Source organism: Meleagris gallopavo, chromosome 1 (assembly GCF_905368555.1).
Source record: "Meleagris gallopavo chromosome 1, MGAL_WU_HG_1.1, whole genome shotgun sequence".
In the NCBI taxonomy this organism is placed as follows: domain Eukaryota; kingdom Metazoa; phylum Chordata; class Aves; order Galliformes; family Phasianidae; genus Meleagris; species Meleagris gallopavo.
The window spans coordinates 54,514,311-54,586,399 of record NC_139404.1 but is presented as its reverse complement, the minus strand read 5'-3'; the positions used below and the strand labels follow the sequence as shown (position 1 = coordinate 54,586,399).

The 72,089-nt window shown below is 37.9% G+C and overlaps 1 long non-coding RNA gene across 1 annotated transcript; it reads left to right on the top strand.

Annotated features, from left to right (window-relative positions):
- Window positions 1-34,163: 34,163 nt before the first annotated feature.
- Window positions 34,164-56,920, top strand: LOC146545335 (uncharacterized). Its single transcript, XR_014881239.1, has 3 exons — window positions 34,164-34,362; window positions 34,476-34,525; window positions 56,438-56,920. It is a non-coding gene; the product is annotated as an uncharacterized LOC146545335 (long non-coding RNA).
- Window positions 56,921-72,089: the final 15,169 nt, after the last annotated feature.

Sequence of the window (72,089 nt, the reverse complement as noted above, 5' to 3'; positions counted from 1 at the left end):
TTTTGCTCATGTTCTTTTCTATGAGAAGGTTTTGTCATCAGCTGAACTGGCACACTCTATCTAGCACAAATGCCAAATGATGCACTAATGCTTGTAAACCAAAACCATCGTATTTCATGGAGCTCTCTTCATATCTGCTATAATACCTAAACAAGAAGTGAGTTGAGGACAGAGTTGTAGCCCTATCTCTGAATTTCCTAGCTGTTGAGTGCTTAAGTCATACTCTTAATGTTATTTGAAAGTGTTTTGTTTTTTTTTTCTTTTTTTTTGTGGTTTAATTTATACTATAACTTGTTCTTTTGCGACAACTGAATTTATACTGGCATCGCCCCTAATACCACTGGAAACTGGAAACGGGTCAGAGTGTGAGCCTACCTTCCAAATATTCAAAACAGAAAGTCGCCATTCTATACTCATTGCCCTTGCTCTCCAATAAAAGTTCTGTGTTCCATATTAATTAGAATGATGCCTCTTATGTCAATACCACATCCAACCTGTGGGCTGTTTATCCTCCTGAATGTCAAACGTAAACAGATGAACAAGTATCTCTTTGTACTTTTTCTTCTTTCTTTTTTATTCATATGAAAATGCCTGGTTTTAATGAATTTTTTTTTTTTTTTTTTTTTTTTTAACTAGAAATTCTTTTCTTGTTTGACTTGATTTTCCTTGGCTGATTCCATAGTTGCTCTATGGTACGTTTGAACTTTTAATGCTACAGGCTGTGTTCATGTTGACAAAAGTTTGCCTGTGTCTACCTATAAAGAGCTATAAATATGTTCTCATATTAAAAGTGTAGGCCTCTGTTGCCTGAGTTAACATTACATCACAGAGCAAAATAAGTTCATGGCTACATATGAATGTTGACATAAAACCTGTGTTGAAGTCCTGCCTCCTAATGATTGCTCAGGCCACAAACCTGAACTTTGCTACTGGAAGTCAAATTGAGCAGCATATATGTAGAAACATCTGAAGTTTTTTAAACTTTGGTTAAAATGTCTTTTTTTTGTCACTCCATCTGTACAGAATAAACTGACTGCCAAACAGAATACATACAAAAGCCATGCGCTTCTTACTAGAGGAGAAAGATTCAGGATCTTATAACTGGAAGGAACACTGTTTCACAAGAACTAATTAGAGACATTAGTGGGAGAAAATGACTTAGGGGAACAGGGCAGGAAGACTGGAGAAGAAGCAGAAGATCTTGAAAAGGCCTTGGTTATTACCTGTGTCCTTATATAGAAAAGAAGTGGTAGTTCCAAACATATGGTTCACTCCATCACTATGGCATAGGCTCTTTCCTTCCCAGGAGTGATTTTGTGGCCATTATAATTGAACCTACGTGAAGGCTGTCACTGAAATGGGCAGCCTTTCCTTTCCCAGACTTCTGGCTGTGTATTCCTGTCTTGACATCTTCCCTTTACAAGGCATTAAGGAGAAAGCATTCATTCACTCATTCAGCTCGGTGAAATGATTCTGGTGGTAGATGGAGATTGACTTCTAAAAATTTTTTTTTTGCTACCTTTTCCGGTAGATTTTTGCTTGCCTACTTGCATATGAAGCAGAATAAAAACTTCACCCTTGCTTGAACTGATAAGGCTATCCATGGACACCTTTTCTGTATCTTTGTTTCCATGATTTGTTTACATTACAGAGGCAAGGCGATGGGAACATCATAATTTTGTTTTACCACCAAATTAACTATATAACATATATACATATATATATATATATGCACACACATTCATATTCATACAACATTCATATAGCTGTAAAGAGAACCAGTATAAGAGGAAGTGTTTCAGAGACAGAGATCAGAAAAGATGTTGGACAGCTTATCTGCTCTCTGGCCGAAAACTTCACTGAAGCAACTTACGTGACTCAAAATCTTTTGACATAATTTCAGAAATTCAATAAACACTGGCTTATTTTGGAAATGTAACTAATGTTGGTAAAATTACTTGGTCTCTTATCTTCTCATAAAAGTGTAAATCACTATTTTCATGCAGTCTGAGGCATGAGATTTTAGGAGCTGTTATTTTCAGGCCTGTTCTCAAAAGATCTGGAAGACTTATCCTGATGCCAGCCACAGGCTAAAAGAGGTTACTCAGAACACAGTGTCAGGACTATATTTGCAAGATAAATACCTTTTGCCCTGATTTGGGTCCCAGCTCAACACTGTCTTATTTCGCCAAGGAATACTTAAGGAAGCTTCATATTTGCAGCTGTTCTAGGTTTTTTTTCCCATTAAAATAAACAAGTATAAAACCATTATTTCTTTGTTGTTAGTTTTAGTACTTGCTTTTCAGAACATCTGTAAAGAGAAGAAAGAAAGAACAATTTTTTTTTTTTTCTCTTGAAATTCAGAGTTGTGAATTATGGTAGGAGGCATCTGGCATACTGTGTCAATCATTTGTTGCCTTTTTAGAGCCCAGTTTCTCTCACGTAGTCTAAGTTCCCAATGCTTAGCCCTTTTACCTTTTCCTAGTACTTTTCTGATAATGCAAAGAAATGTTTGTTTATTTTGAGGGAATTCCAAGCAAATATAAAGCCATCATAGAGAACCATATGTTACAGAGCCTACTTCTTCCACCTTTCATCCTGTTTGGTAGCTGGCAGAATGCATCCGAATCTCTGGCAATCCTAATCTGACCAGATGGCTTCCCAGTAACATTGGTACAAGCTATATTAATCACAAAGCTCTTACATCCTTATTGTTTGCTGGGGAGAATGAAAGTTCACAAGACTGAATTTACCAAAAATAAAGTGATATCCTACTACAAGGTACATATGCTCATATGCTTGAAATTGGAAGACCAGCAAAAATGGCATTGGCAATGGTTGGTTTGCTGATTCTATACGACACACGTCTTCTCTTTGGAATAGGCAGGAATATTAATCATATAAATGTGCATTTCATTTCACTTTCTGTAAATTCTAACTAGCAAAATGCTGAAGACCAACAGAGATTCGTACTTGCTACCTCAATATAAAATACATAGGGATTTGTGTGCTTATGAGTGTATGTTTGCGTATCTATCTGCACACAAAGACAAGTACATAAATGCATGCACACAGAGAGGGTAGTTTTAATTTATTTTAAAGTGGTTAAGTGAGATGGAAACTAAGAAAATCCAAAATGAAGTCTCAGCTTCTCCTAAGATTTGAGAACAGAAACAGTTTTCCAAGCTTTCATGTATGGAAATACCAGATGAGTCAATGGGTGTTCTCCATGCTAAGAGCTTCCAGAACTACTTTCTCTATGTCAACAGCATTGCCTTATAACTTGTTTTTAAAGGTTGTCCAGCATCCACAGCCACTATTGGTTTAACTGGAGTTCTGGGCGCTCGGTACCCCTGAAACTGGGCTTATGGCTTCCACAATACTTCAGGGAAGACAGTCATGCAAAAATGGGTTAGAGAAATTAACATCTGGTATTTGGGTTAATGTAAGATTTTCTCAAGGTGACAATTCCTGGTAAAAATTACCCTGCAGAGGAAAAAAAAAAAAAAAAAGAGAGAAAGAAAGAAAGCCCGACTTACTCATAGTGTAATAACGCCATGCTTTTAAAATGCTTTTAACCACAAACAGTTTGGAGCAACCAACTGCAATCTATTAAGTTTCAGCTCACAGGGATTTTATTTTTTCCTCAACCCTTTCTTGTACCTTGCACAAGTATTTAAAAGAAATTCATAGATCTTACTGGATTTAAGAGAAATATCTAGGTTTACATAGAGAAACCAAATAATACCCAACTATTGCTTCTAGGGTAGATCTCGGAAATTAAGATTTTTCACAGTTGATATATACGTAAATTATTTTTCATTGCCCTTCTGAAGTTATTTCTTTTAATTTCAGGGGCAAATCAGCCTGATTTATGAAAATGACATTGCAAAGGGTACTTGAGCTTTTATCACATTTACTATTTTTATATGAGTAAATTGACTGAAGAGTTGGGCAGGGAGGAATCTGATGAGGTTCAATGAGAGCAAATGTAAAGTCTTGCACTGCAGAGGAATAACTACATATATTGATACGGGTTAGGGGATTATCTGCTGGAGAGAACCTCTATGGAGAAGGACCTGGATGTTCATGTGGACAGCTGGTTGGCCGTGAGCCAGCAGTTTGCCATTGTGGCCAAGAAGGCCAACGGTATTCAGGGGTGCATTAAAAAGAGCATGGACAGTAGGTCGAGAGAGGTAGTCTTCCTCCTCTACTCTTCCCTGCTGAGGGCGCATTTAGAATACTGTGTCCAGTTCTGGTCCCCAGTCCAAAAAAAACCAGGCATTTACTAGAAGGAGTTCAGTGAAGGCCTGGAGCATCTTCCATATGAGGAAAGGCTGAATAACTTGGGTCTTTTCAGCCTGGGGAAAAGAAGATCAAAGGGGATCTGTTTAATGTTTGTAAGATCTAAAGAGAGGCAGAAGGTCAAATGGGTGAGCCTAGGTTCTTCTCAGTGGTGGGAATATGACAAGGAGCAATGACCTAAAACTTGAACATAGGAAATTCTGTAAAAACGTGTGGAAGAACATCATTATGGTAAATGTGACATTGCACTGGCTGCCCAGAGATGTTGTGGAGTCTCCTTCTACAGAGATAATGCAAGACCCATCTGGATGCCTAACTCTGCAATCTATTGTAGGGTACCTACTTTAGCAGGGGACTTGAAAATCTGTCAAGGTCCCTTCCAACCCCTGCAATTGTATGATTCTACTATTCTGTGAAATTAAGCAAAAAAAGTGTCAGTATATCTGTGCAGAACCATAATTTTTTTCCAATGGCTAGTTTACTGGGAGAGATGTTTACATATGAAATGTATTTATTCTTCCTTAATTGTTATATTTGCAATATTTTGATACTGTACTGATACTTACAACCACAGTAATAATTTCTTTTTCTACACGGACCTTTAAGAAGTTTCAGTGAGAATTGAAACATGTTTATCTCAATAACAGTGAAGATAATCTGTTTTTTAGAAATGAATAAATAATCCAATGAAATTCTTACTGGAATAACATGCACATACATACATTCGTCTCTGTTTTAGGATGTGGTTATTTACTCTGATTTGCTATATGTTTGTGGGTTTAATGGGATTTCCCATTATCTTTTATTCTACTTTTGTGGATTGATTAAATATTTTATGGAAAAAACTAATTTAATGTTGTAACACATTATATTAGGATAGCACTTCTTGTACCTAGGAGTAGAAATCTGCTTAGTGGCAGAAAGTGTTTTACAATGCTGCTTGGAAGATAATGAAAGGCAAATAATGTTTGCTTTGGGGATGTGATATTTTAAAGATTAGTAGAGTATTCATATAGTATTCTTACTCTCTCCATTTTATTTATTTATTTATTTATTTATTTATTTATTTATTTATTTATTGTTATGTAGGTAAGTAGTTCACAAGATGAATTGAAGACTTTTATTTTTCAATTGTCAGATTTGCTGTCAAAACAATATTGAGTGATATAAGAATAGATGGAGATATGGCAGTGAGGATTAGGCCTTTTCTGGTGTGGTGAAATTATGGTCTCCAACTAAGAAGTCTGTGATTTCCAGGAACAGGAGAAGAGAAAGGAGCTGCTTGGTGAAACAAGTGTCAAATAGTATAACACTTGCAAGGAACGGAAAACATTTATCTTGAGAACTACTTCTGATTTTATTATCTAGTCCTGAACGAAACTATATTCAGCTTGAGCCTGGCAACAAACTGAAAGAATTTAGTCCTGTGAAGATGTAAAAGAAAATGTAGGTAGTGGACTGCAGTACTTGGAGGTGTTCCAGCCTACTAGATTTTTCAAAAGAATACTGTTAAACTTGTTTTCTTATTATGTGAACACTGATACTGTATCAGCGTCAAAATGATGGGTATTGTACTTAGTGTGTAATCTGGGGATGTGCTAGAATCATCTGTCTCTTTTAAAGCAGAGAGCAAACAGTATTTTATAAACTGTGGATAATCAAGCAAATATGATTATTGTTACATAAATGAGAGAGTAGCTTTTCTACCACAAGAAACTGAAGTAATTTCAGCCTTATTTGAGCTGGTCAGATGTCGTCTGTATGATGCACTCCACTTGGAAACAAAGCAAGTGTGTTCTTTAGCTTTAGAAGAAAATTAGTAATTCAGTCCTCCTGTAAATTCTCTTGGTTTCAATGGATTTGAGTTGATTGCAGTCTTAGTTCCATTATTTGAAAATACACAGCTGTAGAAAATTTAGAGATTGCATTTACTAAGTAACAACTTAACTAAAGTTGCTATGGCAAAATTCTTACATGTTTGTTATTGATAATATTTAAGAAACTGACCATATCTTAAATGTTTACTTATGTATAGGCATTTGTGAATTGCAAACTTAAGTATTGCAGGAAAAAAATGCAAGTGTGTATTAAAAAAAAAAAAAAAGTTGCTAATATTTACTGAAATTTGATATAGTAATAAAGTAATTTAACTAAAATTCTTCCAGTAATGAAGAGTTTCTAGCATATGTCATTGTCTTATAGTGTATAGGGCTTGGCATATGGGAGAATGAAAACAAAAAACATATTTCAGAGTTCTTTGGGAGCATGGCATATGCAGAACATCACAACATTGCTGTAAATCTTATCTGATATCTCTAAAAGGTTTCTAGGAACTGTGTTTCTGTGTACAAAAAAGGTGATAAAGATTCTTCTGGTGATCCTAAGGTTACTGGGGAATGGGGAAAGTTCAGAGACTCAAGGAGACTGTCAGGGCGATTAATCTCAATTGGCAAGGGTCATTTGGAGTCTTTGGAAGATTCCTCTGAGAAATAGCACATTTATTTGATTAAAGAGGTCTGGTAGATTACAAACACAAAGCACTCTATACAAAACCTTTCCGATGAAAAGGTGACATTGTATATTCCAGGACAGGACAAGGATCTGTGTTGGAAAACAGACGGTAGAAATGACGTGAAGTAGTTTAATCAGGCTCTCCAGTCTTTCCACGCAGGTTCCTCACATAGATCATTGTTGCCTGCCTCATAATCTAGATTTGCATACAATGCTCTGCATTATGAATTGCTTTCTCTTTAGCTTTTATTGGCCTAAGTAGATGACAACTAAGACTGTGACAGATGGCTATGCACTTATTAGACCTGTCAATGTTCCAAAGAGAGCATGGACAGAGATTCACTCTGAAGTCATATTTGCAGAGATCATCTCAAAGACCTGCATTTTCAGCCTTCATCTGGATAGAGAGAGAATAAAGGGCTCTGTTAAAAAAAAAATAGTGGCATTTCAAGATTTAGGACTTAATTAGAGGTGCATTAAACAAAGAAACTGTAAAAAAGGCACTATGGGACGAAAATCCACGAAAATTTTGTAAAGAGGAGAGATAAAGCAGAAGTTAAATAGCCCTTCAGTGTTCTGAATATGCTCCCAGTTTTTATAGAATGTTTGAACTGTGCTTAACTCAATTTAAATTTTTACTTTGTGGTTGACCTTTTCCAGATTAATGACACAGTTTCAGTAGTAGGACACAGGAGATTTGCCAGTTACAGTGATTAAGGAAAAACATTAAGAGAAACTATATATATTGTTGCCTAGCAGAGAACCAAAACGTTTTTTCATGAAAGCCACATGAACTTATTTTCCAGGTCTTAAAAACGGCTGTGCATGAGACATCAATAGAAAGGAGCTGGCAGAGAAAACTGGTTTGTAGTAGTTAAAGTTCAGAGGACAATGATAATTATTAAAATATTCTCAAAAACTTCTCAAATGAAAATAATTATTCTATTTGAAAAATAGCGCCAGAGGTATTAAGGTAACACTCCAGCTAGATACTTGAAAACATACTTAACTACTGACTTTAATTACTATCTCTTCCAGATCCTTCTATCAATTTTCAGATGTTATCTTACATCTAGAATAGATAAATGAAGACTTTTTCCTTTTCCTCTCTTTTCCCTTTGAATTCATTTTACCTTCTTTCTATGAATAATGCCCATCTACTTGCTTTGACACAGACCCCAGGTATAACATTTGGTTTGGGCTTCATTGCAGACCTTCATGTCCAGTCTCTATTTTCATCTTTGCCATTGGAGACTTCCATCCAAGGCTGGAATTGATCTGTTTTGAACACTTCTGTTTGTGAACCCTAATTATACATAGATAATAGAAGCAAGCATTTTGGATAAAATTAGCTTTTAGTAGGCGATAGCAGTGGAAGAAAAAGGTTATTTTGGAAGAAAGAATGGTATTAGGAGCAGTCAACATGGATTCAAGGAAGAGAAATCATACTTGACTAGTCGCATAGTCTTCTATAATACCATGACTGACTGAGTAGATGAGGGGTGTGCAGTGGATGATGTCTATTTTGACTTCAGCAAGACTTATTACAGTGTCTCCTGTAACATCATTGTAGGTAAGCCTAGGAAATGTAGAAAAGATGAGTGGACAGTGAGGTAGATTGAGAACTGGCTGACTGGCAGAGCTCAGAAGGTTGTATAGCACAGTCTAGTTGAAGGCCTGTAGTTATCAGTGTTCCCTAGGGGTCATACTGGATCCATCTTCATCAGTGACCTGGATGAAAGGTTGAATGCATCTTCAGCAAATTTGCTGATGATACAAAGCTGAGAGAAGGCTGTGCTGCCATTCAGTGAGACCTGGATAGGCTGGAGGCAGTGAGGAACCTGATGAGATTCAATGAGGGCAAGTACAGAGTCCTACTCCTGGGGAGGAATAACTGCATGCATCACTACAGGTGAAGGGTTGACTCACTGGAAAGGAGCTCTGTGGAGAAAGACCTGGGTGTCCTGGTGGGCAACAGGTTGGCCATGAGCTATCAGTGTGCCCCTGTAGTCCAGAAGACCAATGGCATCCTGGGGTGCATCACAAAGAGTGGACAGCAGATTGAGAGAGGTGATCCTCCCCCTCTTCTCTGCCCTGCTGAAGCCACATCTGGAGTGTTGGGTCCAGTCCTGAGCTCCTTGGTTCAAGAAGGACAGGGAACTTCTAGAGAGATCCTAGCAGTGAGCCACAGAGATAATGAGTGGCCTGGAGAATCTTCCTTACGAAGAAAAGTGGAGAGTCCTGGGATTATTTATTCTTTCGGAAGAAAATGAGAGAAGATCCTGTCATCACATAGATATCTACAGTCTGACTGGCAAGTGGATGGGGCTCTTTTCAGTGACACCAATAGATATGAAAAGGGGTAATGGGTACAAACTGGAACACAGAATGTTCCATATGAACATGAGAAAAAAATTCTTTACTTTGAGGGTGTGAGAGTACTGGAACAAGCTGCCCAGACTGATTGTGTATATCTCCTTCTCTGGAGATATTCAAAATCTTCCTGGATGTTTTCCTCTGCAACTTATTTTAGAGAATGTGCGTTAGCAGGGAATTGGACTTCCAATCCCTATGACTGTTATTCTGAGATTCTGTAATAAAGTGAATGTTAGTATAAGATGATGAAGGTCTCAATTTAGCAACATGAAAGCGGAATATTCTTCTTCAACTCCCAACCTCTGGAAGCCTGGAAGGAGTGTGATAAATATAAACAAAGCCAGAGGGTCCTTCTAACTTTTGCTAGCAGAGGGAATTAACTCAGTTTGACAGTTCATATTCTCTTCAGTTCTCAAAGGCTTTGAACTGTAAGAGTGGACAACCATCCATGAAGATGAGAATGTGTTAATGCCCTAGTAAACAGACTTATTTTTCTACGATTTTGAGAATCAATCAATTTTCTAAAGTATTAGGACAATTCCTCCCTTCAGGTAACATTGGAAGATAGTGTTCTTTTATTACAAGAATTTCATTTTCAAAATATAGAATCACTTAGCATTTGGATTAAGCTGTTTTCTTCATTCCTTGTCTGTCACACAGAAGGATTGAAATCACATGACATGCAACAGAGAGGGAAAGAAAGGACTCTAATCTGTTTGTATTTTTAATGCTCTCATAAATTCATTTAGGTTGGAAAAGACCTCTAAGATCATCTAGTCCAATCATACATCTACCACTAATAAAGCCCACTAAACTGTCTGTAAGTATTACATCTACTCATTCCTTAAACACCTCCACAGACAGTGACTTCACCAGCCCCTGGGCAGCCTGTTCCAGTGCGTCACAACTCTTTCTGGTAAGAAATTCTTCCTAATATTCAATCTGAACTTCCCCTGGCACAACATAAATTGTACACTAAGTGGCCTCAGCCCAGCTATCCCACCTGTCCAGATCCCTCTATAGGACCTTCCTAGCCACAGGTAGACTGACATTTCCTGCCAACTTGGTATCATCTGCAGACTTACTGAGAGTGCACTCAATTCCCACATCCAAATGATCCATAAAGATCAGGACAGGCCCCAGTCTCAGTCCCTGGGGAACACCACACGTGATCAGTCCCCAGCTGGATTTAACTCCATTCATCACTTGGCCCTACAGCCAGTTTTCACCCAGCAAAGAATGTACCTGCTCAAGGCAAGGGCTGCCACTTCTCCAGGAGAGTACTGTGGGAAACAGAAAGCTTTCCTGACGTTGAGGTAGACTACATCAACAGCCTTTCCCTCATCTACCAGGTGGGTCACCTGGTCATAGAAGGAGATGAGGTTGATCAAGGAGGACCTGTCTATCACGAACCAGTGCTGGCTGGGTCTGATGTCTGTTCTGCGCATGCTGAGTGATTGCACTCAAGATGATCTGCAATATTTATGTGTGAAAGGAATAGGGCTTTTAATAATTCTTTTTTCTTTTTTTTTTTTCCCCCTAGAAGTTAAAAACATAAACTTAATTTTAATCAGAAAGTATTTAATTTGTCTTTTTGATTTCTTTGAAACTTGATTCCAAGATCAGCTTTCTTTTCCTCATCTTGAAGTAGCTTCCTGTTTTGTTTTGTTGCTTGGTTTCTTTTTGATTGTTATAGTGATCAGCTTACAAGAATGAAGATATAGTCACTATATCACTATCCGTATTATAGACTTATCTCTAAAACGCATCCATACAAGGGATGCATATAGTCTGTACCAGGAATATAGCTAGTATATATTCATATAACCTGTGAATGGGTCCTGTAATTCATTCTCATATTAAAATTTTCCTGTTCAAAAAAATGCCACTTCAGTGCATGCAGAGGTAATTCTAGGCTGATGGAGCCAGAGTGCAGTTTCTTCAAGACCAGGGCTATAAATATGAGGTATCGGTTTGCATTTGCAGATCATTTTTAGTTTGCATTGTATGGATTCCAATTACAGTTAAAAAAAGACTTTTATTTATTTGAAAAGGGGCTATGAATTTTAATAGGTAGATTATCCGAATGGATACAATTTCTTTAGGCAGACAAGGAACATAAATTTATTCTGTGTTTCTAGATATTTTCCTATTCTCTGGCAATTTGAAAAATAGTGTTCTCATCTGCCATTCTCAGTGTTACTGGTCTCCATCACACTGTGATAAAAAACAAAACAAAACAAAACAAAACCAAAAAATACTCAACCCTGCATGGGTCTTTTTTCTCCTGTTTGAACAAATATTCAAACAAGCTGTGTTGTCTATATACCCACAATCTCCATGTGGTATTCACTGCAAAATTTAACCTGATTTCAAAAGACTGGATTTGTTAGATTTCATGGGAATTACTTAAGTAAAATTGCCATCTAAGTGAAATGAGAAAACATCACACGAAAAACAAACAAAACTGTCTTGTAAAAAGATGTCTTAAGCCCAAATATAACAAGAATATCATTGAGTCCAGTTAAAAATCGAGGTGAAAAATTGGAAGAAATTTGCAGGGAACTCTGCCATTTTGTTTTACAGAAAATGAATGGATGTGTTCCCATTTCTGTGGAAAATTCTGGAGGTACCTCACATAATTTATAATTGATTTTCCACTAAACTGTTGAAAAATCTTTTTTTTTTTTTTTTTTTTTTTTTGCTTCCGCTGCTAAAATGCAGCACCAGCAAAACTCTACAGAACATCTTGTCAAATTCTTAAGAAATGAACTATACCTCAAAAACTTGGAAGTATGGTCTTTTTTTTTTTTTTTTTTTTTTTAAGAGATTATTATGAGTGTGTGGAATACACTGGCTCCATAATTCATTAAAATACCACGATAATTATAGCAGTACATTTAGCAGAACATTTCAAATGGCACTTTGTGGTAAATTTTATACTTTTTTAGATTTGAAATATAGCAGTACCCTTTTGGAGTTCTTGGATGTCATCTATGACTGAAGAACCAAGTACCAGCAAGTGTTCAAACCTGCAGCTCTTTTGTTGTATTCTGTCCCTATTTTGATAGAGATCCACAGATACCATATTACCATGTTTTCTGAATTCAAAGCATTTAAATACATACTAGACTATTACAAGAAAATTCTCAGCTGAAATAGTAATTCACTGACAGTAGCAAATGCATGTGACATCCAAAAAAAATACTGACTACATTCTGCATGTAAATGTTCTTTAAAAGATATGAATTATAGTCAACCTTGTAAACCAGAAAATACCTGTTTTAGACATCATCTAGAATTAAGAAATGGATTTCTGCTTTCAAGATTGATTATTTATTGATCAATTTATTGATCAATTTCCCTCTTGATCTTTGACATGAAATTTAGGTACATTTCCTTTGTAATGACTAGTTTGTCTTCTACACCAGATATATCTGTTATTTATACCTTCAATCCTAGGAACGTACATTAACTTGAATGAAATTACTCACTTTCTTAGCTTTAAATGTAAGTTTATATGATGCAGACAAACTAAGCTTCACTGTATTCAAGATAACTCCTGTCTATATGACACTAAAGGGAAAGTATGAAATCAGATCTCAGGTTGTTCTAGTATTATTTCAGGCTTCAAACTACTTTTCAGAGACTATCCCACCCTCTAATATATGGTTTTAAAGACTCAAGCTTTCCATGCTCAGACATTTTTGCTGCAGTGTACTTTGGTTGCAAAGCTTCTCACACTGGTATTTATGAGCATCAGTTGGTTCCATTTCTTAAAACCACATTGAAAGTTCATTTTACTTATGCCTTATATATAACTATGCAGGATTTAAATTCTGTTTCTTTAAATTTCTGAGTTGTAAGTCTTGATGGAACCATGAAAAGTCTTTTTTATTTATGAATTGATTAATTCTGTAATAATCTAATATTACTTTGTAATTAAATTGTATTTTCACAAAGACAATACTCTAGGGAAAATTACCATCAATGGAACTCTCATCCCTTCTCCTCCCTCTATTTAAGAAAATCATTACATCCATCTTCAAGTTAGCACATCTCAAGGGAAAACTGCTGTGTAACTTCGACTCTCTCCTGCACAAAAAAGTTGCTCAGTCGATTCAAAAGTAAGGGCCAAAGATGCATTCTAGAGGTGCACGGGAAGATATATCAGCCTAAATTACTTTCCTATTTTACCCCATATTTTCACCTGCTCTGTTGTCCCTTGGGCATACAGTGACTTGTAGTCCAACTCTACTTTCACCTTTCTTTCATCTTTATTACTCTTTTCTGCCACACAATCTGCAAATGCTATCTATTCTTTGGAGTCATTTGTTCTCTCTGACCCAAATTTATACCCCAGATGTGAAAAATAGTGGGATGCAATTAGAATGTTAAAATTCTGCACTGTGATTCAAGACATGAAAAGGAAATTCTTCGCATTTTGCACAGAGTCAGAGAAACTGTCATCACTTATTTATGTGCTATAGACATTGAAATTAGAGACACCTTAAGACCTTTCGGTGTGTTAGAGGTATTGCAAGAAAAATCCAATATTTTTCATTACAGGATTGCTTATTAAAGCACTTATACCTTTGCTAAATATAAACTGTTTGGGTTGGAATTTCACTGTCTGACTGGGACTGGATTTGTTTAAGCTTCATTTTCTCAGAATATGATTTACACATGCTTGTCTTATGCTTGCTACCATGACAATGATCACAAGTCCATACTTTGGAGGATAGACTTATTATGTGCTAAAGGGGTTGTAGATATGTTCAACGCCCAGTTTTAGAAATGGGCCTTGAAAATTATTACTTTGAAAACTTGTCCAGCTTTGGCCAGCTTGCATTTCTCTAAATAATCTTAATTTGCCCATCCTCAGTACAGTTTTGTTAGTATATTTTCACACACATTTTATGAATATTCCCTATGTCTTAAGCATGCCATGTCTGCTTAGTGAACAAATGGACCATTAAAACTCCTTGAATCATCTTCAGTCACTTTGAGAAAATTACTTGAATAAATTCTCTGTGCAGTTGTTTCCAAAACACAGCATGATTAACAGTGTTTATACTATCCAAAATTTTAGTGGTTTCCATGCTAGCTTGAAATCAATATCCTTAAATACATTGCGCAGAGCAAATATGGCTATTCTTGCCTCTATGTAGGACTGTGCTGCAGTCTGTTGATCCTGGGCTAGGTAGTACCAATTTAGGTATCTCACCATTTTCCTCCTTTAACTGCTGTAGGTCCACAGCCCTTCTATATTCTTCATATGCTTATTTTAGTTCCTGAAACATCATAGGTAAGGAAGAGAGGAGGAAGGATGTTCACAGTGAGCAGACGAGGCTAAACACGTGCAGTCAGAATCCTGGCAGAGGAGAGAGAACAGTGGCATAGGGACAGCATGGAGGCATGTTAGGTAGGGAAAACTCTGGAGACTAGGGCAGAGGAGCATGGAAATACAAGAGCAAATGTCTTGGAGGTTCTAGTCTCGGCATTCCTGCTCTGTCTGTTAAGTATTTATGGAAACCCTTAACAAACTGAGTCTCTTGACATTTGTTAATGTCAAGTGAAAAGTTCTGCCATTTATTGTATTAGCTCAGGTTGTAGAGGACTGTGTTGTGATTCCAAAAGTTGTGACTCAGCTGAGAACCAATAGACTACTTCAAGTAGACTATTTCAGGAAATTACAGTAAAAAATACTGCAAGACTATTAGAGTCACAAAGTCAAATACTTCAAAGTTGTGTCACAATTGATGATATTTCCTCTCTTTCCAGTAAACTCGTATTTATGTAGTACAATGATGGTTTTAAATGTGTTTTTGAATGCTAAACAGTTTTCTCAGTTCTACTCATGAGGCAAACATATTAATAAATAGGAGAACAAAAGCTGGATATTTTGTCTATTTGAAAGTGTGGATTAGACAACATTGGGTTTTGCACACCCAAATAAAAGGCAATTTGGATTTTTATGACAGGAACATTGCTTCACTGTATCTGACAAACAACAGGGAGATTATTTTTTTTAATCGCCATTCAAATGATCACCTTTGGGTTTCTGTGTCAACTGCTTTAAATGAACAGGGCAACCCATATTTTTCAGAACTATTGTTTCACAATCCTATTATCTGGAATAAGAGTGGTTTTTCACAATAGGCATTTTCAATACTTAATATTTTGCTAACAATGAAAACTAGACAAAAACCGAGGTCCTGGTTTACAACTATGAAAAGTAGAGACTGTAGCAAATCCAGGAGCTGCTAGATTGCACGGTACACAGGCACCTAGCAACATTGCCACACGAGTAGATCAGTAGACCAAACTAGTTGGTGTCAGGGACCCAACTTATGTAAACCTATGTGTTATCCACACATACAAGCACACATACAAAAAAGATTAGCCTGGTTCCCTGGAACAAAAGCATGTAACTCAGAGCAGTCTGAAAGGAAACTGTCGCAGAACTGTTGCCTTCTGGACTGTGGACCTTTCAGTGAGACACTACTAAACACCATGCTGTCTCTTTCATGAAGGTATTGGTAGTCACTGCATTTCTCCTCATATAACTCATAAATCTTGGCATACATAACAACTTTACTTTGACTCTTGTTCATTTGAAGGTGATGCTTTGGTGTCTGCTGCTTGAAACCTTTTCTGAATCAATGTCTGGTAATTTGCTGAACTCTAATTGGGAGAAGTGTAAGGGGACGGTGTGCCTAATCCTCCAACTGCAACAGCTAATCCAAGAGCCAACACAAACTGACACCAAACTTTTGGGATTTTTTTTTTTTTTTCCTGAGAAAGAAGACAGATATGATTTTCTGGGAGTCTTTGCTTCCATGATTAATTTGCCTTGTGTTCAAAGATTATGGACATTGGAGACAGAAAGGTATGACTGCATCATCCTCAGACATGGGATGACCAACAGGGAAAAAAAGTCAGGATATAAAGAAGCTAAACCCGCTGCAAGTCAGTGCTTCAACTTTCATTACTGGAAAGGGACGCCAGGAGTTCCTTCCAGAGCAGGGAAAGGAAAATTCCTGCCATTTGGGTACCTATGCAGTACTGGAAACACAGCATACCCCCTGCACTGTTGGATCCTGAGTCTGTAAGCAGATAACCATGTAGCCCATGTGTGGTTTGTATTCTTAACCTGTTTACTTCAAAGTGGAATGGGTTTATGTTTGGAGAGCACACAAAAACATATCCACCACCCTATAGATAACAGGTACTTGCTGTGCCCTCTGTGAGGACTGGGTGAGGGTTTCTTTGGCAGGTGTATGCATAACTCTACATAGCAGGTGTGAGTAGGCAGAGCTTTCAGAATGGTATTTAAATCTGGGACACTATTTGTGCCTTCACTGCTGACTGACATGGCCATACTATGTGTCCAGGAGCCAACTGAGTGAGATACGGGTCTTTTCTGCTGCAACAAATGACAGCACATCTTTCCCTCTTTAGCTCTCCTCTCTCCTCAACTGTTCTCTCCCTGGATTCACTGTAGCCACTATTCCTTTTGAGTAAGCATCCACAGGGATTCTGGCAAACAGCAGTCAATGTAGCCATTTATGATCCTTCATGTAAACTGGTGTGTGACTGTGACTTCTGTCTTAGCAGCTCTCAGAAAACATTGCAAGCTGAGGCCTGAATATAAACTGGGGGAAAAAAAAAAAAAAAGGAGTAGACAAGCTGCAGAACACCAAGTGGTGCTTACCAGGGAAGCAAGAGAGAGATGGTTAGTGGAGCACTGCCTTTCTTTTCACTAGGATATGGCAGGAGAGGTATAAAGGTAAGGAAGTAGCTTTGCATGACTTTGAGTGAGACTGTAAAAGATAGCTGGATAGAGTGATCTGATTAGTCCCTGTGGAGTGGAAAGGTGCCCTCAAAGAGAAACCTTCTGCCGTCATTGAAACAAGGGTTTCTGTCTTGTCTCCTTTTTTTCCTTCTCTTCAGTAAAATGATTAACCTGTCCTGTGCTTATGCTTTTGGCTCAAGCACCTATTCCTATAGCTGTTACATGCTTCCAAACTAATGATGGGATAATTAACACTCCATGGCTTGCATACCCTGCATTAAAGGTCCTCACAGCTGGTACTCTTCAGACTCAGCACTACCTCCATCCTCCTACTCAGAATGAATTCAGCAGCCAAGATCTCTGCATGCCTATTTCCTAGCAAAGTCAGAGACGGACCACTATTCAACAGCCCATGGCCCAGGCATGAATCTTTAAACAATGGCCAAAAATCTGAGTGGGAGGAACACCTGCAGCTCAGCAGAAATGGTTCAGCAAAAGTGTTCAAACAACAACAAATTCTTATTCCCTGAGAGGGCCAACATGACCCAAAACTAGTCAGGATATGAATAGGAAGGGAGATTTTGGGGTGGGGGAGTGAATAGTATATGAGACAGGAAAGGAAGTTGGTCTGGTTTCAACTGGGACAAGGATGATTTTTTTTCTCATAGTGTCTGGTATGATGCTATGTTTTGGCTTCAGGAGAAAATTCTGATAGCACAGTGATGTTTTATTCATTGAGCAGTGCTTCACAGAGCCAAGGATGTTTTAGCTTCTTGTACTCTGCTGACAGTGAGAAGGTGAGGGGTGCACAAGAAGATGTGAGGGGGACAAAACCAGGACAACTGATCTAAACTGGCCAAAAGAATATTCCATACCACATGACATCATGCAAAAACTAAAAAACTGGGAAGAGTTGGCCAGAAGGAAGCTGATGCTGCTCAGGGACTAGCAGGGCATTGGTAGATGGGAAATGAGCAACTGTGTTGTGCATCACTTATTTTATACATATATATACTTATGTATATTATCACTGTAGCTGTAGGTGTTCTTGTTCATTACAGGGGAGTTGGGCTAGATGATCTTTAAAAATCCCTTCAAACTTCAACAATTCTATCATTCTATGCTTCTGTGATTCTATGATTAAACCTCAGCAAAAGTGGTGGATCCAACATGCTCGCCACTCAGAAATTTCTTATTAAAGTAGCATGGCCAATTAGGGGCTGAATAAATGAGAAAAGGGGAAAAAAAAAAGAAAATACAATATAGCAATTATTATACACTTGTGCCTGCGTGAAGTCTGCTGACATGTCTTGCTCTCCTGAGCCAATTTGGTTGTCTAAGAAGTGTTTCTGAAGACTGAATGTAAACACCATTCACGTCAAGGAGATGAAGATCTTTGTCATGGTTTAACCAACTTTACTCCTCTGGTGACTCCTGCAGCTGGCTGACCTGTTTCAACTGGAGGAGTGCCACAGGAGGCATTTCCCCGGAGCTTCCTGCTCTCAAGTCTCTGGGCAAGTGTTTAGGTAGCCCAAGAACTTTTGTGGGGTCTGCTGTTTGTCTTTTTCCCACCATCCTCAGCAGTCTCAAGCCTTGAGTGGTGCAGCAAGGCCTTGGGGAAAAACTTCTGAGACTGCTGCCTACCTGCTTCAGTGAGAAGGTAAGGCATCAAGGAGAGAGAAATGGCTGCCAGTAGGAAATCTTCATCAGTGCAGAGGTATCAAGGAAAGTAAGTCTGTTGGTTCTTGATTTCCTGTAAAGATGCAACACAGTTATCTGTGGCCTATAGCCCATCCCTACAACATCAGGTGCTAAAGTTTGTGTCCTGTTGTGCTTATGAAGGGGAATGGTCTTTGGACAAAAGCCTTAGAGCATTGTACTGACATGGCACACTTTGTGTGTGGCATTTTTTGCTCACTTAAGACAAAAAAGGGCAGTTAAACAGGGTGAGGGATGCATTTTGACAGGGCAAATTGTTGAGAGCAAGATATTTGATTCTGATTGAGTTATGTGCAAAGATACTAAAGCCTCTGCAGAGAAATAAAAGATTATAGGATCATAGGATAATTCAAGGTGAAGGGGATCTCAGGAGGTCAAACATTTCAATATCTTCCTGAAAAATATGCTGTTAATTTAGAGATTTATTCAGTTTAATACTCTCAAACATAAGATATCTAAGCCTGTGGGCGTGTAAGTGCTTTCTCACACAGTGTCTTACATCCTCCTTTGTTATATATGGCAAATTTTCTATCAGTAATACATTAAGAAGTAGATCCACAACTTGATTCATTCCAAATGCCACTGAAATACCTATAGAACACTTCTTCTTTTCCTTTATCATCTTGCTGTCTGAATCTATCTATTGATCTATAATTCATTTATTGAATTTCTTTCTTCTAAAATGTTTTTAAAATGCCTTACCATTTTTTTTGTTTGTTTTATAACGCATTTATTTGACTTGTTGACTGCATTACCTACTTATTTCCATTTGTATATTATTATCATTCTCAGTTCACGGGTTTTTAATTCTCTCTCCATATATACGTGTGCATATGTGTTCTTCATGCTTCCACATGTACATAGGTGCAAATACAACATTTCTGTCATTGCTTCTACCTAGAAAGACAAATTCTTGACTCAAGTGTCATTTTTTGAATCTGAGAATCTTGGCTTCTTGGGCATCCAACAAGATATTCTTGAAAAATTCCCAGTAATTTTATGACTTTTCTGTTAAATGCATGTTCCCAACTATAATCTCAGCCATTCCTCTAACTTTCAATAATTGGAAAAGATTTTTGAGATATTTCAGGTTGGTGGCATATCCTGTTTGCACTTAATAAATCAAACCTCATTTCATTAGGCATTTTTTCAATTTTTATAAAAGCCATTAGCTGTTCCTTATCTATCATAATGAGGCCCATTACAGTAAGTATTTGATAATGGACATTACTGAGTTACTTGATATCCCATGCAGAAATTTCTGTTTTAAGTAAAAAGTCATTACTTTCAGAGATTTCTGAAGTTTTATTATTATCTATGTAGACCGAGAAAATGATCTGCAGGATGAAAGACACTTATGGTAACAGAGTTGTCCTTTCTGCTTTTAATAGCCATATTTTTGAGAAAGGTTGTCCTGTATTTTTGTGAAGAGTGGTAGTATGTTATCGAGACCACTTACCTTAATTCTGTTAGTTCAACAAATTAGTATGCTAATCATAAATGCTGGGGAATCCGTTCAGTTGCCCATGAGTTTCTAATAACAAGTAGGATACTGGATATTGGATGTAAATGTCATCACTGTCCAAAATGGTTTTCCTCTGTAGCATTTACAGAACACATTAGAAGTGAAATGCAATCTTCCAAAACCCATAGGACCTATCCCATCAGGTTTATCTGTTGCTAATCACGTAATTTCTCTTCTCCTATATGACTACTTCCAACTTTTTGAATATTTGGGCTTCAAACAATAGTATCCATGGCACTTCTCAGCATACCGCTTTGCTTTTAGGCTTGTCATAAAAAATGATGCTTTTACTTGGCTTTTATGCTTGGATAGTTATGTCTTACTCTTTCAACACAATTCTCTCCTTTCATGTTGTTTGAGTAGATTAAGTCTTCCTGACTACTTTATCTGTCAACCAGAAGACTGGTATTATTATGCTGAGATGAAGGACATAAAATCGTGAGCTCTATTTGTTAGTTAGAGGTTATCTTCCTGTTTTGTAGAAACACCTACTGCCTCAGCTATTGAATTCCACTATCTTCTGTCCGCTTATTAATTTAACTTGAAAAACAGCTAACATTTCTGAAGTATGAGCTGGCTTAGCTTTGATCAGCTTTTCTCAGCTCCCTTGTTGATGAATGTTGTTAGAAAACCATCTTCAATAAATAAATATCCCTAACTTCAGTACCTTTAGTGTTTTCTGTTTGATAGGAGAAATCATCCTGATATCTGTTTTGTATTGTGAAATACATCTCATGCACAAGGTGAAGATAATTCTGGTGGCACTTCTCAGTACAGGTTTGAACTACGCACCACGTCTACAAATTCTCCTCCCTCAAAATAATGAATAATTTCTCACAGACAGTTCTTTTCTGATGTCTTATTCGGTATCAGGTAGTTTTTTGACTCATGCATCTGGAACAATAGACTTTAGAGACTGTTAAAATTGGCAGTGACAACAGATTAATCTTTGTATTGTCTCATAAGATAGGAATCATTACTTCCCATTGGATTACAGGACAATCTTCTGTGATACAGACCTAGAAGATCCATTGCAAAATTCCATATATATACAGTATATAAACCTTACTATCATGGATTTTTCTTCCATTTTGGCTTCCAATCTGTACCCCGTATAGATTAAATCATTTTTGTTCACAAGCACAGATAGTACTAGATTTGGTGTTGGTCATAGAAAATGATGACTGTTTAACTGTGTTGCTATAGCAAAACCACACATATACAGCAAAGCTTATAAACAATATTCTTCAAATTCAAATGGAAACGTTTCTACTAGCTCCTCAGTTTATAATGGGCATTCAGTGTCTGCTTAACAAGCTTTTATTCATAATTAAAGTCAGTCCCATACTGCATCAAGAATTGTCAGAATTGTCAGAATTGTCATCTCTGGTAGAGTGTGTGAAAATCAGTGATGCATGCATGTGATTGTTCATAGAAGATCCAAAGAGGGATACGTTCAAATTTCATATTTGGTCTGCCCTCATTTGATGTCCTGGCTGCCCTAAAGCCTGGTTCTGCTCCTTGTTGTGGAAGATTTTTGAAATCTTTCTTCCTTTGTTTTCTGTGAGGCAAGATTTATAGGGAAGGTAATATCCTTTATTAGACCATTTGGTTCTTTTGGAAAAAATGTACATTCTTGCAGGGTCAGAGTCCCTGCATTACGTTTGTTTTTTGCCTGCTTGGTTTTTCCATTTCTGAAAGCCTTACTTAGAGGAAGCAGGCCTTCCCATTTTGTCCTTTTCAGTTACTACATTTTCTTCCAGTGTAATAGAGAGAACACATGTACTTGTGTTTTTTTGTGGAGACTTGGGTGCTTGTTTTTCCAAAATCCAAAAAAAATAATAAAAACAATTTTAAGCCAAACAACTGCATTTTGGCCCCAGTAAGTGGAAACCTCACTCCCTTCAGGTTTTTTTGGAAAATGTCCTGGACTGATATGATCAATTTCTTCTTTCTTAAAGGAAAAATAAAAATTGTATGTACTCATGAGGCAGCAAAGACCCTATGGAGAATAAGAAGATATATGTATTGATCTTAAAATGAAAAATAGAAACATTCCAAATATTTGCTAAGCATTTCTTTAGCTGCTTACCCCCAGGTAATGGAGAAACAATCTGTGTTCAGTAAGAGACTGAATATTGTGAATAATTTTAAGGTCCAGTGCAGCCCTGAATTCCAGACCCATGCAACTTCTCAGATGTCTAGCAGAGTTTATGTAAGTTTTGACTGAGTTAAATATCAATATTTTTTTATTTGACAGCATGACCTATACATACCGGGCAAAGAGTTCTTGCACTTTTCTAGTAATCTCATTCTATGCTTTTCTCACTCTGTTTACTTCTCCCTGAAATGACCGTGACCTTCTGCCAGAATTTCTTGAAGGTTATGCTAATCTTTATTGGCAAGAGAAACAGTAGCTGGAGCAAAAAAGTGAAAGAGAATGCCACATGAGAATGAACAGCATGCAGAGCGTGAGAAGTTTCTGCAATAGCTGGAACTGGAGCAGCTTTGTCAGCATGTAGTCCCTGGAGCAGTAAGTAGGGATGTACAGACTTAAATATCCTAGAATGAAATCTTAATTAATTTTCTGGTACTCAATAAGGTATTTGGGATAAATCCTTTGCTAAACCAGGGGGTGCACCTCAGGTATTTTGTATGAAATTTTGCCCTTTAATACAGCCCCTTATTTGACCCCCAAACTTTTGTTTGTTTGTTTGTTTGTTTAAATAAAAATGAATATGTACATCTGTCTGAGTGAAAATAAATAAATAAAGATCTCCATTGCCATGTCTCACTTGCCTGAGAGTTTATGTATAGCCTTACACATACAAATGACAAAAGTGTTTATGAGCAGGGTCAAAATAACTTCCCATAAAACTTTCTGACCTGATCTCAAATAACCATGGCTTAAAACATGACCAGAATTAAGCTACCTCATGTTAAATTCATGCTGACCAATGTATTTAACAAGATGGGAGTAATCTCAGGGAGTAGGGGAGAAGGATTAATGCCTCTGTCTTTGAGGGGCTGGAATTACTGCTGCTTCCTATTCCCAGAATTGCAGTTTAAGCTACTTCAGGCTCTTCAGCATTACAACATCTGTAGCATGGTTCAGGGCCAAAATACAAACAGTTATGTCACATCTACTTTACAAGATGGAACGTGGTATAACCAAGTTGAGGGACAAGCATGCTGTAACGAGGCCCCACAATATGTTTGTTTTTGTAGAGCAGATGAACCCTAAATTAGTACCAGATGTCAGTAACAGACCTGCTGTATAGGGAACACAGCAGGGAACTAGTAATTATGGAGGAGCCACTGTGAGGCCATATTTAAGGTTGCATTCTGTTTTTCACTTGCACTGAGATCTCAGTATTTTCCTATTACAGTAAAAAGTATACCATTGTCCTCCTTCCAGTGTATACTCACATGTGTATCGACTGCAGCATGCTGAAGCGCCTTGCACTCTCAGTCCAAGGTACTTTTTCCTATAGAGTACCCAACAATATGTATTTTCTATCTCTATTTGTGCTCTGCATGAAGAACGGTGTGAACTTCTTCCTTCTTGGTTTGCTTCTACTGCCTTTGGCTTCAGATGTAGCTCTGCTCTCATCACAGGCTGCAATGTTTTTGGCCTTGCAATCATTTTTCTGTCATTTTGCTTGTTAGTTTGTTCATTAGTTACTTAGCAATTTTCTTTGTTTGCCTGGCCTTTTTTTGTTGCCAAGACCTTCCCTCTTGGCAAAAAGGGAAAAAAAAAGGAGATTTTCAGTTTGAGTTAAGCCATGTGTCTTCCAATGGCCTTTCAGTGAATGTCTTCCACATAGCTTTCTTTGTGACGAGATCTTCAGACTTGTGCCTTTCATCACATGTGTTGAGGACATGTGCCCTTATTGTCAGAAAGAATTCTCCACTTTGAAGATTTTGTTACTTTAAAGTTCTTCTCTACAGGAGATTGTGAGAGCAATTTCTTGATTTTACATGGAAATCTGTGAGGACATCTTCAGGTACTAGTGGGACAATTCAAAATTCAATGACTTCATACTCAGAATGTCTCTTGTGTCTCATTAATATCTTACCAGCTTTACTTTGATGCAACAGAATGCATGTCTAGGAGCTCAAGAAATCCAATATAGTATTTTCTAAATTAGCATCCCTTCTTTCTTTGTTCTTAACTTCAAATTAGTGGTCCTGCAGATTGCATCTATAGCAAATTATTGCACAGGGCCAAGATTTAGGATTTGACTGTCATTCTCTTACAACCCACTGTGCTTAACACACATCTGCTCAATTTTGATGTATGTCAAATAGTACTCTTCAAATTAGCACTCAGTTGAGGTCCAGAGGATAGTAAGGCCCAGGAACTGTTCCTAAAAAACAATATAGATGAAACCACCTTGTCTTGTAGAGGTATAGTGTAGGTGTTGAGGGCTGTAGTTTGCTCTTGAGAATGTGCTACTTGTTCTGATGGCCTGGGCTGTTTTATTTACTAGTGAAGCTGCAGCCATATTGTTCCTTAAGGAGTAAGAAGTATAGTAGCAATACTTCAATCCAGATGTATGGCAATGGGCTTCTGTTCCTCATCAGGAACAGCAGAAAGCCTTTGGTATCGACCCACTGAAGTAAAAAGTGCACTCCAAAGTTGCACAAAGACCTAATATCATTGAATAGGCCGGACTCTATGTTGTTTCACCCACTTGAAATTATTCTTGGAATCATAAAATCATTAAGGTTGGAAAAGAACATTAAGATCACCTACTCCAACCATCAAACAGGAGCCTAGCAGAGGATGTTTTCAATCCATCAGCCTCTGGGTTATGGCCATGAATGCTCCTATTGTACCACTCTGCTTCACACACACGCATTTCAAGGTATCAGAAAAACTTTTTTGCCAGATCAAGCATTTACTTCTCTCTTTACTGAAAATCTTACTGAAGACAGCAGAAAGTCTTTGCTGCAGTGAGAGTTTCATCACTGCCACTTGGCTTCTGATCTTCTGACTCCTCCTTGAGCTCAATCCTTGAGTGGGGAACAAGACTCATGAAATTCACACACATATGTCTAAAGCTAACTCCTCAGTCACTCAGAATTGCCTTTTGCATTTGAGATTCTCAGCAGAAAGACACTAATATTCAGTCCTCTGGGCTCAATATTCTCTCTAGTGTGTGCCAAAGATCTTACTAACCTAGTCTTCCCTACAAGAATGCAAGCTCATTGGTTGATTGTACAAAACAGTGTTGTGGGATATGGTCACAGCCTTGCAAACTGTTACTCACCTTCCTCAGGTCCAATGAAACAGTAGTGCAAGGACTTAGAAAGGTAAGTTGCAACCGAATGAAATTCAGTGCTCTAATTCTTCTGTCTTTATCCCCCTCTAGATTACTTTATAGTCTCTCGTGACACCCAGGAGATTATTTAAAGTGTTTCCAGGAACTCCTAAGGTAGTCCAGTCTTTTGTGATCATAATGGAGGACTGTGTCTGTTTAAAAACAATTCAGTCCATTGTTTTACAATCCAAGGTAGTATAATTGTGAAGATTCCCATCTCTATAATCAGTGAGGAAAACCTGAATAGTCTGAGAAGTTTCAGAAAATTGATCAATAAATTAACTGATTCAAAATTAACTCAAAATTGCCCTTTAGTATGCCACATTCAGAACTGCATACTTTTCCAGGACCATTTACCTTAGCATTTCAACATTGGAATGGAAGTTTGATAGATTTACAACATGTTTTTTCTTGTTGTTAAACAACAGTATTTCATTTTTGAGAAGCAATTTTATCTATGGTAATAGTAAGATAATTTTAACAAAGTTTTGCTCAACTTCTGTCCTCTTGCTCAATTTCAAGAGACAAGAAGGGAAATTGTAAGCAAAACAAAATGAAACAACACAACAAGAAATAAAACCACAATTAAACAGTGATATATTATTTTAGTTGTTCTTCCCTTTACCCTGGGAATAAAAAGCAGATTTTGTCAGGTTGGGGAACAAAAAGCAATAGAATTACACAAGGCCCACATTTTATGCAAAGATACTGGTTATCTAATACCACAACACTCATCAAAACTTTTGTTTAGGTAGTAGGCAGTTCTAAATATGCACCAGCAGGCAAACCACTTGCCCTACTTGTGGGGAGAAAGTATTGATGAATTTTGAAGAAGGTTGTGTTGAGCAAGCAAAGTTGATTGTACTACCAGGGAAATATGCTTCTCCTTTGGAATAAAGCTGTATGCTACTCATGGTTTTACTTTCTTATGTTTTTCTTTTCTCAGTTTTGAATTAAATGACTTACAAAATTCCTTACAAGATGGTATCATTGCACACTATATGGGAGCTATGAAAGCAGAATGGAAATGAGTTCACCTTCAACATAAGAGATGAAAATTTAAAGAATGCAAGATTTTTAATAAACGAGTAATCTCTCTCAAGACTACTCTGAAAAGAAGACATCTCTATCAAGATCTGAAGGATCCTGTTCTGGAACCACATTTTGATAACAGTCTTTTTAGCATAAAAAATGCACGTTTCCTCTTGCAGGTAATTAGGCCTCCCATGGCAGATGTTTTTCCTTCAGTTACTTTAAGCTTCTTCTGTCTTGCCCTATAGCTCCTCTATTCTTTACCTCACATCTGTCCAAAACATTTCTGCTAAAGTTATATTCATTTCCTCTCACACATTAGCATTTCATTGATTTCCTGTCACTTGCCATGCTCAAATTCAAGCTGTTCATCTTTATCTACAGCGCCTTTATTGTGTACCCCCACCTATACATCCAGTTTCATTTCCTCTGACTCCTCATCCCACATCCCTTATCTGAAATGACTTCAGTCCACAGGATCAATAGCCCACAAAATAAGACAGCAGTGAAAGTGCTCTCAACCAAAGCCCAGAGCTCTGTAGTAAGTTATACTTGCTTTTGTAATTTTAGGCCAATGTAATCAAGCCTGGACAGCTTTTTTCTGAGATGTTCCTTTCACCAGTTATGATATCTGCATTAGTTTATACTGGCATGTTGAAACTAGGCTGGTGAAACTGATTTAAGACTCAATATGACTCAAAAAAAATGTTTCTTCCACTGTAAATTTTTGATACTTAAAAAAAACAATCCTGAATTTCTTCTGAAACAAAGCTCTTAGATCCTTTCTATAAATGAGGAAGACCTACACCAAGAACATAACAATGGAGTTGTGATAAGAAACTTGATTCCTTGTAAATCAAGCAGTTGAAAGTCTTGATCATGGGTGTTTTCTCACACTTTGTCTGCTTACTAAGTCATTTATTGATCTGGAGTTTGGAAGAAGCTGCCTCTTCCTCTCTCACTCAGCTCCACTTCCTAACTTCCCAGCACGTCTTTTCTATATTTGTCTTTTCCCTAACTGCATTTATAAGCATGGTATAGAAGAAGTGGGTCATAGGCAACATTAAGACAAGACTGGTATAAGGAAGAGCCTTTCCTATTTGTAACTGCATTTTTTGCTCAGGGATCTCTTCCTCTGTAGCAGTCTAATTTCCTTATTCCCTATCTAAGCCTGACTTTATGGATTGGTACACCTGCCCTTTCCTATGTTGTGATATATAGAGTATTGTTTTGTGCCCAGCTTTGAGATGTCATTGTATCTAATCAATTTAGCATAGTAGCTAGTTTCCAAAATACTCAAACTTTCATATTTCTCTATCGCTTTTCTCACAGTGAAATCTGTTCGTGTGGGGGATGGGGAGACTGGCTTTTCTATTATATCTTTGTTGAAACATATAACTACACCAACACAGACACAGACACTCCAACTCCTGGCACATCTCTGCTCATTTCTATGTGCCTAATCACATCACCTCAATGTCTGTATGTAGGCTTTATGTTTAAGAACTGCTCTTTCTTTTTCTCATCTTCAAGAACATAGGTATTTAGGAGGACTTTTCTTGTTTAGAGAACCGCCAAGAATATACTACACAGCATATGTGTGTGCATGTTTCTTTGATTACTGGGGTGTTTTAATCTGAGTTTAAGTATTTGTTTTGAGACTGAAGGTGAAAACAAATGGCTGTCTTATTAAAGACACAAAAGGTCAAATTTACTCACAGTGTAAAGGTACTTTATCTACATTACTTCTCCCCACTGAACTAGAAGTGAGTGTTTTTCCAGCACATTTATTCCATCCTAGTATCAGTAGAGATAAAGCAAGCTGAGGAAGAAGGGGTGGGAGATAAAGTAGAGGCCAAGGGCAGGGAGCTTTTCGTGCAGCCTCTTAAACACGTTGATTGTAGTTTAGAATTTTTCAAAGCTGCACATGTTGAGTAATATCTGCCAATAAACACAGCTCAGTGGGTGAGAAATCTGTCTGCCTCTTGCTGAGGATTAGAAGAGAAAAGACACCAAATGAGCAGTTTCTTCACATGTGGGTCATGCCCCTCACTGGGGTACTTGCCCCTGACCTAATCCTGTTCTACTTTGTCTCTTTCACTCCCTCCTGTCTTCCTTCCCCCTTCTACTCCTCCACTGCTGCACTACTGGTGGTCTGCTGCATGCTGCACAGATGTTTTCCCTATGCTATTATAAGATTATTTTTCAAGTGGCTTCTTGGAACAGATGTTCTAGTGTGTGCACTCTCCTTCCCTTGGCTGAAAGCGCTGTGCACAGAGAGCAGATTGCATTGCTGCTATCCTTTTGATCTAAAGAGCGAGGGAGAAAAAAAATCCCACACAAATGATGCTGGTTTTCGTTTCAGGCTGCTTGGCAATGGTGCACCTGGGTGTGTATCTCCTGCTTCTTTTCTCCCCCATCACTAGTGCTGCTTGCAGATGTTTTTTTCTGTGTCTTTCTTCTTCAGGCCATTTTTTCCCCTCAGTGACCCAATACTTTACTCCCACTGCTTTTATATTTTCTTTCATCTAACATTCTGCTATTCCTGCTTCCAAAATAGTTCTCTGACCCACTGCCAGCACCTCATCTTCATCTCCTCCTTCCTTTGGCAACTCCTGGACTGTTAGGATGGATTAGTCTCATGTGTTTTGGTATAAGGCCTGGTTTTGGTATAAGGTTCTCCTGCATAGCCCCAGTGAATTCACCTGAGCATCACTGTTTCTACTTTTTATTTTATTTCTTCCATTGGGGAAGGAACATTCTCAAGAGTCAGAGGCCCTGAAGTGTTAAGGGAGCATCATTTTCAAGTACTAGTTAATTTATGGATTCAACAAAAGTATGACAGAAGGAGGTTGTGAAATGTATGTCACATTGTAGGATACTGTAACTAGGCTTAACTCACTGAAACACATCTTCTGGGATAACAAATAAATAAACAAATAAACAAGTCTTTATTTGATCACATCGAGACTTTTAAATTGTATATCAGCTCCAGATCCACATATTAGTCTTCCTTAAAATAATTCAGCTTCCATGAATTCAGACTTTGGGGAGGCAAATAAATATTGAATTTTTTTCTAAGCTAATCACATTCAGTTGATTTAAAATGATGTACATCAGATGAAAAATTGGTTTACATATATATTCTTTAAAAAAAAAAAAAAAGGCTCCTTATTATTCCTTTTTTGATATAGCTACGTGAGCCCAATACTTGTTTTTAAAACACTGTCTTATGGAAAAGTCTTGTTAGATTGTGTGGGGAATCATAACCTTGCATAAGAACATATAGGATTCTCTAATAGGAAAATTATTCTGTATTGCATTCATTGACTGTCCTAGATTGCTCCAGAAATGTTAACATTCTTTGTTGATTTATGGGCTTAGAGAAAAATTTCTTTAGAACTGGGGTGAAGTACCATAGCATCCTGGGGAAGATTTAAAAAGCACTTACAAGCTTGTGAACTCTTCGTTTACTATCTCCTTGTGTATGATTGTTCTACGGCATTGTACTGCAATGTGTATCATCTAAGTAAATAACTAAATAATAAATACATAAATCAGTAAATAAACAGATAGGGAGATATATGACCAGAAAATCAAGCCACAGCTTTGGCAACATTTCCCATCAAACTACTCCTCCCTGTGAGCTAAGTGTGCAAGCACAGCTGTGGTTGCATGCACTGCTCTCCAATATCTGCAAATCTGAGGTAGATCTGTAAATTCACCTACAACCCAAATAATCCACTACAGGTAAACAAGACTGTTTGCAGTCACATTTCGGACCAATCTATCACACATCCTTCATCTCTGAACTCAGAAAACTGGCCTTTCAATACTATTGAGGGCAGCTTAATTCTTGGAAGCCTTGCACACTGCATGGAGTTATTAGAAAATTGTGCTGCCCTTCTCTCTACTGTTCCACAAATGGGTTGTGGAAGGAAGTGGGTAAGGAGGGAAACCAACTGTTTCAATGCTGATTTTCAACAGGTTTATGAAAAATAAAAAAATAAAAAATTGTATGACCTAAAGGATGTGATAGCAGGAAACTGGATTCTCAGGGTACAGGAATTTCAGTCCTGTTTCCTCACCTTTCAATGTGTTTGGTGCAGCAAGTGACATTGTAAACATAGTTACATCCAGCACAAACACAAAGTTTGCAAAAAAACCATCAATCCATTACTTCAGTTTAAAAAAATCTAGAAATAATGCTGAAAAACAGCCACATAGCAGCCATCCAGGCCATTTCTTCTAATCCAGGACTAGACAATTTTTGGGACAACTGTTTTTTGCCTTCCTAAAATTCTCTGTTGGCATGGATGCCATGGGTTGCCCAACCTATTCCAGTGCTCAACTACTGCTGTTGTTCACACAGTGAACACATAAGTGTTGAATGACATTTGTGGTTGCCAAGCATCTACAGCAGTCTTTCTTCAAATGCTTATGAGGTAGAATTATCTAGCATATCTCTGTTAGGCTTTTTTGAGACTCTGACTTAGGCATAAATCTATTGTTTTAAACACTACACTGGAAGGTAGGGGTTGCTTTGGCTTGTTTTTCTTTATTTAGATTAACTAATAGGAAAGTTGAGGGTATCAAGATTCTACTTGTGGCTGATCTTTGCAGGGGAAACAGTCATGGAATTATGGAATTATGGAATCATGAATCATAGAATCACAAAATGGCCTGGGTTGAAAAGGACTATAATGATCATCTAGTTTCAACCCCCCTTCCACAAGCAGGGTCGCCAACCACCAGACCAGGCTGCCCAGAGCCACATTCAGCCTGGCTTTGAATGACTCCAGGGATGGGGCATCCACAACCTCCTTGGGCAACCTGTTCCAGTGTGTTGTCATCACCCTCTGTGTGAAAAACTTCCAGCACAATAGACAACAGCACAAAATGGAGCATGAGAGGTTCCATCCAACTGGTGATGGAATACTGGCACAGGTTGCCAAGAGAATTTGTGAAGTATCCCTCTTTGGGGATCTTCAAAAGCCACCCTGCTGTGGGTGCCCTGTTTGAACAGGTATTGGACCAGATACTCCCAGCAGTCCCTTCCAATCCTTAACCATTCTGCAATTCCACGACTCTGCAAGGTAGCTTTGCAAAAGTACTCCATTAATGATTAGGAGTTCAGAATGCTGGTAGCTGGTGGTCACATAAATGATGAGCGTGGATCTCAAACATATTAAGAAAACACTTCAAGAAAACATTTATGGAGTAAATCCTATGCTCTGCCATCCTATTATTTAACAATGTGGTAGGACAAAAATATGGAAAAAAGGTCAAGAAAATACTTTTAATCATAAAAGATTGCAGACAGTATCCTGAGCAACTGTGTATTGGTTAACAGTTAGACTTGACGAGAGCACTTTGAAAGAAGCAAACTTTATCTAATTTCACCTCAGAAAGGGAGAATGGGCAAATTCATCATAGTTAAAGAAAAGAAAAATGTTGATATAACTTGAAGTTCAGAACTCCAGTCCTTTAAGTGCATCAAATAGTCTTCTATAAGACACTTTTATTTACTTTTGCTAATTGCATCGGGACCTGTCTCACGGCTTCTGTCATAGATACACTTAAAGATATATAAGTACCTTGGACCCTAATCCTACAATTTACAGGCTGTGGATGAGTTGCAGTCCCAAGGACTTAACCTTGTCTTTCACAATGACAGTTTTCTGTTCTTGGATTGAGATCTTTTGTCCTATGTCTTTCTGAGTTATCATGAGAACTTTTGCTCCAACCAGCATTCCTACAAATATGGCATTCAGAATACATTGTTACTGAAAGTACAAGAAAGGATATTTGTTGCCACCATCTATATGTTTGTTCTTTCTGTTTTGTCTTTTTATTCTATAGGACATTAGTGTCCTCTCTGTTTCCCATCTGCTTCTGCACATCACATCTTTGTGACGTTTATCTCCAGACATTGCTCCTGTTCCCATATTCTTGTACTTACTCCTGCATTGTTCTGACATAATTTTGCCCTTTTCCAAGTAATCTATCTGTTGTCAGTGCTGATGCTAATCTTACTGGAACAGTGTCACCCCTGGAATTCTGAGGGTGGAATCTAAAGAATAATAGTGCTAAAAGGTATTATGGGGTGCATAGGAAATTGTTCTTTGGACAGGAATAAGGCATATGCAATCTACAGGATGTTCCTGTATCATTAGTATCTTACATGCTGTCCTACAGTACCAACAGTTATTAAGTCACTTGATGGGAAATACTTTTAATCACAAAGCTTACTCTCTAAGCTTCTGTGTCCCTTCTTCCTGAACAAACATATGACAAATGATTAATATTAAGCCAAACATTGCTCATTTAAGAGATAATTTAAAAAAAAAAAAGTTATTGCTTAACAACTCTGTTTGAAAGCAGTGTTTTAAAGTGGATCAGTCATAAAATGGGAGGAAACCCAAGTGGCAACATAGAGCAATAAGCTGAGACTGGTAACAACTGAAGCCAGTTAGCTAGGCAAGGCTGTCAGGATTTACAGAGAGATGAGAACAGGTCTGTTTGATTTGGAGTCAGGTTTTCAGCAATATTTCTTGATTGCACAATCGTTAGGATTTAACTCTTATTTAACAAATAGATTGAGCACTCAAGATTGCAATGTCCATCTGTTCACAGTCATCTCAGAAGATCTTTTCCTTCTGGCTTGGAAATCTTAAAAAGTAGTTATTTGTCAATGCAGTGCAGTTGATTTCCAAGGAATTTTAAATGGCACTGTAGATGTCTTCGTTTTTACGGGACAGCCAAAATTTCCTTGGCTCACCTGCCAGCTCTGTTCTGACTTGTGTGTCACACATCTGTCTGCTCACATCACAGTGTTGGACAACTACTGAGTTTATGGGAATATTTGTGACTGCTCTTAATTGAGATGAAGGCTATGACTCCAGCAGCCAACAGCAGGCAAATATCATCTGTGTAAAAGATATGAGCACTCTCTTTTACAAAAATGCATTATTGTTTCTGGCACATTCTAGATGACTGAGCTCAAGTGCTGGAGAATGAGATTGGGACATTGTGACTCAGCTGTTTGCTGTATAGCATTCATTAATATGTTTTGTATTTTTCTGCAAGGACAGTTATAAATAGTTTTCTAGAGGTCAGATGGGAAACACTAAGCACAATCCTTACTCAGCACCACTGGGGAATAACTTTCTCCACTCTAGACACTCTTGTGTTTCCCTGACTGCTTTTACTACTGAGATGGTGCCCTCTGTGTGTTTCTGGCAGTAAAGGGACTCATCACCTATTGAGGTGAAAAGGAGGGCAAAGAACCAGAAGGAATGCAAGGAGCTTGACTCTACCCCCATCTCCACGTGCAAGCTAGATTAAAAGGCTATAGGTCTGATTCAGGGTTCCCTGAAGTCCATGCAAATATTTGTATTGATTTCAGTGGCTTTGGATCTGCTCCTGTGTACACAGATGAAACAAAGTATTTTTCCCAAAAGGGAGCAAAGTCTTATTTTCCTTTCATAGAGAGAAGGTGAGCGCTGCTGCCATTTTCTCAGCTCAGCTCCATCTAGGTGTTGCTGGGCATCTTGAGCAGAGGTTAGATTTCTAGCTGATCCCTAGCCAGTCTTCCTCATGTGTATCCCTCCTTCTTGTCATTACAAGGTGAAGGAGAATGATGCATAGAGTTTTCTGCCAAGTAGTTTTGAATGTGGAAGAGATAATCTAAGAACAGAAACTTTCATGGAATGTGCCAGTTTCAAATGAGGGAGAATTTAAGCCTTTATTACCCAAGGCAACTATAAGTGAGTGTGACAATGCCTTTATTCTTTAAAAGCATATTTCACTTGTGCTACCATATTTTTTTGAACCTTTGTACCTGAAAGTTTTGTTGTTTAATTGATTTTTTTCTTGGAAGAATATAGATAAAAAACTTACAAGCAAATAAACCCTGAGGCTACAATCCAGGTAAGTTCACTGTATCACAAGCCATTTAAGTTCATGTTCTCACATCTCTTTGTGTGCGTCCCCCTTGACGTGATGTAGAATGTAATTTATCTTCAAGATTTAGTGCCTGTGGCATGTTGTAGGTATCAGTATCAGTGCAAAAATACGTAATAAGGTCAAGCCACATGGACCTGCATGATTTAAAAGAAGGGCTTTATCACCATGTTTTGTTTTGTCAGTTTGATTGGCTACTGTTGAAGTAGTGGTCTGTGTTTAATCTATCTTCTTGACTTTTCAAAGTTTCAAAGTCTATCGTGAATGTTCACCAAGCCTCTAACTATAAAACCCTGCTTTGAAATTTCAACCATGACAATTTCAATATGTAGTAAAATTTTTAATCAAATAGAACTTTATAAGATTATATCATATTATTTTTCAGCTTGAAGGAAAAACTGAGAGGCACTGGTTTCTTTTTTTTACTTTTGAAACGCAAAGGAGCTCAGTTTCTTTGAAGTATTCCTGAAGTATGTTTCTAAAAATCAGTTTTGGTTCATCTGTAGAATAAGTCTCTAAATAAAATGCTTGTAAATAAAAATATGGTTTGGAGGTAAAACATACAGTAACAGATTTTACAACTTCTGAGATGTCTTAATAAGTGATGGTATTTTGACTAAAATAAATGCACTCACTTTTGGTCAATAATACAAAATTTTCAAGTTCTTTCTGGAATACCAATCATATTTGGGACAAAGTCCTTCTAAGTGGTTACCTTCCTGAAAGAACACTCAGTAAGGGCTACTGGACGAAGTAGACAAAGTTCTTTGCACCTCTTATAAACAAGAACGAAATAGGAAGATTACAACATGCCAGAATCTCTCTCTTTACTGTCTTTCTCTGTTTAGTCTGAGAAAAAATATGCCTGGGCTTTTTTGCTTCACTGTTTATCTGGTCTCTCTGAAAACATCTGGAGTTGATTTTCAGCAGCCGTAGGAGGAAGAAAGAACCCAGAGAATTGCTTCCTATGCTATTGTGATGGTGGTGAAGGATTGCAGGAGGTAGTGAAGGTGGGCACATCTGTGGGCAAAGCAGAAGAAATTAGAGACATAGTGGCAACAGGATTGTACAGAAATATCAAATATTGAGGTGAGAGAATTGTGGAGAGGCAAAGATTACTAAATTCATGATTAGAGAAAAAAAAGCATATGGAAAAACAGTAGTATCACTTTGGAAGCAAGGGATTGGTAGGTTAATTACAGAGACAGAAATGAGTGAAAGTGAGAAATTAGGATATCTTGGGCTCAAGGCAAAAATCTCAGTGAACAAAACAAGAAATATCAAGGGTGCCCAATGAAGTATTGAATGAATACTTAGAGAAAGCAAGCATGTAGAGTTGTGAGAAAAGCCCTTGAGCAGAGCAGAAGTTGAGAACATCTGATTTCTTCCAGTCTTCTGAAATAGTGATGGCAGGCATTGTTGTAAAATGTCCTTGCTTTTAGATTCTCTATGGACACTTCTCTACATTCTCCAGATACTTGTGAACCTCCTTGAATGTCATGTCTGCCATTGGATGAAATGTTTGAGAGGTGTTACTGGTGAGGGCAGAATCTCCTAGCAGAGGAGAGGATACAAAAATCTGGCCTAAAGATTAAAAGATTACTTAATTGTTTTTTGTTGTTTTTGTTTGTGTGTGTGTTTTATTTTATTTTAGCTTTACTTTTCATGTTCGAGTGTATGCAAGAATTAGAGCTATTTTGTGCCTTTCCAAGGCAGCTAGTTAAGGGCTCAGAAATCCTCATTTTTAAGATCCTTGCTACTTCCAGAGAATTCTGAGATGAGTGACAAAAAAACCAACAAACCTTGCATTCATTTCCTTGTGTATTTTCTTCTTTTTTTGACTTGGAATCCCTAAAACCTGCTGCTTCTGGCCCAAGCCTTTTAGTTTCCTCCAAGGAAAAGCTGATTCAGACACAAATGAGATAGGGAATTGCTAGACAGAATGGCAGATAACAATGGTATCTCAAATGTAGTATGTAGTTGTTGACTTTTCATGTTAGAATGAAGAAACAGTTAATCTTGGGTAATGTTTGTTATCTAAACCAGTGTCATGAAACCATAGGGAGAAGTAGGTAAGGCAGAATGAAGAGCTATAAGGACAGATTTTCCTGCTGTAAGTAAAGGCCCACTTTTTTAATAGCCAGCTGTGTAGGCGATGCAAATAGAACATATCTGTGATCTAGTAGTACATCCACATTACAGAATTGTTGACCCCATTCCTGATATCAACTTTGCTTGCAGAGGGGATGAAGTGTCAAGATCTGCTTGTTGTCATAAACTATGAAAGAATGGCAGGCTCACGGATGCTTTCATGTGGAGCCTGTCAAAGTAAGTTTTATGTGTTGCCCTCAAAGCTTACAGGTGTACCTACCTCAAACTTTTTTAATATAGGACAGTCATAGATTATAGCAATGGTGAAATGCAGATATATGAGGAAAAAAAGGCACTGTTAATTGCATAGGAAAGACTTGAGAGAATCTATTATACTACCTATCACTGAAAACTTGGTCTAAGCCTGCCTTCACTTAAGGTGTTGTAAAGACCTGCATGATGAATTCAGACAGGACAATTCAGACAAATACCATAATGCAAGCACTGTTTTGGGAACACTGTTTTAGCAGTGTGAATGCAACAAAAGGATAAATCCCTGAGACTGATGCTTTCTAAAGGAGTTATTTTAGAGAGGGGAACGATATACTATGGTGACAAAATACTAGTGCTGTTTTATCCAACCGTCTTAGTTCACAATTCATTTGTGTAAGGGGTGAAAATAGAAGATATTAGAAATAATGTGAAAATCTCTAATATATCTCAAAAAGATTGTAATAATTATGTAAAATAAAAGAAAAACACATTTATCTGAGATTGGAGATTGGAAGAATGGTGACAGTAGTAACTTGTTGTGTCAAAGAACACACAGCTCATGATGAGCTGCTAACAGCCATTACACACTGTTTTGAAAAAAAAATTAAGAGACATGGCTCTAAATCTGGTTCAGGAAAAACACCGAAGATAGGCTAAATGTCACAGGATTCTATCTATATGTGGTGTGTAGAGCTAAGTCAGAACTGTACTGTGCTCAAGTGTAATGTAGCCTTGCAGACAAGTAGGAATGGACACATTGTCATTGTCTCCGTGAATAGGCAGGACTGAAATGGAATTACTGCACCATTTCACAAGTGAGTGGAAAAAAGAGTTTGGAATTTTGTCTACCTTTCACCTTCCTTCATCCAGAGTTGCCTAAATCCTTGCAAAATTACATTATCCTTCAGTAAGACTACAGCAAACTTCCACCTTCCTAGTGCTATTCAGGTGTGCACATGGTCCTTGCCTCTTTTTCATCTCAGTAAAAGACATTAGTAATGACTAAAAGTAACTGTATCTTCAGAATAAGAAAACAGTATTTTTTAATAAGAATTTTATTTTAAGAAGATGAACTATCCATTTCCATTCCATCAGCACATGTATTTAAAAATTATATCTAACAGAGGTGACTGTTGAAAGTTCCAGATACAATAATGTTATTTTTGAGCATGGAAATTTTCTTCCAGAAATGCAGAAATTAGGATGGTCTTTATTTTTTTTCTGGCGAAAGAACAGTCTTTGGCAGATACTCTCAAATGTTGAAGTTTTCTGAAGGACGAGCTTGGATGATAGAATAAGAAGGTAGTAAATGGGCTTTTGTAAAATGTATGCCTTAAATAAATAACTACAGAACCGTGGAATTGCTTGAATTGGAAGTAACACTTAAGGTTCACCTAGTTCAATTCTTCTGCAATGAACAGGGACATCTACAGCTAGATCAGGGTGCTCACAGCCCTACTCAGCCTGATCATGAAGGTCTCCAAGGACAGGGCTTCCACCTCCTCTCTGGTAATCTGTTCCAGTGCTTCACCACCTATATTATAAAAACCTTTTCCTTATAGCCAGGCCAAATCTACCCTCTTTCGTTTAAAGCCATTTCCCTTTGTCCTGTCACAACAGACCCTGCTAAAGAGTCTGTCCCCTTCTTTCTTATAGCCCTCTTTTAGATACTGAAATGCCTCTCTCAGAGATTCCTGGAGCCTTCTCTTCTCCAGGCTGAACAGTTCCATCTCTCTCAGCCATGTCCTGGACATGCTCCAACAGGTTCATGTTTCTCCTGCACTGAGAACTCCACACCTGGGCACAGTAATCTCATCAGTGCAGAGCTGAGTCTCACCAGTTCAGAGCTGAGATAGACCAAAGTCTACTGTGAAAATACGACCTAGAAGGTAGAACTGAATGATTGGGACTTATCATCACAGCTTTTAAAAAGAGGCCTTTAAAAAAATTATAATCAGAGTATATTTCATACTTCAAGAATGTCTGAAATAGAAGAGCACGGACTGATAAAGCAGGATAAACTCAGGTCTTTTGTAGCAAATTAATATTTCAAAATAACATTTCTCCCTTCCATTCTGTGGTTGAATGAATTATTCATGGCACTTACTGGAAAACTAAGGCCCAGAAGTTCTTCTTTACAAAATATATGTACTTTTTATGGGACAATACTTTGCTATATTGTTATGGGAATTTCATTTTTGAATGTTTTGCCTATCATTTAAATTCCATGTATCAAATAAAAAATTATGCAGATATACTTGGGTGATATGGAACAAGTTAATTCAAGTGGAAAACGCTGCCTCTGCATAGATAAAACTGCATTTAAAAATATAAGTCGAAGTATTTAAAATCAAGACTAAATAATTGGTAATTGCACCATTTTTTTTCATGTTGAAAACTTAAAATGTTTTAGACGTTAATCAGAGATGTAGGAAAATACAGTCTTTCTTTCATTCTTCAAAATCTGAATGACTCTTCTTACATTAATAACTACATTTCAGTGTGTAAGACTCCAGTTCTGTAAATGATTCAGAATGCAGCTTTGTTTATAAGCATGCAATTCATTTGTCTTAAATGAGTTGCATATTTGAGGTCAAATTTCTACAAAAGGGTACAAAACTTATAAGCTAGTCACGTATATAATACATTCAGTGTAACTGCTCACATATGGTCAGATATTTATGAGTCTAAGAATTTGCAGAAGGGGATCTGGATCTTGCTTTAGATTCTGGCCCAGTTTATTACTTTGTCCAGAAGTGAATGTATGATTTAGATCTTAGGCCTGAATCCTGCAAACAGTTTTAACGCGTGCTTAAAATCCCTATCTCTGAACTTTTTTTAAGGTGTGTTAATATTAGAAAGATAAAATTCTCTGGCCAAGACGTTCTCATTGAAAAATAACTTTCTCTTGACTTTCTCATTGCTGATACCCACTGGTATCAGCAGAGCCAGGATTTACACTAGTAACCGTGATATATGAGTTTTCATAAGCCACTAGCATCGTGCGCATGCTCTTAAGTTTTCTTACATGTTGCTTCAGATCTTGTTTTAACCTTTATTTTCTGACATATTTCTACTCTAAAACTCAAGAGTCAAAAGGTCTGTAGGAAGTAACAGTTACCTCACTTATTGCTTGGATGGTCGTAATAATGGGTCAGTAATTAGAGGAAGAACACTGCATACTTGTTGTTATGTAAAAGGATGCATCTGTGAATAACATTTTAGTTAGCACATCCTTAAAAGACACTCAGGTTGATAATTGCCCAGCTGATCACAATAAAGGCTAGCAGCCCCTAGGCATGCTGGGAACATAAAGCTATTGAGGAGTCCTGTAAGAGGGTAGCTCTGTCTGAACCTTTCATGCTTTTCTAACCTTGTAACTAAGGAGATAGGAGTTTCTCATTTCTTGAAGCATGCAATTGTGGAATAATTCCAAGAAGAAGGAGCTTCTGAACCCAGGTGAGTTTGTTCTTTCAAAATTCAATCAGATCTTGAAAGCCTCTGACTTCCCTAGTCATACTGGCCAACTGCCTTAGTATTGAACACTTCTTTGAGGGTATAGAAACTCCTGAGCAGGTTTCATATGTTTTGTTTTTTTGGGGGGGAGGAGGAGAGAGGTGGGGGTCACATAGGTTTCAGTGCAGGATTTCAGTGATACATATGACTTTTCAAAATCTTTGACTGGAAATAATGATTAGTGATGTGCTTATTTGGAACAGAAATTATTGTGTTATAAAAATCTGTATAATGTGTGCCAGGAAAATAAATCCTTAGATTTGAATGAGAACAAATGGGGATCTAAGAATGGTTATTTAGGTAACGTACTATTATCTGTGCATTGTTATAAAAGAATTCGATAGAAGGTGAGCAAGGTAATTAGACAAGTGGAAAGACTTCACAAGAAAAAGGCCACCCAGAAATTTGGTCATATCGCTATTTCTGAGTAAACCTTTTCCCTGATTTATTGTAAGTATTCCACTGAGCTTATTGCTAAGGAACAATAGAGAATGCTGCTGTGATTACAGGAGGACAGACTTGAGGAGTTCCAATTTTTCTCAGTTTAACAAAGAGCCCAAGTTCATACAAGTTTATGTGAATCAGAGACTGCCCTTCTGAAAGAAGGTAGTCTAAGGGCATATCCTTTCAACACGGATTTAACTGCAACAGAACTACACCCAGACTGAAAAATACAACTACTGGTTATTGATTTTGTTTATGGGTGGCTTCATGAATATGTTTGTAAATCACTTGAGGTAAAAACAGACCATTTACCACAGGAATCTATATGATAGAGACTACTATACAAACTGCCTTTTTTAACCTCAGAAATTGTCCATGAAATTAAAAAAAAAAATGCTTCATTTTGAAATCCTGGCTTGAAAAGGGCACGATTAGAATATCCATGATTAGGAGAGGAAATATGAAGTGGTCTATGAGGGCTCTTTTCAGGAAGAACCTTGCCTAAGCACAGTTTTTGCAAAGTTGTTGGAAGCGTAATGGAACATGCTGAGATCAGGAGGATGTCACTAGGTAGTGTCAACGTGTCCCTGTTTGAGAGATGCTAATGGAAATTTATATCATATTTGCTGCTCCTTAAGCCTCATAACATGCAGTTTTCTTCACTCCAAGGACTTGAGTATGTTTTCTGATTTAAGCATTAATATATTTCTAGGAAACAGTATACTGAATAACAGACATGAGGCTGAAATAAGACCTTACTCCTGTCTAAATTTGATTCTTAATTAGCCTCAATTAAATAGATTTTCTTAAATGAAGAAGCTTTTTTTTAAAAGCTTTAAATTGTTTCATGTCACATTTCACCAAGCAACTATTTACAAATATGTATTATAAACTCCCCCACCCGCACAAGCACGTTGGATTCCAGATGAGTTAATAACTGATCATGTTCAACACTCCATAAATTTCTAGTTTTTTATTCAGCCAACCGTTCTTGAATATTTGCATGGGTTAGCAGAAATAGTTTGGTTATGAGAATATATTCTGGAGACTTTAACAAATGTATTCACATGAAGCATTATTGCAAAATATATCATACATCTCACTGTACAAAGATGATGTTAAAGACTTAGGGGAGGAAGAACAAAAGTTTCAGTGCCAGAATGTAATGGGTTCCTTGAACTGAAGATGGTTAACTGTGGTTAGCCAAAAGAATTATACATCAAGAATAACAAAGAGAGCAGAAAACTTACTGCAAAAATGTTCAGTAATTAAGGTAATGTGTCTGAGAATATTTCAAGGAAAGCACTGGGACTTATGCTAAGAGAATAGACTGGTAATCTAAACAGTGCCTTTTTTATAAGCCCTCATGATGGTTGATTTACTCAGAAGAGAGGATACCAGGAGAGACTGGATATTTGTTTCTTGAGTACAAACGTTAAAAAAAATAAAAATAAAAAAATGCAACCATTAGAAATGGAAGCCATAGAAATATTATGTATGAATGCTTGGTGCTTTTGCTTTTAGAGTTATTTAGGAACCTCTTGAGCTTTAGAGAACATGGTGTCACTGTGATAATAAACAATGGGGGACTGAAGGTGATTGTTTTTAACAGATATCCAAAAGGCACCCAATCCCATTTACTTGTGAATGTGGGGAATTTGGGGATTTTTACCTCTGCTGTAAATATTGACTTGTGCTTTGATAATTGATTGAATCATCTGTGGTACTTGTTGGGTTTTTTTGACACTTTTAATCTGAATTTTCCAAAATTCAAAAACGTCTGGAGGATAAGGGTACATAATTTAGCTACTAAATCCAGTGACCCAGCCCATATCCTCTGTCTAATGCCAGGAAATACTAGCATCCTTTCTGTTACATTACAGTGCCTAATACGATGCAAGAATATTGTCTTTCATTAAATGAAACAATCTTTCAGCAGCCCCTGAAATAAGTCATATAACTAATACTGTTTCCTCCACAGTAACAGCTGAGATGCTCACTTTTCAGTTTTGAATCCTATCCAAGCTTCTAAGCAACAACTGTTGGACTCTTTCAGTATCAAATCTATGTGTTGTTGCCCCTGTATTACTAGTGCTGACTGGCAGAGGTCTACTAGTGTCGTGTAATCTTAAGTATTCCTGTGACTGAATGCTAAGTTGTTAGCAGTTCCTCTGATATGTCACATCACTTTTAAAAGCAGCATTGTGCCTATTTGAAAACAGGAACCAAGACAAACAAAAAATTAGTTCCCAGTGTTCTGTGGCATTTGCCACTTCTTGGACTCAAATATTATTTCACCTCAAAATTTATTTTCAGATATTTTTCAAAATATATTAGATCTGGATACAAATACAGACTGGCTGGCCACAAGTCCACATTGATGAGATTCAAGTACAGACTGGGAGATGAGTGACTGGCAAACAGCCCTGCAGAAAGGTATCTAGGGTTGCTTCTTGACACAAGGCTCAATGTGAATTGACATTGATCCCTATCAGTCATGAGGGCAAACAGCATTCTGGGATACGTTAAACTCATAGCTATCCTGTCATAAGAGGTCATTCTATACTACACTATGTTTACCAATGGTGCAGCCTCATCTCGAATATTTTGTGCAGTTCTGGGCTCCATAATATAAAAATGACCTTAGGTCACTTGAATGCATCAAAAGGAAGGTTGGAAGATGTGCTCTGTGAGAAGAGGCTGAAGATACCCTAGTCATCCAATCTGGAGAAGAGCATGCTAAGAGGTGTTGTCATTGTTCTCTACAACTTCCTGAGGAGGAGAAGTGGAGGGGGAGGTGCCAGGCTCTTCTCACCGGTAACAGATGGTCGAATATGTGGGAATGGCTCAAGGCTGCACCAGGGGAGATTAAGCATAGACATTAGCAAAATTTCCTTTACTGTGTGAATAATCAAATGCTGAAACAGGTATTCTAAAGGGTTGGTTGATGCCCCACGTATGTCAGTATTCTAGGGACATCTGGACAATATCCTTCAACTTTTGGTTAGCCCTAAAGTGGTCATTCAGTTGGACTTCGTGATATCTGTAGGTCCCTTCAAACTGAACTATTATGTTTTAACAAATAATTACGCTCATATCACTAACTTCTGCATTATCAATTAGTGTTTTTAATGTTGAGACAGCCTTTTGTTGTTCTTTAAAGTATATAATGTACTATAATCTGATGCAGTACACTGAACTTTCATTCTTTCTGCAAATGTATATATTGATGCTTGTGAGAATCTCTAGTATTAAACTAAATCCAAACTGGACGTAAAGAATTGTAGTGATTCTGTTCCTACAAAGTAAGAAAATTCAGATTATAACTTCTACTTTTAAATAAAAATGGAAGAAGTAGTTCCTTGCAGACACGAGCAAGAATAGTAATTTCAGGTCATGATGGATTTGGGAAGATTTATATAGTAATTTGCCATTATCAGCAAGGTAGTAATATCAATAACAACTATAATGATGAAAACAGTGACTTAAATGGGACAATAAATTTTGATAAAAGGTTGAATTGTTTTTCAGATAAATGCAAAAAAGGTTATCTGTCTAAATTACTGTGTGCTACAGTAATACTGATTTCAGACTTCAGTCAGCAATGGGAAAATTGTCTTATCTCAGAAGTGTTTTGATTTAATCTTGATTTATTACCTATGGACTCTAAGATTTTTAGCAAAACAGTGAAAATTCCACCTGCATTCTAGGAAATTAAGTATATTGGTCTTTTTGGGAGTTGATAAGGTAAAAGATGATCGGGTGGGCTTGTTCAGTGTGGGAAACAGAAGGCTTTCAGGAGACCTGATAGTGGCCTTCCCAACTTAAAGGAAGCTTATAAGCAGAAGAGAAACCAACTTTTTACATGATCTGATAGTGATAGGACAAGAAGAAATGGTTTAAAGCTAAAATGGGAAATTTAGGTAGATGTTATGAAGAAATCCTTTACTCAGAGAGTGGTGAGGAACAGGCTCCCCAGAAAAGCTATGGATGTCCCATCCCTGGAGGTGTTCAAGTCCACATTGGAGGAGGCCCTAGGCAACATGATCTAGTGGATGGCAACACTGCTAGATGATCCTTAAGGTCTTTTCCAACCCAGGCCATTCTATGACTTTAAACTGGACAGTATTTTGTAAATATTCCTGTACTGAGTTAGACAAAAGTTATTTTTTCCAAGTCTTCTGCCTCTGACAATGGCAGATGGCAAATACTTAAGAGAATATAAAAAGGTAGCATACAGACAAATACTTCCACTGGTATAACTCCAACGTAGAAGCTTGCAGATCCAGGCACTTTATATTTGTATTTAACAGGATTTGATGTATTTGCTTTTTCTAAATCTGTCATAGCACCTCATGAATTCATCCATGCGATTCTTTTCAAATCCCATGTGTTTCATATTTTAATTGCACATTATTCAGATACTCTTTACTTCAATGGCTAGTTAGCACTGTAGTTTGACACCTAAAAATGGACAATGATGACTTACTTCTGTAAGTCACCGAGGTTCTGTGCTTTTATCTCTCATTTGTATCTTTTTTCAAAGAGTTTTCTAGGTTAATTTACTCTCAAACCTAGGCTTCTCCATGTTGATAATCTTTTGTTGTTTTTTTTTCTGTATTGTTGTAACATTCTTTTGGAGTAGAGGTGACTTGAATCATTTGTGTGGAGGCATTCTCTTGTTTTGTGCTTTTATTTTGACAGCAGATGCTTAGGCAAGTAAATTAGAGAGGAATATCATACGGAATGTCAGTGGTCTCCCAGTGCTTGATCTTAGTACCAAATAGTCAATTTATTGGTTAGAAATTTCTACAGCAAAAAGTAATCCTAATTCTCTCATCCACTTTCTTGTGGAGTATTTTTCAGTTTGGTAGAAAAATGGTTGAGTATAGATAGGAGTTCCTAATGGTTCCTAAAATTAGAGGAGGAGAGAAGTAATGTGAAATGATGATTTAAGTAGTAGTCTGCATTACAATTGTAGAAATAGTTGCTTTTTTGAAATCTTTACTTTGTAGGGAAAAGGAGGGGGAAGGTCAGTGCTTGAACCCAGAACAAATAAGTTCTTGTGGTCATCACAAAGTAAAATTTTTGTGTGAATTGAAACAAACAGTCACTGCCAGCAGAAACGTTCAGCCCTGCATGGAAAAGATTCGATTTTTAGGTTCTGATCTCAACAGCAGAGATTCTCAACGAATATTCACTTTTTGCACCATATGCTCTTATGACCCATTGCAACCCTGCATCCTGTTGCTGTGAATAAGGATAAAGGCCTTCCTATATATGTTTTCATTTTTCCTGTTTCTGAAAGAAGTGAGATGTTGTTCAACAGCAAATCAAATTTGGATGTGATTATTACTGTTGAGAGAATAAGTGGCTGGCTGACTGGGTAGGGAGCCAAGAAAGGTTTCTAGTCATGAGCAAAGAAAACAGCAGGATGGGACTCAGCAGCTCCATACCCTTGCCAAAAGAGTAACACCGAGCTTGAGGAAAGTCTGTCTTGCAGGCATAAAGAAACACTGTCCCATATATTGGGTACTGGGGTATGCCACAGATTAGTTACAGTCCCAGAAGACCTGTAAACAAGTGTGAATAGATCATGAATGTATTATGTCTGTAATGAGATGGTGTACAGGAAAGACATAGGATTGTATTGTGTTTTTTTTTCTTTTCAGTATTTTATATATCTAACAAAAAAAACAGGGATCCGTTTTTGTTTTTCCTGAGAGTACTTGGATGCTTTGCTCCAGGTGCCATATTGATTGTGAGCAATGTGAAGTATCTGAGGGCATGGGCTGAGCCACCGTATGACAACCCCTTCATCTTCCCCGTGTTCTCTTCTTGGGAAGTTAACAACCATTCAAGAACTGCATGATTTTGCAGTTGGAAGGTGGTGAGTAAACGAGTGCAGAAAGCAGGATATAGGGTTTTTTGTTGCTCCACCCCCATTCTTATCAAGGAATCATACTTAACTACAGCCGCAAACTGTAAGATCTTAGGCTCTGATAAGGAAGACACTTCACTTGATTCTGGGATTCCACAGTCTCTAGATTCCTATGATCCTCAGAAACATTCTTTGGCAAAGATGTTAATCATAATGTAGAACGAGTGCAAAAAAGTGAATGTAATTGCTGACTGACAAAAACATGTCCAGTGTATTGCTGTCCATTAAGCATTACTTACAACAGAAGCTGTTTTTTTATATTGCCTATATAATTCTGTTAAATTACAAGAATTATGAAGAAGTTATAGAATAATCAAAGAATTGTAGAATGTCTTAGATTAGAAGGGACATTAAAACCCATCCATTTCCAGCGCCCTGCCACGGGCAGGGCTGCCTGCCACCAGCTCAGGCTGCCCAGGGCCCCATCCAACCTGACCCTGGGCACCTCCAGGAATGGGGCACCCGCAATTTCTCTGGATAGCCTGTGCCAGTGCCTCACCACCCTCTTTGAAAAGACTTTCATTATAACATCTAACCTAAATCTCTCATGTTAAAATCATTTTTCCTTGTCCTACTATACCAAGGAAGTCCTAAAGGCGCTGGAGCAGGCTATCCCCCTGTGCCACAAGATGAGGTGGCAGGTAGGAAGACAGGTGTGGATGAACAGAAGGCTTTTCCTGAGGCTCCAGGAGAAAAAGAGGATCTGCCTCCTGTGGAAGGATGGGCAACTTGGGGAGAGTACAAAGACATTGTTAGGATGTGCAGAGAGAAAACTAGAAAAGCAAAAGCGCAGATTGAACTCAACCTGGTCACTGGGACAAAACAAAGAGAACAAAAAAAATTTTAACAAACATATTAACAGTAAGAGGGAGAGCTAAGGAAAATCTCCATCCTTTACTGGATGAGTCAATGAACATGACCACTAAGGATAAGGAAAAGGCTGAAGTTCTCAGTGCCTTCTTTACATCTGTCTTTAAAAGTCAGACCAGTTATCCTCTACCCCCTGATCTGGGAGTCTCAATTGGGAAGCAGAATAAACCTTTATGATTCAGGTGGAAACAGTTAGAGACCTACTACTCCACCTGGCCTGCCACAAGCCCATGGGGCCAGATGGGATCTATCTGAGGGTGCTGATGGAGCTAGCGGAGGTGATAGCCAAACTGCTATCCATCATCTATCAGAGTTCTTGGTCAACAGGAGAGGTCTCAGAGGGTTGCAGGCTAGCCAATGTGACTCCCATCTATGAGGAGGGTTGTAAAGAGAAACTGCAGGCTGGTCAGGCTGACCTCGGTGCCAGGAAAGGCTATAGAGCAGATAATCTTGAGGGCTCTTCCTTCTTCCACATAACTAGCAATAGGCCTAGTGGAAATGGCCTCAAGTTGCGCTGGGGAAATTCAGGTTGGACACTAGGAAATACTTCTTCTCTGAGAAAGTAGTCGAGCTAGAAGGGGCTGCCCAGGAAGATGATAAAGTTACTGATCCTGGAGGTGTTCAAGAAACATTTAAGTGTTGTACTGAGGGACTCGGTTTAGTGCGAAATATTGGTGATAGGTGGACAGTTGGACTGGATGATCTTGGAGGTCTTTCCCAACCCTGGTGATTCTATGATTCTAAAATTTTATTTTAAAAAGTCCTTTTTGTAAACTTTCTTCAAGTACTAGAAGACCATAATAGGTCTCCCCAGAGCCTTCTCTTCTCCAGGTTGAACAAGCTCAGTTCCCTCAGCCTTTCTTCATGAAAGAGATGCTCCAGCCCTCTGATTATCTTTATGGCCCTCCTTTGAACTTGCTCCAACAGCTCCACATCCTCCTTGTGCTGGGGACCCCAGATCTGGATGCAGTACTTCAGATAAGGCCTTAGAAGAGCAGAGGGAAGCAATCACCTACCTTTCTCTACTGGCCACCTCTCTTTTGGGGGGTTCTCAGGTTAGTGTTGGTATTCCAGGCTGCAGGTGCACACTGCTGCCTCCTGTTCAACTTTTCGTCCAACAGACTCCCATGTCCTCCTCCACAGGGCTTCTCTCAAGATTTTCTTTTCCCAGTCTGTAAAGGCCTTGATGAGCCTTATTATGTTCACGTGGGCCCACTCTTCAAGCCTATCAGGGTCCCTCTGGATTATATCTGTTCTGTTATATCAACTGCACCACTCAGCTTGGTATCATCATCAAACTTGCTGAGGGTACACTTAATGTTTATGACATTGATAATGATATTGAAGAGCATTGATCCCAAGACCCTTGGGGGTCACCACTCATGACCAACTTTCACCTGGACATAGACTTGACCAATCTCTCTGAAAGTGACCATCTAACCAAGACTCTCTAGACACTAGGGACTTCAGTGTTTAAATTTTTTCAACTAGACTGTTAACATTACTTTTCTTTAGATAATTCAGCCAGAAATGAAAACTGAGTATACTTTTCCATATTCTTTAAATAACTAAAAAAAAAAATAGATACATAAATAGGCTAAGAATACCCCACAGAAAGGAGACATTATTGTAGAATGTATTTTTGCCAGATCTCCAAATTTCTATCACATAGTTTCAACAATCACAAAAATAAAAATAAAATCAAACAGCCTAAAGATCAAAGCAGATCAAATTAAATCTGTGAGGTGCTCTAAAAATGAAGAGATGGCCTGAAATGCTATGAAATAATAATAATAATAATAATGAGCTCTGTAGCCCACAAAGGAATATTTGGGAAGTGTACTAACACTTGTCTGTGTCTTGTTGATTTTCCCTGAAACTGCTAAACAACTAATGAAGTGAAAGTTCAACTCAAAATGTTTAATCTAGAGCTGACTGAAAAACTATTTGGAGTAAAACAATAAGAAAAATGGATTTTTTCCAAAACAAGAACTTTCAGGAAAAGTCTTCAATTTTTAACATCTGCATTTTGGTTTTATTTTTTTTAATAATCGAATATTTTGGTCTTCTGTTCCCCCTTTTTTTCTTCCTACTTTCTCTTGCCATTGAATTTAATCCCTAGGCACTGGCCTTTACATTACTCACTCCCAGATTTCTTTTTTTTGTTTTGTTTTGTTTTTTGGGGTTTTTTTACTCTCTTTCATTTGTGACTTCCAAAACATTCTCAATTATGAAAGTGTTAGAGTAACAGAAAACAACAACAAAAGACTTGTAACCATGCAACTTTCTTACAGTAAAGAATGCTTTGAAAGTTGTAGAATAACAAACACACTTTTCTCTGAATAAAATTAATGATGTTTGGAGAGAGAGAGAATAAACTCAAACAAAAGTTTCAGTTGAAATTTGACAAAGCCACATATGTTCAAGCCACGTATGAAATAGTAATAGGAATACATTTTGTAAAAATGTTTTTTTTTCTACCAGTGTTGTACATTTTAATATCAGGAAGGACTACCACCTTATCCAGTTTTCCTGTACATGCCCAGTCAATATAGAATCTCCTGGGACTGCCTGTGATTATCCGTTTTGTTCATTATCTCTGCGAGTGCTGCTGACCAATGCCTGAAACACTCCTAATAAATAATCTTGCTGTTGTCCAGAAAAGTCTGGAGATCTGAACATCCTACATATTTCCCTCAAATCTTATAATGCAACCACAGAAATGGTACAAATATGCCTGAACTACTTCAGAAACAGCTAGCTTTGTATCTGGATTTGTGGCTACAAAACAAACCCAGAGGGCTTATCCACTTGGTCTGTACTGAACTCCAGGCTGTTGCAGATAAACTGCCAGTGCTGGAGACACCTCAGGTCCTCCTGCATTGTCCCTCCCTTTCTTACTGATGAGAGCACAAGTGTAAGTATTTAACTGACTCTAGACCTTAGTTTATTAAAAAATTCAGCCACATGAATAATTGGGATATTAGGAAGGCAATAAACTGACATAATCTGTGGAATGAGAATGCTAATAAAATGTGTATGTTTAATACTGAGGTCACACTGACTGGAACATCTGACAGCAGACCCAAACCCAGGGAAGACAAATTGTTTCTGGAGCTTCTTGAAGGTCAGTGTCAGGCTGTGAACATGCCAGGCTGTCATAAAAGCATCACCACAAATTCCAATGTTTGCCAGACTTTCCAACCTGCCTATTGGTGGGTAAATACTGCATACAACCATTGTTATGATTTTAAAATGCACTGACACTGATGGAGGTAGTCTTTGCTTCTCTTGGCTGCAAGCAACCTGTGAGTTCACCACCATTGAATGGCTAGAGGTAAGTTTGAGATAAGAGTCAAGGAGCGCAGACACATGAGACAATGTAGTGGAGCTCTGGTTATGAAACAGTAATGTTTTTTGCAGTATTCCAAATTTTAAAGAATGGGTGTGGGGAAAAGTATGTCAAGAGAAGGCAACAAGTAGCTGCAAGATAAGGAAGAAGTCCAGGAATTATTCTAGATTTTAAACAATATACTATCAAGATTAAAGGCTAAAGGAAGAAAACAATCTCAAATGAGTAAGAGAAAATCAAACAAGCTTTTTTTTTAGTTGTGAGAAATGAGGAAAAATATGTAGGAGAGAAGAATTTAAAGTAGGGAGACATAGCACAGGAAAGAAAAGCAATGATTTGAGAAATTTTTGTCAAAGTTGATTTGGAAATAATAGCTTTGAGTAGGTGTGAAAGGAAGAAAAAATATCACAGAGGAAATGACACAGAAAGAAGACATGGGGATGGGAAAAGAATCAGAAGCTCAGTGAAATACAACAAATAATTGTAAGAAGGAATGTTTTGGGGTAAAAGACAGGCTGATGTAAGCATGCAAATGAGCCATTATCTTTTTTCTTTGTTCTGTTCTGTGGGATCTTTTTATCTCTGACAGTGCTGCTAATAATACCTCTAGCTTGGCTGCTTTGATAGCCATACCTGTCCTTGGAGTCTTTAGCACACAGAAACTAGAACATGTACATACTGTCAACCATGCATGCATAGCTAACAGGACAGAGTCGAGCATACACTGAAACTAGAATGAATTCAGCTCTGTTTCTGAGAACTGAAGATCATTTTTCTTTATTATATTGTTAGCATAGATGCTGGCAACATTCTAACCCAGTTCAGAAAGCACTTTACTTGACAGTTCCCGAGAATGGCTTGCAAGTCAGCTCATGCCAAGGGCAGTTTGGATGCACTCATTGCAGTTTAGCAGGTAAGGGATGTGAATGGGTTTGAGATAGCCTGCTCTGTGCCAGATCTTTGGGCCAAAGAACTTTCCTTAGCATATTTAATTTAGTAGCATGGATGCAGCCAAAGAGTGAATTGTTTCCTCTCCTTACAAGAGAGCATGCAGTAGCTTAAAGCAAGGTTGAATTCCTGTAGACAATAATAATAATAAAAGCTGCTAGAAGAACAATTCCAAATCTGAATGCAGGATGCATGGAGCAGCAGAATAGGGGTCTGTGGAATTACATGTGCCAGTAGAAATCTTGGGATGGGATGAGAGATAACTAAACTGATGATGAAATTGTATCTGGATGCGCTGAAACCATTGTCTTTCATACTGTAAAGTAATTCTGTTTTGTTTGTATGGATGACAGAACTTGGGTTTCTGTCTGTATTCACTCTTAGGCACTGGGGCAGAATATTGGTTATGACAGCAGGCAGTGTCACTTGCTTAGTGTCTTCTCTACTTCTTATGCTCATGAAAATACATTTAGTGAATTGTGGTGCTATATGCAGAACAGCCAGTTTAGAAAGAGGTTGGAAAACATGCAAAAGCTGAACCAGTGAATTGGCCGATGATGTCATAGAGAGACCTGGAGGTTAGGTACAAATAGACATGAAATTACACAGTTTTCTAGGTTTTTTCATCTACTGTTACCCTTCTTCAATGCCCATGATATTGAAGCCAAGAGATGCTCCATAAACTTATATTAGTGTATTACCATTTTTCTAATTTATTGGCTCATATCCTTTGTCCTTTTTGTCCTTTTGTACCTAGATGTTACAAGTCAACTGAAATAAAACGTTTAGTTTAAAAAAACAAGAATTTAATTCATCAATGAATATAGCATTCTGCTAGGCCAAAAGTGTTGCTCTTCTCTGTTAGCAAGTAGAACATACAAGAAGATTTCGAACTTTTATAGGACATTCAAATGTTTAATGATAGAACACTGATGTGATTTTTGTCAAACAAAATCCTCTGGACCTGTGTTCTTTATCTGTCTGTCGGATGCATGATGAGAACACCTAGAAGCCCCACTTGAGATAAGCTTCCATCAGTCCTAGATACTGCACAGAGACTGACTCAAAGAGTTTACAGTCTAAATGAGTGTGATTAAAAAAAAAGATGCAGTAAAATGAATTCACATAGAATATCAAGAGCTGCAATGGAACCAGATTAAGATGAAATCCCATCCTTGTGTCAATGAAAGCTTCATTTCCATGTGACCTAGATTTATACTTCCGGATGACTTTGCCAAAACTACAGGGGAAGTCTGCATCGGAGACAGGAATTGAACTCTGAGTCCTTGTTCAGTGATGCTACCCTTCCTGCCAAAGGGATAAAATGGTTTAAACATGCTTCATGCATGGCTCTCTGAGTGAAGTTAATTGAAGTTATAGATGTAGAAGGCCTACAGGCTTGGGTCATTCATCCTTTCTACATGCTTTCCCTTCACCTCAGGTCTGACCATGAGATATGAATAAACTCAGCAGGTTCACAAAGAAGGCATAAATGGACCTTTTACAGCTAGTGAACTCAGGTTTGGAAGAAATCCAAAACCTCAAAAGGAAATTCAGCTGAAATGACCAAGTTTTGCCTGGTTTAGGGTCAAAACTTTGTGAAAACAACATTAATAAGCCTTGAATGAGAAGTCTTAGATCACTTACATTTGGATTATGTTTGCTGTCGGATAATACAGTAACTGGTACAACAGAGGTGATCAAGGGAGTTGCTTGAAGTTAGCTCATACAAAAAACTGCAAAGGAGCGATTTTGTCCAACCTATGGGAGATTGATAAGTATTTTGATTAGAAATCTGATTTCATTTCAGTGCTACCATCTGGTGGGCAAAATGCAGACAGCAAAAATCACATTGTTACAATACTGGAACATTCTGATACAGTGAGTTTTTGTTTTACTTTGTGAAGGAAACATAAGATATTATTAAAACAACTTGAACATCTGGTTTGGGGATAAAGTCATTTTGCAGTGTTGCTGCCAAGCCTCAGGGCCAAGCACAAAGAGAACAACCTTCCCTTCCAGCCTCTCCATAATGCTTAACACCAAACTGTAAAATTTCATGTCCAACACAGACGAAGAACAAAACATACTGAAGCAATGGCTGTATGTGTCTAGAAAAATTCACCTGATAGCTGGAATGCCAGGGAACTATGAAAGAGTAAAGCTGCAGATTATAAGAGGCTAAAGACAAAGCTACATCAGGTATTCTAAGGAAATGAAGAAGAAAAGAAAGTTACTAGGAAACCTTTGTAATTATTTATTGAAAGGATCTGTTAAGATCCCTGACTGAAGAGCAGTGCTGTTTTCTTTGGTACAGTTAGAATTTACAATGTGAAGGTGGAAACATGGGTTAGACCTGACCTTCTCCAACTACTGCCTGAAATTTAGTGGATCTGGAAGAAAAGTAACCAATTGTTCCAATGGTGTATCGGTTACTTTTAAATGAATCTGGCCTCAAACCTCAAACATTTATGTAAACTTCTTTCCCATTAGGATGTATTGTCATAATCACATGTCTTGAAGTTTCAGAAAACCTTGGGGGAGATTTTACAGAGAACGTTTATTCAGAGTTGAAGTTCTGGTGGCTGAAATTTTACCCATAGCATTCTTATTCTTTCTTATACTGCCATTTTTCTCTGATATAAATGTGAACTATCCATGGATGTTTCAAATGCTACAAAGCCCCTACTCCAATGCACTCCTTGGCCATCTGCCTGCACTCAATGTTAACTATCTTCTAAAATGTGATTTAAGTTGCATCATACCGTTTGGTATCACTGTGACTTTTAACCTGGCGTAAATTAATGAAAGTGTTACCCAGCTTAGCAAATCAACATTTTGGTTGGTTTGGTTCTGTTTGTTTTTTGTTTGGTTGTTTTTTGTTTGTTTGTTTTGTTTTTAATAGATGTGAATGTACCATGGTCTGGTCTCAGAGTTTGGAGTTTGAGACATAGAATTCTTTGATTTTATTCGGTAGCCTTTATACAGTGATATTCTGTCTTTAGCTGCTGATATTACAGTTTTTTGAAACTTGGATAATGTAAGTCTGCTACTCCAGACAGTCAGCCAGTAGATGATTTAATGTCTCTAAGAACTTCCACTAATGACTACAACAGTAATTCATGGTAACTTCAACCTTGGTAATAAGGTTCACAGGGACCTATCTGGTCAAACATTCCAAAACTTTGGCTTCATTGGGAAATTTGTACTAAGGTTGAATGAGAATAAATAACCATTTTCTTAGATTTGCCTCATGAATTGCCCTTCTGAGTTCATGCTAGCTTGTCTAGCAGAACAAATAGGCATTTTCCCAGTATGGATTAAAGTGAATTCTGCTTCTCCTAGTATAATCTTTGCTCTTTACTTACAAATGATAATAAGTTGCAAGAAAGACCGAAATGAATTACTATCATATGAATGCTACTCTGAAAGTAATGCCTTTTATTTTATTATGCTGGCCCGTGACATCAGAGGCATATGTTGGTGGTATGACAGGAGAGTTGAACCTTCTCATCAGTATTCCAAAAAATTACATTTTGTTGCCATGCAACAGATAGCAGCAGAGGGGCAGTCTGACAGAATGGTGTGCATATGAAATAAAGGTGTGTCATTTAATTTCTCTACATGGGAAAAAATGGCACCCGTTGAGATTCATCAATGCTTGCTGAGTATTTATGGAGACCAAACAGACTATGTTGAAAAATAGTGTTTTGTAGCTGAGAATTTGCTCTATGAAATAGCATTGTTGTGCTCTTTGTGTCTTTGTAGTTTCCATGGAGATAAATAGGAGGCATTACTTTTGAAACATCCTAGAGCATCCTACTTACATGGAATGAAATGAAAGCTATTTTTTGACTCTCCATAAAATATTTTCCTTAGTTTTAGCCCTTCTACACATTTTATGTTGAGAAGGTGGATAAATAAGCAAAATTCTCAGATTTTAATGACAGAGGAGCAAAACAGAGCAACAGCGGCTCATTTAATTTGATTTATTGATGTTTGAAAAGGTTGTGGAAGGTCAGCGTGGCTTTCAGTTGTTTTTTGTTGTTTTTGCTTGTTTACTTTGTTTTCTTTTTGTGCAAGCTTATCATTGTTATTTGTGGAAAATTCATTTTGCAGTACTCCCAGAGTTGTTCTTGTTAAGATCTTCTGCACAAAGGAAATTACACACTTCTGCCTCTTCCAGTGGCCTGTAATTTTTGAGAGACTATGCTGACTGGAATGGCTTGAGCCAAATCTTGACTTCAGAAGGACCTTGAGGACAATCTGAGGGATTTCTACTGTGTGCTTTCCCTGGGCTTAACTGTGAACTAGGCATTAGCTACACACTCTTGTCTGGGCTAGGCAGAGCCTTTGAGCCTGTATGACCATTCTTATGTTTCTTAAGACACTTATGTGAGACTGAATTACCTAGGAGACAATATTTTACTTTCCTTTACAGCAGAATCAACTCAAAACTGCTAAGTCCAGAAGAGGAGCTGGTGCTGTCAAGTATGACATGATTCTCCCACTGTGGAAAGTACAACTGCCTGTCTCCCTGGACTGGGACCTCAGAGGAATCTGGGAGCCCAGAGCAGCTGCCTCACACCAGAGGCAGTAGCCTGTGTCCCTGATACTGCCTCAACTTCAGCAGAAGTCAAGGCTTAGAATATGCTTTAACTCCGATAGAGATGGAATCTTCTCTGTCAGAGAGGCAACTGATTTTGGCTCTCCCTTGTACTGAATTATACTGAATTCATATCTTTCATCCTTTATTTCAAGCTTTTCCTGCATAATACTCGCCATAAAACATTCTCTTGGAATTCCTTTGTTTAATGTATTTCTTCTTTTTGATTGCCATGATATCTTTTAGAAGGGGATCCAGTTCTAATCTGAAGAGTTGATTTCATAAGTTTTTCTTCTCCTCCTCAACATTCAGTGACCCTTTTACATGTGTGTAAGCATTATTTATTTCTCGGCTTAGAGACAGAACAGCATATAGCCATGGAAAAGACATAAATAATATGACCAAAAGAAAAGAATGAAAATAAAACCATAAGGATTCCTTACTCGTGTGCTAGTGCCTTTTGAAGAAAAATTGGTTTTGACACTTCTCACAATTATTGGCTAGCTCTTCATGTCAGTTTACAATAACCATAACATTCTGAGGTAAGTATTCATTATCAAAGAGGACTGGAAACAACATCTCTTTCTCAGGATAGAGTGATTGTAATTGTATAGGAACAATAATCCTTTGAGATGATTGAGAAAATCTGCAAGGCATGCCCTTCTAGTATTTAGTGATTTTTTTTCTGATTACTCACACAGATGAGTTTATGGAGGCTGTCCTGAGTTCTTATCTTCCACAGACAATATGATTGCCACCATCAGAATGATCTCCTCCTTAGAAAACTATTCTGACCTTCATATTTTCTTTATTGCAGATCATAGTAGTATCAATCTTGCTGTTATCAGTGTTAAGCATACTCAGAGATATTCCAAAAATAAACATATGGAGCTGCTTATTTCTTCCACGGAAGGTCCAAGTTAATTTTTAAACTGAAATGAGAGCAACAAAGATGAAGTCCAGTGAAGACTATAAATATGTTGGTATGTCTAGCAGCACTAGATGTGAGAGAAGCACCTTCCTGTATTTAATGTGTTTGCATGCTGAGTGATGAAGTAATGACTATTTTCAATAATAGCACTTCTTTTTTTCCGGTGGAAACTCATTCCCTGTTTGTACCACAGCTGTTTCCTACATGATGACTTTAAGGCTCCACACATTACAGAAAAGTATTCCAAGCGACAATGGCTGGATGTGCTTCAAGTATGTTGAAAGAGAACACTACTGGCCCTCAAAGTACCTTGGCTGGGTAGCATGAGGTCAGAAGGTGTAGAATGGTACTCCTATTGGGCAGAAGACACAAAAATCCCCATACTGTGGGATTTTGTAATTAATCCATACATGAACAATAATTTCACATGCATTCCACCAACTCCTTAGGCTTGCTTGGTAGTAGGGCTTCTTCCACCAGATACTTCAGCTTATTTTCTAGAGCCCCTCTAGATTCCCACCTCCTTTGTGTCAGAATAGGTAACCAGGCATTTATTTCAGTAAGTTAGCAGAAGTTATACCAGTTTCCCAGCAGGCATTTCTTTGTGTAGTAGAACAGACTGTCTCTCCACTAATTATTTGCATTAATTTTAAAATCTAAGGCAAAATAAGGTTTATAGTGATTGTGGCTATTTGGAATTGAGTTTCTCCAGTCTCATTGATAGAATTGAGTGGTTGGTTGTTTTTTTTTCGTCATTTCTTACTTGTCTATTAAGGATAGTATGCATTCACATTGTAAACTTTATGAAAGGTCTTATGATCCTTTTGTGGCCAGCAATAATATCTGGCACAAAGATATTTGGTTATGGCAGGAGAAGAGAAAGTGAAAATGTAACCTCCCTGTAGAAATTGTAGAGATTTCAAGGGAGAAAACACATAGAATACACAGGTTAGAGAAGAACTATCCCATGTATCTGGCTGGCTTCCCAGGCCCTTGCAGTTGGTGCAATATACAATAAGTAGCATATATCATCATATGTCTTCTTTTGCATATTTTTTTGAACAGTACCTTAGCATCATGAGTGAAATCCTTGAATTCCTGCGGTCACTTTTTCAGCACCCAGTGGACTATCGGCACTTTTTTTTCCCTATATCATCAGACTATAGACAATAAGCATTTCACCACAGCTATGGAACACATTCTAAATTTTTTCTTAAATTTCATAGAACAGTTCACGTCTATAAATGAAGGGGAAAAGAAAAAAAAAAAAAAAGACGTTTTTGAAAGCTCTGTGTTTGCTAATCCCTGCCTTGGGGCAGAACTGGTTATGACTGTTGACATTTTCAAGTGTGGGGTTCCCCTGAGTCTGAATTGCTCCCTCCCTGCTGACTGTGATAGCACAAGGCAAAACTGAGAGTTTCATGTTCATTTCATTAGAGCACCATTCCCACAAGTCCAAAGCTGTCAGTGGTATTATACAGGCTAAGTATATTCCCATTAAAGTAGATTATTATGATTGCATGTTGTCAGTAGGAACTAAACCATGGAATTTTATACACTTCCATTGAGAAACTAGATCCTTTTTTTACAGTAACAGTAAAAGCTCATGGGCTTTGATTCACAGGACACATACCAAATGGTTAAGGCTAAAACATAAATGAGCACGGTGAGGTTAAACCTGTTTTTTTGAGAGTCTGTTAAAAACTGATATTCGCTGCTCAAGAATTCTGTGCTTAAGGGGTGTTAAAATAACAGATTATTTCTGTGCCAATTCCCAATTCTTGTCAATCTGTAGGAAATTTCCTTATATTTCCTTTCTTTTCTAGAAGATGCAAACAATCACAGGATCGCTTTTCATTCTTAACCATGTACGCTGGATGAGGGCTTTGTGCATTAAAATCCATTTGAAGCACAAATTACATTATTTAAGGTCTAAAGAAGAGCAACTAATATATATATATATGTTTTTAATATATGTGTGTGTGTATATATATATATAAATAAATGTAATTTTCATGGACTTCTCATTGGTGTTTGAGTCAGCTCTTGTCATTGTAAGCCCCTGAGAGAGAACATTTGCATATGTTCAATTTATGCAGGTTTCTATTAAGACTAATACTTACACACATGCCTCCAGACACTGTAAATGCAATTCCACGTAGCTTTTCCTTTGCTTCCTTGCATTTAAATCAGTTAAAACCTGAATGCAGAACAGAATCATTACCTTTCTTCAAATGTAAAAACTGTTGCTTGATTATTTATTTCATACTACTAACTTATTCAAAACAGTGATCTCTTTTTTTTTACTTTTTCTTTGAAAGTTCCTAATCTAGAATAAAAAGTAAGAATTATATAGTGTTACGTAAGAAAGATCTCGTATATTTGGTAGTTTCTCCTTGGTTTCAGCATCATTCTTTGCCCCTTAGGTAGTGCGTGCTCTGAATGAAGCTTTAAAAACTAATCTTTTACACATGCTGAACTTCGTGCCTCAGGCTAATTTCAAGGAGAAGATCTAATTTAAAGAAGTTTAATTCCAAAATGGGTGGGTAAAAACTACTTCTGACTTCTCTGTATTTAGGACCAGGTTAATGAGTGAATAATATTTCCAGTATTTATTCTTATATTTACATATATTTGTAGATAGAGCATCTTTGTTTTCAACATAGGAAAACCTAACAAGTCCCAGACATCTCTAACAGAGGCTAGATGAAAATTCAATCAAGCAAATAAACTTAAAAAAATAATATGAATAAAATCATAGACAGTACATTTCCATAAAGGCAAGATAAAGTTCAAAGAGAAAGCTAGACTCAGGCATTCAGTTATGAGAGATTTATGACTGTACTGAAGAAATATTTAAGTGTGACAGTTTCCATGCAGATAAATAAAATGCATTTCAGTATTCTTATGCTAGTCTCTGTTTATATGAGTTTATGCTAGAAGTCAGACTAATGATAAGGATTTGCTACTGCAAATAATTAAAGATTAATCCAGATATAGTTGTTGGTTCATAGAGGAGTAGAAAGTAGATGTATTGAAAGCAATGGAGCTGCTGCTGATGCTTGCTTATATTACATTTTGTAATATGTGGTAGGGATGAAAGCAGTGTACAGAATGGATGAATTATGTATATAAATGCTTTGTATGGGACAGCTGGTAAGAAACATATTTTATACTGAATTGTGCATAATCTTAAAGCATCTAGCCTGTCTTCAGTGATTATGCAGAATTTGAGTACAGTCTTGTTTAAAATCTTCATTAATGATCTGGATGATGGAGTAAAGTGCATCACAGTCACGGGTAACAAACTGGAGGACATGGCTGACTCACCAGATGGCTGCATTGCCATCCAAAGGATCCTGGAGGGGCTGGAGATGTGGACTGACAAGAATCTCATTAACTTCTACAAGAAGTGCAAAGTCTTATACTTTGGGAGGAATAACTCCAGGCATCAGTATATGCTGGAGGCCACCTAGCTAAAAAGAAGCTTTGCAGAAGAGGGCCTGAGTATCCTGGTAGACACCAAGATGAAAATGAGTCAGAAATGTGCCATTGGCACTAAGAAGGTTAACAGTGATCTTGCTTGAATTGTTAGCAGATCAAGAGAGGTGATGCTCCTGCTCAATTCAACATTGGTTATACTGCACCTGGATCTCTATATCCAGTGCTAGGATTCCCAATAGAAGAGAGACCTAGACATCTTGACAAGAGTCCAGCCTAGGGCCATAAGGATGTTTAAGTAACTGGAACACTTCACTTCTTAGAAGAGGCTGAGAGAGCCAGGACTGTTCAACCTGGAGTAGAGGAGGATCAAAGGGTATTTCAGCAGTGTGTACAGATACATAAATGGAGGATACAAAGAATATGGAACCAGGCTCTTTTCAGTGGTGACCAGTGCTAGAACAGGAGACAGTGAACATGAACAAGAGGTCCCATCTGAACATCAGGAAGTACCTCTTTACTGTACAGGAGATAGAGCACTGGCACAGACTGCTGAGAGAAACTGCTAAGTCTCTCTCCTTGAAAATCTTCAAAAGCCACCTGGATGTGATCCTGGACGTTCTGCTCTAGCTGTCCCTACTTGAGCAAGGAGTCTGGACTACATGACTTTTAGAGGTCCCTTCCAAACTTATCCATTCTGTGATTCTGTAGTGGTTCTTCTGCCAGAGTTTACTGGAAAAAAGTAATTTTTTGTTTTGTCAAACCAAATACCATGTTGCAGAATGGAATGGAATGGAATGAAGGGGATCAATTCAGCTCTCCTATAACATGATAGTGCTCTCTCCTACTGCGCAGAAGGAAAGCTACTACTCATGAGTATAATTTCCTGGGGACCATGGAAGCTAGAAGCACCATTCAGTCAGAGAACAACCAGTTTGTCCTTTTAGATCAAATATGCCTGGGAAGAAGTAGCAGTATCAGCTAGAGGAGACTACGATGGGCAGAGAGCAGAGGAAGCAGGGAGGGTAGCTCCAAAGCTCCACTAATTCTTTCAAAAGTTTGAAATATAATTTCCAGTCTAAATTCAGTCCAAACCAGCCTAAAACCATTAACAAGGTTCTTGTCTTTGGGTTTTTGAATTTTTTCTTTATTTCTAGTTTTACATCTTCTCCTATGTCTGCTGAACTTACACAACCACTGGGTTATCTGGTAGCCTTTTAAAAGTTTTGCTAGTTTGAAAGAAGTTGCTGTTTTAGGCAACCTCTCTTATGAGGTAGGCTAAGTGATAATTTTCTCTACCTGCTTAATTTTAATATGTCTTTGTTGTAGATGGGTGGTCAAAACTGTATTGTGTTCATAATGAAGGATTGCCAAAGCCTTTAGCAATGGTATGAATACTTCCCTGTCTTTTGTGAAACATGCTAGATTCATAGCTGTCATCTTCTTTGTGGCTGCATCTCATTAATGACTCATCATCTACCCTTTCCCTCTTCTCCTGTCCTAATAAAAGTTGTAGCTGTAAGCTGTAGCTAATGATTTTGTTGCAAGGCTTGACTATTACCATAGAAGTTTCAAATGAGAAACTCCCTCTATTTACTTTCTTGCAAACTCTGATCTTGTTGGCCAAAAGATTTCAATAGGAGTGATGTTTATGGGTAAAAAGTCAAACAAGTAAGTTGTTTTTGGATTTGTTTTCCTTCCAGTTTTTTGTCCTTTCCTGTGATAACATCAAAAGAAACAGGGAGTAAGATGAGTCAAGTTAGCCTATGTCAGATGGTCCCACTTCCACTCGTTTTGAAGGGCATAAAGGAGTCACCAGCTGAGTAGCAGGACCAAGTGATTAAGGTGTTCCAGATCTTCCTTACAACCACTTGACTCAGTGACCAGCAAAGTACAAAATGCTCTGATGACAGTGTCAGAGTTTTGCTTGACAACTGTGGAAATAGTCACATGTGGTGATAGCTCATGCCTGTATCCCTTTCCTCTCTCAGTTACTTACTGAAGTGGCTTGGGCAATAGAGCACATATCTTAAGAGAAGCATAAAAACTCACAGGCATGATAATACAGGAAAGCAGAACTTCAGTGGAGGTTTCCCCATTCTGTCCTTAGCATACACCTTGATGTTCCCTCCCAGCCCAAACTACCATCTCCTTCCTAATGAGCCCCAAACCCTATCTCTTGGATCTATAATTGCAGAATGCCTATACAACTGCAGAGATGTGGGCCATATGACGATAAGTTCTATTATGAGAAAAAATGTTTAAATTGAATGGTATCCCTGCCCCTTGTGAAGGGGTTATCTTTACAGGTCCCTTCCAACCCAAACCACTCTGTGATTCTATAATTCTATGAAGTTGGTCTATGCTGTTTTGCACATCACAGGCATGATCATTACCACAAGCCTGAGTTTGGAACTTTTGAGTGATTGCTACCAATTCTCACTGATCCTGGTTTGAGTAATGCTCTTTGCATCTTGGTTTGGGCAATGCTCTGAGACTGTTTCCCTATATTTGCAGGAGATAAATGTCCATGTAACTTGTGAGTAGAAGACTGATTTTTTTCTTGATCTCTGAAGACACTTTCCTCTCTCCATTAACCACAGAACAACTGTAAGCATTCCTCAGACTATTCTGTGAATCACTTTCCAACAAAAATAAAGGAAACCAAAAGGAAACTAGTATCTACCTGCCAGCTAAGCCAGCCCTGAGGATGGTAGAGAACTGTCAATAATAGCTCTTATTCTACCATACATTTACCTAACTCTTCACTGTATTAGAGGATGTTAAGAAACCTTGGCAAGCCTCTGCACCTCAGTGATGGGGACTTAAAATCCAGGCAAAATGAGCCCTAGTTAAGGTCCTAAGGATGGATTAGGTGGAGCCGTTAGTACTAGGAATAAATCCATTAGAAATAGAGTTTTCCTCTCAAAGCTTACTGGTATATTTGTGCTGCTATTATTACAACTATAAACACCAGTAATATCAAATATCACAGCTTAAACAGTATCTGAAGGACACCTATGGCTAACATAAAACATTGCATATATTTCAGATAATTCTTCATTTGATAGTTATCTACTGCCTGTCTGCTTCCATTGGGTATTTGTTTTTAACACTGGTTATCTTGTCTCTGCAGCCCAACTTCTTTGAGGCATGATTCTTTGCCTTCCTGTTGTAATTCATGTGGTTTGGTTTCTATCTTTTTTTTCCCATGGGTGGAAAATTCAGCCATCAGCAACAACTTGCGCTTTTTCATTTAAGACACATGGCTCTGCTTTGTGGTAAGACCACTGTGTGTGCAAAGTAGCTTTACTGCTATGCTCACACTCCCGTGAACCCAGAGAGTATTTATTGTAGTCCTGTAGTGGTTTCTTTTCCACCTCAGGCTCCCTGTGTTACTCTGCTTATAGCTCCCAAAGGGCTGTTTCTCCAGATGAGGAGCAGTAAGAATATAAGGGTCTGTCCAGTTACAGTGTTGTTATCTTGCTACCTACCCAAGGCAAAGTGGTGATTGGAGTGCTAGTCTATTCCCAAATTTCCGTTCTCTGTATTAAAGGAATTTTTCCAAAGGCTGCGAAGCCAGGTGTGAGATGTGTTTATGTCACTGGCCCGCTGCATTGTAGGCTTGCCGGAGCTGGCAGCCTGGGCTGGACTGTAAGTGTACTCTGAGAGGCAGGCAATTCAGAAACTCAAGAGCCACTTCTCTGCATGCTGGCCACAATTCCTGCTTCCCCTGCCAATATGCTTATGGTTTGGCATTTGTAGACACACCACAGCTGTCCAGTTGATAAACTGACACACTCTGGGTGGCCCTCATCTCTTGAGATTTTACAACTGCTGTTTGCTTCACCAGACATGAAATGAGGTCTTCCAAACTCTCCCACAGAGACTTTCCTGGTACTCTGGTGTCAAGTTTAGAACGAGAATCTGGAGCAGACCTTTCATTCCTAATAGTGCTTGTTTTCCTACGCTGCTGCTCTTCTTCAAGTAATTGGTGGCTGTGATGAACCCACACTTTTATTCACTGATTCAGCTTGTTCAGCAGCAATTAGAATTTGTGTACAATGTTCCTCCAACCCAGAAGCCCTTCACTCTTGAAGAAAAAAAGACCTCACATGTTCTACAGTCAAATCCAAGGTCACAGGTCAAATATATTCTGGCACACATGCACACTTAAAAGACTCTTAGGTCTCCTTCTAATGTTTCCTGGATGTTTATTTACCAAGTGAAAGAAATAGCTGCCATCTATCTGTACACAGTAAAACACCACTAAAAATCTCAGTGACCCTAGCAGAGACTTGAGAACTGCAACTGTTGCATTGTCTACATCTAAATAAATAGTCTAGTAGATTATAGTGACTGGTATCTATCTTGGATCTCTCATTCAGTGCTTGCTTTATTCACAAGTTATTCCTAGAATATGTCGCTAGTAGAAAAGAAGAAATTTTGTTTTATCATCTTCTATGGGAGCTGATGTTTCAGGAACAAGGAGCTGAAATGGTTTCATGTTTTAGAGGCTAACATCAGAATCTTGTCAGCATCACTTTTTTCTAGATCCCAAATTATGAAATTCAGGTAACAGTGAAATTAGATTCACAGATAAATCTAATTGCATGCCAAGTTGACACCACAGCAGAGCAACTGTTGGACTGCCAACTGAAGGAGAGGTATTCATTTCCGTTTGCTTCTGCAGTAGTTTCATTGAAATGTGTTAGCTCAGCTGTGTGCATATGTGCTGATGTAATCAAGCCAGGTGCATGCATAGGATTTTCTAATAGGAGGTGGAGATCAGTCTGGATCATGTATAGAGGAGATGGAGAGCTGTGCAGAATGTTTAAAGGTCACAAGGATGCTTAACATTTTGTACCAGACATGTGAGGAGGGAAAATAGCATGGGGTCATTAATGTCTGCAGAGTCATTAATGTTCTGATTGGCAAGAGGGGTATGGATTATGGTGTGGAGTTCCAGACTCTGTATGATGCAAGGAGGAGCAAGGGCACACTTGGCCCCTTTGTGAGTTTAGATAGGAAAGGTTATGGGGACATGGACTACTTATAGGAAAGGCAGAGAATAGAGTATGAATTCACTAGGGAACATTTTACTGTACTACTTGGATCTGACCAGGCTTTTTAGTAGGCAAATGTGTTTATTAGGTCATATTACTTCCACCAGAACAGACCCAGAAGGAGCTCTTGTAAAATAGTTGGTTTTGTTGCTGTTGTTTTTTTTTTTTTAATCATACAAATACTGTATTCAGTCTGCTGTTTTTCAAGGGAATGTGGTTTTCCTTTGCTTTCTCAAAAGCAAAGAGAGAGAGATAGCACAAGGGTGTATAAGAGGACACACAGACAAACAAGGCTGAGCTTGTAGAGAAATCTCTCCGGCTTGATTCTTCTCACCAGAGACTTGTGTATAGTTAAACTTCTTAGACAGCCTTTCAGATTGTATAAGTGAAAAAGGTATTACATAAACTGCCAGCATTTTTCTCTTTTTCACTCTGAGAACCACCCTTGTGGGACAGTTGTAAAGAATTTAGTAGAGTTGGCTCTAATAAGCTGTTCTAGATAGTACTCTGAAAATACAGACAAGGAGGAAGTTTTGCTCTTTTTTTCTGCTTTTGTTTTTAAATAGATATAGGATTCTACAAAAGGGATGACATTATTTAAAAAGTTTTACAGGGTATTGTGGAAAATCTTTCAGTTTTCATTGTATTCTATGAAACATTCACTGTAGTGGATATACTATAAAGTATTCTCAGTGGAAGCAGGTACGTGTTTTTAGGTTTTTCCAAAAATTTGCTGGATTATGTACTGCATCCCCAACCTTCCAGTGAGCTGGTAACTACAGACTGTTTCACTTTTGCTTTCTTACAATAGTTTGCACTTTGACTGAGACTGACTCTATCCCTAAAAGAAATGGCATACTGCCGTACCCTGGGAAACTTGTTCATTTGTCTACATGTCCGTTGATAGAAAAATTGAGCAAGGCAGTGAGTTCATATGCTTCCAGGCTGGTCATCAAGTGTGGTGCAATTCCTCTTAATATCTACTTTGACCACCTTTCTAGGTCACAACTTCATACTCTTGATATCATCAGCTGATGAATGGCCTCAGTTAGGGAGGTATTTGAATGGACATCCTTTTTTCAATTTTTAGTAAGTTTCATGATTCATGAGTATTCTCATGAAATTCAAATCCAGTTATTTTAGCATCCAGTCAATAAGGACATCTGAGATCAGACTGTTCCAAAGAAGTGAAGCTTGATATGCCACGTAATGGACATGAAAAAACCCTATATTTTGTTTAGACCAAGAAGCTGCCACACAAGTGCTTGTATCTGACTTCCATCAAGAATACAGGGCAATGCATGGCCTCCCATAGGTCTCTGACAGTAAGTCATGTAGGCAAACCCTTGCTCTTACCTAACCCACATCATCTCTCTCTCTTTCACCCATGGGATTACTCAAAATTAACTGAATTATGCAACGAAAGCTGATTGAGGTCTTTATTGGAAAATCCAATATTACAGACCTTTGCATAACAATTCCAGGATTAACATTTCCCTCCATCTTCCAAGAAATTTGATAGTTAAAGATTATGACACCTCTGCAGAGTGACTTTTCCAGATCAGTGACCATTCCCTAGGAAGTTCTCCCCTGCCACCAAATGTTTACAGAGACTTTGGAAACAGTTTCTTCTGTTGCTTTCTACCTACACCAATATATTACCAATGTTGATTCCAAGATCAAATATATACCATCATCTATATTAATGAGATTCACTGGTAATTTCTTAAGCAAATGATCTGCTAAATGACAGTCTTTATCAAAGTCGCTTGGAGAAGAACAGTACCATAGTCATACACATATGCGTTCTGCAGCTGCAGAAAAAAAGGCTCTTCTCAGCATTCTTCTTTGTGTATAATTTTTGTAGCCAAAAACTGGAGTGGGAAAGGAAAAGATAAGATCTGAGTTGAGATGACCAAAGTACATAGAGAGAACAATTTAGTCTCTTAAAACAATACAAGAAGTTAGATTCCAGTAGTAATTCAAGTGAAGGCAGGGGGTTGGGCAACATCCAAATATCTCTGCAATCTTTGTGACCCAAGCTATCACATGTGATATACCTCACTTCTTTATTTGCTTGTTTAATCTGAAGGACTACAAGGACACTTGATGTGATAAAATGGACAATGTCCTGAGTTCAGCTGGAGAGAGTTAGGATATTATCTTTCTGGAGCTTCTCCCTGAGTAATGATGATACCCGTTTTGGGGTTAATTTTCTGTTGAATAAGCATGTCAGGTTTTAAGGCACTGATCCAGACTGTAAACAAGTCAGTCTCTTTGGAGCCTGACTTGGCAGCTCTGCTGAAGTTACTATTTGTATTAAAATATTTGCTAACCTATTCTTCATAAAGCCAGGTATATTTCTATGAAAAGGAGAAGGAATGTTGACATCTATCCTTACGCCAGCAGCAGCAATCATGTTACCGTGTTATTCAGTTAACCCTCCCTCATGCTGATGAACTAAATAAGGGACTGCTGAAGTTCTGGCCCAGAGCTGATTGCATTTCTTCTCCATAGTCACAACTCTGAGTATCTGTGCAGAAGACAAGCAGCTCAATTCCATCTATGATCTTTCCAGTGGCACCTTACTGCTGAGAGAAATCTGTGATAGAAAGCTCTGGAATGTAAATTTTACATAAGGCAGAGATTTTCATATGTTGCTGACAGGCAATTTAAAACACTAAGGAGAGTTCAAGAGGAAGTTAAGTGGTCCACGTAGATATATGGATACTAGAATAATTTGGATGCATTTAGGATGCAGGATAGACAAGGAATTCATGTTATCCCCAAGCTGTTTGGAGCTGTGGCTACATTTTGGTTCTCAGTTTGTACAGTTTTCAATAGCAAGACTGGCCCCAACTATAATAGATCATTGTAATAGCTCCATTCATATTACGAGGTTGGGGAGTGAAAAGCAAACAATCTAAATAATGTAAGACAACCACTATTTCTTCAGTTGTTTTTATAGGTTACCCATAAAATTGTGGGCGCTTTTCAGGCATAGAAAAAGCATAGGCTTGGGTTTAGATCTTATAAACCAAGACTCCAGCCCAGCAATGCTTGCATTTTCAAAATTCCCACTGACTACAGTACTAGATCCAGGATAAAATGCAGGCAGTTCAGGACTGTTTATGCTCTGAGATTAGAGGAAGTATTTAGAAGAAGAAAAAGCATTAGCTTCTGTGGGACAAAAGGTTTCTGTCCCTTCTGTAAAGATGTACAGACCAAAAACTTGGGACCTAATTTTATCTGGTTGGGGTCTCTTGTCTTTTGATTTGTCATTGAGTAGTTAGCAATATTTTTACCCTGTGTAGGTTTCCTGTTGTCCATTTCTTTCCATTTGATACATGGTCCAAATTATGATGAAGAAATATTAGAAATAATCAATGTTTATGTCTAACAGTGGCAACAAAAAGGGTTAAATCAGGCATGGATCCTAGTGTTTGATTCTTGAATGATGGGACAACTACATCCATAAGTTAGATAACCTTTACTTTGAAGTAAGTAAGATTTTCAAAGCATGTGAGTCTGGTTTCATCCTGCTCGCACAAAAGTGAAAGGTTAAAGCTTGTGCTTACTTCAGTAGGAGCAAAGGTAGATAAATGATGAGTACATTTGGGAGCATTCCCTGTTAAGCAATTAGGATGCAGCATTTTGCTGGCCAGATTCTCAAGTGTTTTATCAACTACTGAAATCGTACATGCATTCACTTTGCTGAATATAGTTGGATCAATTTATATCTGACCTTCTTTTCTGGGAATTCTTAATGGCAGTACTGATGTAGCTATGATGGGCTAAGAATACAAACAAAACTAGTTTTGTGTGAAGAGATTATATGGTTTTTATTCCATACTCTATTGCTGGAAAAAAAATAAAAATCTTCAGGGCATATGAAATTCCTTTTTCCATTTCAGAACTGAAGGTTGATCCGTATGTCTGAAGGCATGCTTGTTTTTTTCTGAGGTATTAGCTGGAATGAAAGAAGACATCATCTTTCTCCATAAACCTAGATATGAAATTCTCTGTATGACATGATTGTTGCCGATCTTTCTCAGGAATCTGTCTAGCACAGGATAGACTGTTGTGTTTTTTTTCCACTCACTATTCACTGCTGCTAATTTCTGCCCCTTTTCTCAACCTCTTCCCACTTCTGCCCATTCCCATCCATTATGGCTCACTTCCTGTAATCATCATGCTGAACTCGTATTTAACTTTTTCCCTTATTTGGTGGTGTGGGGCCAGCTCCACAAAAGACAAAGAACTCCACAATATCTTTATTATTGTGTTTTGACATTTCTTGATTTTCATGTAATTGTAGGCTGAGTTACTTTGATATGGGCCTGATCCAACATCTTAGTATTTTATTGTTTTGTATACTGACAATATTAAAAGTGCCTTTTTTTTTTTATTTTAAAGTGGCAAACTTCCCTTGTTTTCCCATCTTGTTTTGATTTTATTTTCTCGTCAGATGGTCAAGTTAGGTGCTTTGCCATCTCTGCTGCTTCTGTCATATCCCAGTGTTGACACTGACTTTTACAGAGGCAGTTGTTCTTATCTTTGAGCTTTCAGAGCAATATTTGTATGTGAGGTAGATTTTTTTTCTCACAGTCTTTTTTCTGTCTCTGCTTCTTGTCTTTTTGGTTTGTTTTTGGCTTTTGTCTTTCTTGTTTTTTTGGCTCAGCTGTTCAGTAGCAGAGGCAAAGTTATTGTTAGCTCTGGCTGAGAGAAAATACAAGATGGAGATATGCTTCTTTCTTCCATGGTTTAATTTACTGCAAGATCCTCCTGATTTTGAATCCTACCCTGACTTTTTCAAGCATGAAATTAATCCACCTGAAGTAACACAGGCAAATTTCCATGTCAGGCTACTTTTTTTTTTTTTTTTTCCCTAAGAAAACTTGCCTGATATTAGGGAAAGCATTTGTGAGATACGGAGACATTTTAAAAAGTGGGGTGACCTCATTTTTTGGATAATTTCCTAATGTTTAGTTTAAATAAATGTCATGAGTCAAAACTGTCTTGACCAAGAAACTCCAAATTAGGTTTACTTTGTTCTCCCTGGCAAGGGTAGATAGTCTGGACTCATTTGGGAAGGTGAGGGTGTGGGGGTGTTATAATTTAGATATTAGTAACAACAATGTCCACATTGATTAGAAACACAGCATTTTTCTGAATACCACATTCTAGCTTGTGCATTGTTTATAAACCACATGCCAACAGCCTTTGTGCTTTTTAAGCATATGCAATACTATACACTCTTTAGGAAGCACATAGCCAAAGGCTACCAGATGCCTGAGCAGTTGCTATTCTATCCACCAAGTGGGATTTAAGCTGTACTCAGTTTGAGGAATTTCTGATCTCTGCGGGAGTTTCTGTAGAAACTTCAGCTTCATGACCATTCTCAGGATTCTTCTGGCTGTCCAGACCACTCAATGCCTCTCTGGGCATATCCCAAAAGTGAGGTCTTGATTCACATGAGTATGGGGTATCCTTTAAATATACTTTAACTATAGTCAAGGCTTGTGAAGGGCTTGGAGAATTTGCCCTACGAGGAGTGACTGAAGGAACTGGAGATGTTTAGTCTGGTAAAAGGAGGCTGAAGAAAGTCCTTATTGCTCTCTTCCAATATCTGAAAGGTACTTACAGTGAGAGCAGGGTTGGTCTCTTCTCACTGGTCACAGGTGACAGGATGAGGGTTAAGTTGCGCCAGGGTAAGTTTAGGCTGGATATCAGGAAGAACTTCTTTACTGAAAGCGTTGTTAAGCACTGGAATAAGCTCCCCAGGGAGGTGATTGAGTCGCCATCCCTGGATGTTTTTAAAAGCTGTTTGCATGTGGTGCTCAGGGACATGATTTAGCGGATGGTTGTTAGAGTTAGGGTGGTATGGTTAGGCTGTGGTTGGACTTGATGATCTTTAAGGTCTTTTCCAACCTAAGTAATTCTTTGATTCTATGATTAGAGAATCACTTAAACATTTCTCTGAAATCCAAGGATGCTGCAATATGAAAGTTCCCTAATCAAGAATTAAGATCAAGGAAAAAGCAGTAGTTAA